Source organism: Leptodactylus fuscus, chromosome 5 (genome assembly GCF_031893055.1).
Source record: "Leptodactylus fuscus isolate aLepFus1 chromosome 5, aLepFus1.hap2, whole genome shotgun sequence".
NCBI lineage: Eukaryota > Metazoa > Chordata > Amphibia > Anura > Leptodactylidae > Leptodactylus > Leptodactylus fuscus.
In genome coordinates, this window is record NC_134269.1 from 7,325,536 (window position 1) to 7,387,405 (window position 61,870).

General features: G+C 45.6%; 3 protein-coding genes across 3 annotated transcripts; all 3 read right to left on the bottom strand.

Annotated features, from left to right (window-relative positions):
• Window positions 1-4,053: 4,053 nt before the first annotated feature.
• On the bottom strand, window positions 4,054-5,004 carry LOC142204350 (olfactory receptor 1f45-like). The gene has a single exon (XM_075275663.1). It carries the CDS (start codon window positions 5,002-5,004, stop codon window positions 4,054-4,056), a length of 951 nt encoding a protein of 316 aa, XP_075131764.1.
• Window positions 5,005-6,413: 1,409 nt separating this feature from the next.
• LOC142204351 (olfactory receptor 10A7-like) lies at window positions 6,414-13,427 on the bottom strand. The gene is made up of 3 exons (XM_075275664.1): window positions 12,512-13,427; window positions 8,187-8,309; window positions 6,414-6,481 (listed from the first exon to the last, which is right to left on the bottom strand). The coding sequence occupies exons 1-3, from the start codon at window positions 13,425-13,427 to the stop codon at window positions 6,414-6,416; spliced, it is 1,107 nt and encodes a 368-aa protein (XP_075131765.1).
• Window positions 13,428-48,347: 34,920 nt separating this feature from the next.
• On the bottom strand, window positions 48,348-60,342 carry LOC142204352 (olfactory receptor 10A7-like). The gene is made up of 2 exons (XM_075275665.1): window positions 59,933-60,342; window positions 48,348-48,888 (listed from the first exon to the last, which is right to left on the bottom strand). Exons 1-2 carry the CDS (start codon window positions 60,340-60,342, stop codon window positions 48,348-48,350), a joined length of 951 nt encoding a protein of 316 aa, XP_075131766.1.
• Window positions 60,343-61,870: the final 1,528 nt, after the last annotated feature.

Genomic DNA, 61,870 nt, shown 5'->3' on the forward strand with positions numbered 1-61,870 from the left:
CGATAGAACACTGTTCGCTCATCTCTACTTATGATATTGAATGTCTTTCTGGACCAGACATGGTCCATGGTGCATGGAAGCATGGAGTAGGAAAGATAGTGGTGCTGTACAGGTTCTCATCCCCAACACCCACAATGGTAAGCTGTTTTATGAGAGCCCGAGGGGACCCAACGACCTCTCCAAAACACTGTTATTATAGATAGAATATGACAAGTCATAATATTCTCCCTATTGAATATGTTTTTAAGAAAAAGAGTAGGGACTGATGGGATCTGCAGCAACCATTGGCCAGGGCTGAAGCTTTAAGCCCCAACTATGCTGCAGCATTTATAGTATTTGACTTCTATGTCTTATAGTAAAATGTTAGGCCCCTCCATAGCATCAGGACACAGATTCAATTGCATCTTACCCAAATCTCGCAGTTATGTCCATTAAAACATGAAGTGCTACAGCCTATAATAAAGTGGAAATACAAAATAATTGTTATGGATTATGGATTTTTATTTAAAATTCCCCCCCATATGAGATACATCATATGGAATAATGATATTGTGATAAACCCTAATGGAAGGTCCAGAGACTTCTTGCATTGTCATACACAGATATACTGTGTATAAGGAAAGGATTATGGAGTCAACAATCCTGGAAAGTTGGGCCAAGCTTCTGTTTCCATGTCTGTCCTGCAATGTTCCCTATCTGACTAGAAGAATATGAAAAACAAAAAAAACTTTGCAAGTCTTCAGTAGGTGATACCTTTTTTAATGGCTAACTCATAATGATGACAGAATATGACGTTTCGAAGCTTTCCTCTGAGCTTCTTCTTCAGATATAACTAAAAGACACTTTCTAGAGGCTGCATATTTATAACTGGACACAGGGCTAGAATTACAGGAGGGAGGGGGGGAAGAGGCTTATTACTATATACTTATAACAACAAACAATCAATTGCCAGATCCCTCAGTTCTTATCTTAATGGCTGTCTTAATGATGTGTATAAAAAGACATAAACCCACGTGAGATGTTCATCCCATTGTCCAACGTCTGGAATAGGGTCATGGCCTTGTACTCATAAATCAGTCGCTGTTTCCTTGATTTAAAGTTCCCTTTTAAGATCAAGATTTTCATGTCATTGGTGATATTATGATCTTCCTGGCAAAAATGACTTGGCACGGGAAGATCAGTTCTCTGTTGTTTGATTGTATGGCGATGTGAATTAATTCTCATTCGGAGTTTCTGACCGGTCTCTCCAACATACAGATTTTCAGTGGAACATTTGGTGCAAATGATCAAATACACCACATTAGGTGTGTTACAGGTGAACGTACCTGGGATTTTATATTCCCTGTTTGAGTTTGGTATCTCTATCCTGTCAGTGGTCAGTATGTGCGGGCAGGTTTTGCACCTCTTCTGTCCACATGGAAATGTTCCTGTGTTAGTTGGAGGTGACAGTGAGCTGCTAATAATCATATTCCTGAGGTTTGGTGGCTGTCTGTAGCATAGGAGAGGGGGGTCAGAAAATATGGATTTTAGACGATTGTCTTTTTGTAGTAGTGGATGTAATTTGCGTGTGATTCCTCTCAGCGTCTCCAGGTGGGGGTTGTATGTGACAACCAGGGGTACCCGAGTGTTCTCCTGTTTGGTATTGTATTTTAATAACTCTGATCTTGGTATCCTGGTGGCTCTGGTGATTTGGTTATCAACTGTTCTTGGATGGTAACCCTGCCTCAAGAATGTGTTTTTGAGGCCCCCAAGGTGTTCGTCCCTATCTGCAGGGTTTGAACATATGCGATGGTATCTGATGGCCTGGCTGTATACAATGGAGTTCTTTATGTGTTTAGGATGAAAACTATCCCATCTTAGGTAGGTAGGGCGGTCAATTGGTTTCCGATACAGTGATGTCTCAATTTTGTTGTCCTGTATCTTGATGACTGCATCCAGGAAGTTTATTTCGGAGAAGGAGTGATTGAGCGTCAGGTTGAAGAATATGGACATCAGACCTGTATTGAGTTTATTTAATAAACCGTATGAGATCATCTGGAATTGGGTCTCTTTTGTAGCTATAACAGTCTCTACTTTATAAGGCTTCATGCACATGATCATACATTTTGTCTATCATTGTGAATCTGTAAAATTAGGGACCCATCCAGTTCAATGGGCCAATAGACATAGCCATAGTTTTTGAAGCTTTGTGTCCAGGCCAAATTGAAAAACTTAAACATATGGATTAGGTCCTATAGCTGTCCGTACTTCCAACTCTGCCAATTCATTTTTAATGTATGGGGTCAGTGAAAACCACAGAGGATAAAAGGATAAGTTTAGAATAGGGTTGAGCCGATCTTTGAGATTTCAGGATCAATTTTAAAATCCGATTTCCGATCATTTTCCAGCCGATCCCGATCATGAAATTTGCTCGATCGCCGATTGGAATCCGATCTTTTCTGATCCCAATCGCTCAACCCTAGTCAATGCTTCTCTATGGGAAAAGTCACTTTTAGGGTTGAGACGATCTTGAGATTTCAAAACCTGATTTCTGATCATTTTCCAGCCGATCCTGTTCACGATCGTGAAATTTGCTCAATCGCCGATCAGAATCCGATCTTTTCCAATCCCGATCGCTCAACCCTAGCTTAGGTTGTTTACACCGTGTAGCCACTCAAATTCCTTCAAACTAAACTCATCGCCTCATCCCTTTATGGGACTTACTTTGGAAAGTCATAATGGAATAGGAAAGGAGCTTCAACTCCTTTTGATTTTGATACAATTATGATACAAAATTTTGAGGAACAATTTTCAATTTTTTTTTTCATATAGTGCATTACATTCACCTGGAAACTGTAGCCCTGACCTAAAAAACCAGAAATAAATGATTACCCCTACTAGGGTTGAGCCGATCTTGACTTTCCAGGATCGAATTTGAAATCTGATTTCCGATCATTTTTCATTCGAAAATCCCAATGCAAGTCAATGGGATTTTTTTACTAATCGGAGATCGGATTTTAAAAACAATCCTAGTCACTACACAATAAGAATCTAACAATTGAAAGCTTTAATTGTTAGAATCCATGCTGTGTAGTGATTAAAAAATCCCCTGGCTACCTAAGTCCCCCCTGTTGTCTACTTACCAGCTGCCACTACTGATCTGCAATGTTCACCCCCCCTTCTTCTCTCTACTGCGCATGTCTTCAGAGCATCGTATGTGCCCCCACCTCCCAGGCTAGTGTTACAGTACCCACCCACCATCTCCTAAGCCACAAGCCTTGCCTTCTTCCTAGGTCTGTAACAGTAACCTGAGAGCTAGGGGCGTGCACGGACCGAGAGGAGAACAGACGGGGAGTGGCAGCGGTAAGTGGACTTGTCTATCGACTCTTTATTGTATACTCAGTTCTGCTACATCTGAGATGTATAGGAATTTTATTGTTTTATTTATTATGCTTACATATATAGCGCCATCATATTCCTCAGTGCTTTACAGATATTGTTAGTCACTGTCCCATATAGGGCTCACAATCTACATTCCCTATCAGTATGTCTTTGGTGTGTGGGAGGAAACCGTAGTACCCGGAGGAAACCCACGCAAACACGTGGAGAACATATAAACTCCTTGCAGATGTTACCCTTGGCAGGATTTGAACCTAGGACTCCAGCGCTGCAAGGCTGCAGTGCTAACCACTGAGCCACCATGCTGTCCTTTCCGATCTTTTCCGATCTTTTCCGATCTTTTCCGATCCCGATCACTCAACCCTAATCCCTACCCAAAGTCATAGCTTAAAGCTCCGGGATCCCACTTCATTGTGCACTGCACACATCACCTTGGTACTTACTGGTATTATGATCTTCACGATTCCCCCATTGATGTTTAGTGTTATTTGTATCTTCATGGTTTTATGCTTGGATACTAATAAACTTGTTCAGTTTGATACTAGTAAAGTGTGGAAGTTTCTCTTTGTGACTATTGGTCTATGTTCCTCCATACTTGTAATGCATCATTGGCCCCTCATATATTATTCTTAATCCTTTGAAGTCTTATTGTATAATACCTTTGGTAGACAGATTTCATCTTTTCCATCCATTGTGATAGATCTGACTGACTATTTTCTGCATAGCTTTCTTCATCTCATTGTTCCTCAGGCTGTAGATAATGGGATTCATCAATGGTGTCCCGACTGTGTACAACAGGGATTTGTATTTGTTGGTACTGGATGTGTTCTCATCAGCCGGGATCATGTATACTGTGATTAGGGATCCATAATATACGCAGACAGTGATCAGGTGGGAGCTACAAGTGGAAAAGGCTTTTCTTCTACCATAAGCTGAAGAAATTTTAAGGATGGTGAAGAAAATACAACAGTAGGTCACAATGATAAAAACAAATGGTAAAAAAATAACGACAATGGCAGCAACATTGTCTTGCAATCTCAAACTCGTCGTATCTGAAGTGGCCAAATCCAATATGGGACCAAAGTCACAGAAGAAGTGGTCAATGGAATTCAGGCCACAGAAGTTAAACTGGATAAGAATAAAGATTTCACTAAAAGATGACACATTGACTAGAACCCACGACCCAATAACAAGCAGGAGACAAAGATCTGGACTCATCAGTGAAGAATAACGTAATGGATGGCAAATGGCCAAATATCGATCATAGGACATGACTGCAAGGAGGAAACATTGAACAATTCCAAATATACTAAAGAAATACAACTGCAATACACAGCCCCAAAAGGACAAGATGCCCTCCTCAACAAATATCATGTCCAACATCACGGGGACAATGGTGGTGGTGAGTAAGACATCAGCTGTGGATAAATGTTTCAGAAAGTAGAACATTGGGGTCTTCAGGTGGTCAATAGTGGTCACTAATAGGATGATCAGAAGGTTTCCGGCCAGTATAAATATGTAAGTCAAGAGGAACACGATGAATAGAAGAGGTTTGTATTTGTGTAGACCTCGGAATCCAAGAAGACGTATCTGAGTGACTTGTGTCTGGTTCTCCTCACACATCATTTATATTATGATAAAATTCCAATGAGTTGCAAATTTAGCTGGATATCTAAACAAAAAAAACTCTGGATTGTATCATATGAAAATACCACCATGTAGTAGAGGACAACTTACTAATAGTCCCCTTAGAGTAGTCACAAGAGTTCAGGGGTATTAATGGCCTTCTTCATGTGATATATACGTATTGCTGGGTCTTCGCGTGTAACTGCTGATACTTCTCAGATGTTGAGGTTTTTATAGTGTCTGTTGAACAAGGAAAATCCCCCCGGGATCCTGAAATAATGATCCTAATTATAAGTGGATGAAGCAAACAGATGAGACTGGAGGTTACAGTAATTGATAGTTTGTTTGTACTTTGGGAGATGCTTGTTATGGCCGAATATTCTCTATGTAATATCAGACTGAGCAATGAATAATACAGACGTGTCCTTCCTTACATTGACTTCTGATTAAACATATCCCAGGTTGACTGGCCTGAGATGACAAACTTCTTATGTCCCCCTAAGTTGGTCATTTTGTGCTACTGGTCTTAGGAAACCTAAAGAGGGAGGGGTAGACGTTGTTGGAGGTTCATTTATTTGTATATTTATTTAATAAAAGCTATGTTTTATATCTATGGTTTGTAATTGTGGGTACCCAGTTTGTCCATCATGTGCCTTATTACTTTTATTTTATTCTAATTTGGGGATTTTCAGTTGTTCAAGGTGGAACACAGCAAGCCTTTTACAGTACAGCAAAAAACTGTGAATTATCATCCACTAATACCTGCACTTATATGTTCTAACAACTTTTTCAAGGTGTTTATTATAAGGGGCTCATTCACTGTTCATTCAAAGCATAACATTACAGGCCATTTCAGTACTACCATGCCAAAGAATGGAGGATTATGTAGATAATCTCATTTCCCTTAGTTCAAACAACAGCACAACACATAGGGTATTCCTGCCCCCGTGTGCTGTCAGGACAGATTGAACTTTTTCAACTTTCCCCTTTAAGAGGTCAGGGAAACCTCCTTCTCCCTGTGTTAGTTATAAAGTAAAGTAAGACATTCCGAAAAAAATATTCAGAACATATAGAAATAGAGCTTTTCGGGAGGGTAGCTTGTGCTGCTGTTTGGACTAAGGGAAAACAGATTATCTACATAATCCTCCATTCCCCTTAGATGAGACTGGAGGTTACAGTAATTGATAGTTAATTTGCACATTGGGAGAAGCTTGTTATAGCCTAATATTCTCTATGTAATATCAGACTGAGCAATGAATAATACAGACGTGTCCTTCCTTACATTGACTTCTGATTAAACATATCCCAGGTTGAGTGGAGTGAGATAACATAAACTTTTTATTCCCCCCAAAGCTGGTCATTTTGTGTCACTAATCTTGAAATTTCTAGAGCCAAGAGAAATGGCATATTCACACATCTGAATAGAAGTTGGCAATAAGTTTGTGGTGCTCGTATTCCAGGCTGTTAGTGAGGTATACTGAACAGAGAAGGTTTTCACATTCATCAGGGACAAATCTGGACCTCCACATTGGAGCCATGGCTCTCCCAGACCACTTTATGGAGATGCTGCAGATATTGATGCAGTGTTATGGTTAGGGGATCCCTGACCACGGATTGGCCCCGGACTGATAACTTCTCAGTACGGTACAGGAAAAACATATATAAAAACCAACAATAATAAGTACGAGCAGTTTGGACTTCTAGTGTGGATCCTCCTACACCCTGCCTCGCACAACTAGAAGTAGCCGTGGGCCCGACTAACTTGCCTGAAGGGGCACGAGCACAGCCGGAGAAGTAGCTAACCTGCAAAGGGAAATAGAGCCCCTGTCTAGCTTCACGTTTACGAAGGAGAGGCAGATACAGAACAAGCCCCCCACGGATGTCCAGACTTGAACTAACGGTGAACGTGAGTACACAAAAGCATAGGAAGAGAATAAACGTGAAACACAGAATAACTGAACTAAGCAAGGGATAGGGAAAAACAGAACTTAGGATCACACACAAAAAACCCCTACCAAAATTCCAAACTTCCAAACAGAAAAATACCTAGGGCTCGCTGCGCCCGGAACACTATGTCTGGATACAAGCTCAATACTTAGCGAACCAGTCCTGTGTGAACAGGAGCAAGAAACTGAATGGGCCAGGATGCAGATGGAGCAGCTTTAGACAACAGACATTCACTAGGAACAGACGTTTAAGACCGGCATCAGGTAGCATGTGCAAGAACCTTATATAGTAAGAGAAGGCCTCGCCCATGGCCTGTAAAGTATTCAGCACTGCAGAGAACTTAACCCCTTCAGAGGCCAAGACACACCAGGCACTGATCCACCAGGCCACTCACCACGTGAACCACGCCCGAGTGCCAGAGCAGAAACTGCATGTCTGGTGTGAACATTCCCCTGCTGTGCATCAGGTGGTTCACGCACTGAATGCCGTCCGGACACTCTGCGCCTGAACCTAACAGGCCGAGACTGCTGAGACTGGGTCATAACATGCAGAGCAGTAGTGCCAACATTGGCATTCTGGCCACGCTTCACTATCTGCCCACAGATTTGATACATGGACATGGTCAATCCCTCTGGGCGCTTAACAAAAAACTTTCACACTGCGAGTAGGTGATTTTATCTTCAATATTCTGCACTGACTGACTGCTACCACCACTTCCTCCTTGAATTTCTGCACCACTGCTTTCTGGGCAGGTAGGGTCCTGCGAAGCGTGTGGTCTACCTCTGGGCACATATTGCTCTTTACCTCCCACTGCTACCACCCTGCTGACTCATGGTCACACTACCGATTTGCCTCTTCTGCTGCTGATGATGAAGTCACCCAGCTCCCAGTTGCGTTTGGCTACATCGTCATCGACTACTGACTTCAGGTCACTGATGTCCTCCTCAATGATCTCTTACACTCTATAAGATATGGAGTATTAATAGGTGGCTAGAGAAATAGCTCTAGGAACCAGAAAACCCCCTGGTGGTATAGTAAGGAATATAAATAGAGGAAGGGGAAAAAGGTGGCTGGTGCCATGTGAAGGCACTGACATCAATGGATAGGAGGAGTGAAAACGAGGGCGTCACTATGCTCTCCCCTACTCCCACCTTCCCGCTGTACTCAATGGATCTCAGGTATTGTGGGGGAAGGGGGTGGCGGACTTGGGGTAGTGGCAAAAGTAACTGACATACCTCGTAGGAGAGGAAGGAGGAGATTGCGATCCACCTCCTCCTGCTCCTTCTTGTTGTGCCGATCTTCCTTGTGCCACTCCACCGAGTCCGTCCCCTGCAATAGCTGAGATCCATTGAGTGCAGCTGAGAGATGGGAACGAGGGAGGGAGTAGTGATCCAGAGATTATCCATTGGTGTCAGATGTCAGCATTTTCACATGGTGCCATTGTCCTTTTCTCCTTCCTCTATTTATATCCCTTACTATATCACAAGGAGGTTTTCTGGAAGTGAGATTTAGGACCAGTGATGCATTAAGTGTCTATTGAAGGGTCCCAGGTTTTCATTAGAATAGCCTATAAGGTATAAAAGTATATAAAAAAATGCAAATATCCCCCTTTCCTTAGAACAAATAGTGGGGATAAAGGGGTTAAAATGTAATTGTTCTGACCCACAGAATATAGGTGGCCCCTCTGACAGTGCAGTGATAAATCTCTGCAGAAGGCTGTACGTGCTGCTGATTCTTGTATGTTATTGGTTATGATATATGTGATAAATAGGAGTTAATCCCAAGTGTCTTTTTTCAATATTTATTTATATTAGAAAAAAATATGTGGGGTTAGCCTATTGGCTAATATTACAGGGGGGTTTCCATCTCCCTCTCTCAGCAGTATTGCCTGCTGTCTCTTCTTCTCACTTCCTGTATTCTTCAGCAAGCTGGGGGAAGTTGGTGTGACTGCTTGATGGACACTATAAAGTAGCACCATATAAACTTCACCTTTGACATGAGTGATTATTTATCATGATTACTAGAAATCTATTATAAACACAGCTCAAATAATATGCACAGTAAATGTATTTTACAAAGAACGGACTCAGTGTTATCTTTGTGTTCACATAAGGAGATAACGAACACAAATCATGAAACCGTTACCAGCAAACTGATTGTCCTGACCACAAAGTTGTAAATAATAGTGATAGCACTTAGCCCCTCCCCCCTTCCCCCATCCCCCAAAGGAAAGTGTCTCAAATCATCCATATTCCTTATCAGATACAGGAAGGGCTCCAAAGAAACACTGTGTAAACAAGGTGAGGAATAGTATCACACTGCAGGCAAACAAAGCAGCATTGATAAAACAATGTATTTAGGAACACTCTTGAATTTACATAAGATAGCAGTATAGTAAGGATCTTTCAGATACCCCTTTAAACCCCACCTTAGTCATTTGTTCTGTCAATCAAACAACAGTCATTACTAAGGAGGTAATAAAGTGCTAAAAAGGGCAAATAAAACTTCCACAAACAACTCTCTTCTGGAAGTTCTTATGCACCAGAAAATGAAGCTAGTGCACGGACTCCTAAAGTTACATATTGACTTACTTTCATTGTGACCTGGGGTAAACCAATGACTCTGAATGTGTAGCATCAGTGGTGGAGGGGGCAGGAGGAGCTCAGCACTGCCCTGATATTCTAATGAATCAATTGATTCCTGCATTCACAGCTGGCACCACTTAACAATTCATTTGAATAGACAGGCAGTTATATTCTTTATTGAGTCATATTAAACACTTCTCCCACATGCCTTCTAGGTCTTAATGTTCAAGTATTTTCTCTTCCACCATCTCATTGCTAGAGCCATACCTTGGGCTTATTTTTGTCTGTTTCAAGAAAAAAAAAAAAAAAAAAAACAACTCATAACATCAATTTTTGGGGTTTATGTAATGAATTGTACAAATTTGAAAAAAAATAATGTTTAGATTGGTATGAAAAAATGTTATTATTTATTTTTCTTGATTAGATTGATTATGTCAGTGTTATGGCCATATAAGAATAATCCTTTGCATATATTTTTTTTCTGATGACAGGGCTCGGTTTTGCAGGCTGAGGATTGTTTTCATGGGTAGAATTATGGGATACATATGACGGATCAGTGATGTTTATTTTGGTTCTCTTTTTCCTATGGCCTCGGCATTTTTGCATAAATATTTTTGCATACACATGTTAGTTACATATTAGACTCATGTGAAATACATATTGTAGAGTCAATACCTAAAAATATGGAACTCTAGACAAAGACTCAGTAATAGCTGCAATAAAGAAAGGTACATCAAAGATCATTAAGGATTAAATTTACATTCTACCGGACTAGTTGGTGCTCGAAACATATACACTGTCACCCTACACTCACCGGCCACTTTATTAGGTACACCATGCTAGTAACGGGTTGGACCCCCTTTTGCCTTCAGAACTGCCTCAATTCTTCGTGGCATAGATTCAACAAGGTGCTGGAAGCATTCCTCAGAGATTTTGGTCCATATTGACATGATGGCATCACACAGTTGCAGTCGCAGATTTGTCGGCTGCACATCCATGATGCGAATCTCCCGTTCCACCACATCCCAAAGATGCTCCTCTATTGGATTGAGATCTGGTGACTGTGGAGGCCATTGGAGTACAGTGAACTCATTGTCATGTTCAAGAAACCAGTCTGAGATGATTCCAGCTTTATGACATGGCATTGCATTATCCTGCTGAAAGTAGCCATCAGATGTTGGGTACATTGTGGTCATAAAGGGATGGACATGGTCAGCAACAATACTCAGGTAGGCTTTGGCGTTGCAACGATGCTCAATTGGTACCAAGGGGCCCAAAGAGTGCCAAGAAAATATTCCCCACACCATGACACCACCACCACCAGCCTGAACCGTTGATACAAGGCAGGATGGATCCATGCTTTCATGTTGTTGATGCCAAATTCTGACCCTACCATCCGAATGTCGCAGCAGAAATCGAGACTCATCAGACCAGGCAACGTTTTTCCAATCTTCAATTGTCCAATTTCGATGAGCTTGTGCAAATTGTAGCCTCAGTTTCCTGTTCTTAGCTGAAAGGAGTGGCACCCGGTGTGGTCTTCTGCTGCTGTAGCCCATCTGTAGCCTCAAAGTTGGACGTACTGTGCGGCGTTCAGAGATGCTCTTCTGGCTACCTTGGTTGTAACGGGTGGCTATTTGAGTCACTGTTGCCTTTCTATCAGCTCGAACCAGTCTGGCCATTCTCCTCTGACCTCTGGCATCAACAACGCATTTCCGCCCACAGAACTGCCGCTCACTGGATGTTTTTTCTTTTTCGGACCATTCTCTGTAAACCCTAGAGATGGTTGTGCGTGAAAATCCCAGTAGATCAGCAGTTTCTGAAATACTCAGACCAGCCCTTCTGGCACCAACAACCATGCCACGTTCAAAGGCACTCAAATCACCTTTCTTCCCCATACTGATGCTCGGTTTGAACTGCAGGAGATTGTCTTGACCATGTCTACATGCCTAAATGCACTGAGTTGCCGCCATGTGATTGGCTGATTAGAAATTAAGTGTTAACGAGCAGTTGGACAGGTGTACCTAATAAAGTGGCCGGTGAGTGTAGGAAGCAATACTAGTCAATATTTCCATTCAGAAGATCAAGACCAAATATCACAGTATAAGAATTATTTTGTCCTATGACCCCATAGATGTAGCACTCAGTATTTCCTTAGTACAGGGCTGCTTTAACCATAGGACCAACAGTGCACTTACAGTCCTGCATTTAATAGTTCCGTCCTACTTTTCTGTGCCGTCCCTGTGGGGGGCCAACAATATCTTTGGAAATTATATATGATAAATTACATGAAGTGGGGTTTGAGATTACTTGTCCTTCCAGTCAGAGATAAGTAGTTTTGTCTCATAAAGGAATTGGTTAGACTAATTACATGGAAACGCTATGGGCTGTGTACTATTGAGACTTTAAGCAAAAGATCAAAGAAGAGAAACCCTTCTTTAGTTGTTGAGGAGATGGAATGTTAATGAATCCTTATCTAACTAATTGTCTTCAAGGAGGATGTAAACACAGGATTTCTATAGCCTATTGATTGTTAGCCCCAAGGCTAGAGTGGTCTGACCAACATGTGATCATAATCTCTCTTGCCATGATATATGCAGCTAGGCTTTGTTTCATGAGAAAGTCCATCCCAGTTTGGATAGTAATAATGAGATGGAGATTACAGTAGGCTTTAGGCAATGGTCAAGGCTAGGATTATGTTACCACTCCACATCCAATCATGTTATGCCAACTATGTTATGTTATAGTCCAACCTGCTCTTGTCTGCATTGTATTAAATACAATACACAACAGTTGTGTCTGTTCACCCCTGTCTATACAATAATTAGAAGATAGTCCACATACTTTTTGTCATTGTTTTATTATAGTCAGCTATGTGATACTCAGCAACAAATTGATTCATAATCCATTGAGGTCTTATTGTATCATACCTTCAGATGACAGGTTTTATCTTTTCCATCCATTTTGATAGATCTGACTGATCAGTTTCTGCATAGCTCTCTTGATCTCGTTGTTCCTCAGGCTGTAGATAATGGGATTCATCAATGGTGTCACTACAAGGTACAACAAAGAAATATACTTGTTGATATTGGATGAGCCCTCATCGGCTGGTACCATATATACTGTCATCAGGGATCCATAATATACACAGACAGTAGTCAGGTGGGAGCTACAAGTGGAAAAGGCTTTACTTTTACCATAAGCTGAAGACATTTTAAGGATGGTGAAGAAGATACAACAGTAGGTAACAATGATAAAAGCAAATGGGAGAAAAATAATGACAACTGAAGCAGCAGTATCTTCTAATCTCAAAATAGAAGTGTCTGAAGTGGTCAATTCCAATATCGGACCAAAGTCACAGAAGAAGTGGTCAATGGAATTCTGGCCACAGAAGTTATATTGTATAAGAACAAACACCTCATTTGATGTTGCAACATTGACAATAAACCATGACCCAACAACAAGCAGGAGACAAAGATCTGGTGTCATCAGTGAAGAGTAACGTAGTGGATGGCAAATGGCCAAATATCGATCATATGACATGACGGCTAGAAGGAAACATTGAACAAGTCCGAATATACTGAAGAGATACAACTGCATTATACAGCCCCAAAAGGACAAGATGCCCTCATCAAAAAATATCATGTCCAATATCACGGGGATAATGGTGGTGGTTATTAAGACATCGGCTGTGGATAAATGTTTCAGAAAGTAGAACATTGGGGTCTTCAGGTGGTCAATAGTGGTCACTAATAGGATGATGAAAAAATTTCCGACCAGTATAAATATGTAAGTCAAGAGGAACACAATGAATAGAAGAGTTTTATATTTGTTTAGACCTCGGAATCCAAGAAGACGTATCTGAGTGACTTGTGTCTGATTCTCCTCACACATATTTTATATCCAGATAAACTTTCAGGATTTTTTCCACAATAAATTGGAAATTTAAGCAGATATTTATCTAAACAAAAAAAAAAAATCTGGATTGTATCATATGAAAATACCACCATGTAGTAGAGAACAACTTACTACTAGTCCCCTTAGAGTAGAGTCACAAGAGCTCCGGGGTATTGTCAGCCTTGATGTGATATATACGTATTGCCGGGTCTTCGAATGTAACCGCTGATACTTCCCAGGTGTTGAGGTTTTTATAGTGTCTGTTAAACAAGAAAAATCCCCCCGGGATCCTGAAATAATGATCCTAATGATAAGTGGATGAAGCAAACAGATGAGACTGGAGGTTACAGTAATTTATATTTAATTTGCACTTTGGGAGAAGCTTGTTATGGCCGAATATTCTCTATGTAATATCAGACTGAGCAATGAATAATACAGACGTGTCCTTCCTTACATTGACTTCTGATTAAACATATCCCAGGTTGAGTGACCTGAGATTGCTTAAACTTCTTATGTCCTCCTAAGCTGGTCATCTTGTGCTACTGATCTTAGGAACTCTACAGGGGGGGGGGGGGGGGTAGACAATGTTAGGGGCTCTCTTATTTATTTATTTAAAAGCTATGCTTTATATCTATGGTTTGTAATTGTGGGTACCCAGTTTGTCCGTCATTTTCATTATTACTTTTATTTGATTCTAATTTTGGGATTTTTGGTTGGTCAAGGTGGAACACAACAAGCCTTTTACAGTACAGCAAAAAACTGTGAATTATAATCAACTAATACCTGCATTTACATGTTCTAATGGCTTTTTCAAGGTGTTTAATATAAGGTACTCATTCACTGTTCATTCAAAGCATAACATTACAGGCCATTTTTCAGATGTCGCTGGGTTCATCAGACACAACTCTTAGTTGTCTTGGCCCGGAAGCAGGCCCTGTGCCCTCAGGTGTCCTGAACCTGCCTCTGTCCTTTTCTTTTCCCTCAGATAGAGAAGTACTCTATGCTGAGGGCTCAGATCCACTATACTGTGAGGATGATCTACTACTGGAAAGTCATTAGCTAGTGCCCAGCCAAGATCTGAAGGAGACATCTGCCGCTTCCTCTATTAGGTGGAGAAGTAATGATGAGGAGAGTGGCATGGGAACTGTGTTGCAAAGGGTCAGGCTCCTGGTTTAGAGACCACTGAGGAGGATATCAATGACCTGCAGACATTAGTGGATGACGATGCAGACAATTGCAATTGGGATGACTGCTGGCACTCCACAATTTTAGACCCTCACTACTGGGGAAAAATTGGGGGCATTTTTTTACACCCACTGAGAGGGAGGACAAACTAAACTACTATAGAGACACGCTATTTACCAAGTTGGCCGCTGCCTATCTGCACCTTTGTCCATCCTCTCGCAGGTCCAACTGAGGGGGCTCTAAGCGCTCAACTTGTACTGCCATGGCAGCTATGGTAGGGGGTGGGAGTGGCAGGAGCAGTATCGGCTTCATAAGCAGCAGCCTGATCCTATAGTCGCTGATGAGCAGCTTTCTTCACCCGCATAGTGAAGAAGTTGCTCATCAGCAGTTAGACAAAGAGCAGAACATGTACCAGAAGGTTGTGGCATACTTAGACTGCATGCTGTCACATGTCATGGAAGATTCAATGGATTTATGGGCAGCCAAAGTGGATTTGTGGCCACAACTGGCCGAGTTTGTCCTGGAAACACTGCCCTGCCCAGCAAGTAGTGTGCATAAGAGTGGGTGTTTAGTGCAGCAGAAGCCATAGTTACCCCAAGGAGAACTCACCTGTCCACCAAAAATTTGGAGAGACTGACCTTTGAGAATATAAATTAGATATGGATCAACCAGTATTTCCATCCACCAATGCCTGATGCAGCAGATTAAATGATCCATGCTGCCTCACCACACTCTGTAACCAGGTAACTGTATTGCCTCCTAAGGCTGTTACTGCTTCCACATTATATCACCTTGCTACTCTGTAGCCTACTTATGCTGCTGCCACCACCACACACTGTCACTGAGTCACTTTATGGCCGTAAAAGGCTGCTGCAATCTCCACACTCCGCCACTGGGTCCAAAAAAGTTCAAGCTGCCCTGCAGTCCAAGGGTACAACAGTGTCACCCCGTACTATCCGTTGGCGTCTGAATGAGAAGGGACTGTATGGTAGGAGACCCAGGAAGACTCCACTTCTTACTCAGAGACAGAAAAAAGCCAGGCTGGAGTTTGCCAAAACTTACCTGAGAAAGCAAAAAACGTTTTGGAAGAATGTTCTCTGGTCAGATGAGACAAAAGTAGGAAAAGGCATCAACATAGAGTTTACAGGAAAAAAAAAAGAGGCCTTCAAAGAAAAGAACACAGTCCCTACAGTCAGACATGGCGGAGGGTCCCTGATGTTTTGAGGTTGCTTTGCTGCCTCTGGCACTGGACTGCTTGACCGTGTGCATGGCATTATGAAGTCTGAAGACGACCAACACATTGTGCAGCATCATGTAGGGCCCAGTGTGAGAAAGCTGGGTCTCCCTCAGAGGTCAGGGCTCTTCCAGCAGGACAATGACCCAAAACATACTTCAGGTCAGCACTAGAAAATGGTGGTGAGAGAAAGCCCTGGAGACTTGTAAAGTGGCAGCAATGAGTTCATCCCTGAATCCCATAGAACACCTGTGGAGGAGGAGGAGAGATCTCTTGGTGGCAGTTTGGAGAAGGCCCCCTTCACATCTCAGGGACCTGGAGCAGTTTGCCAAAGAAGAATGGTCTAAGATTCCAGCAGAGCCTTGTAAGAAACTCATTGCTGGTTAGCGGAAGCGGTTGTGCGCAGTTATTGTGTCTAAAGGTTGTGCTACCAAGTATTAGGCTGAGGAGGCCAATACTTTTGTCCGGACCATTTTTGGAGTTTTGTGTAAAATGATCAATGATTTGACTTTTTTTTTCATTCTCTTTTGTGTTTTTTCATTGCAAGCAAAATAAATGAAGATATTACCAAAGAGTTTGTGCTTGTAATCATTTTCTGGAAGACAGCGAGTATTATCTGACAGAATTGCAGGGGGGACAATAGTTTTGGCCAACACTGTATGTGATAAATATGAGTTAAGCCCAAGTGTCTTTTTTTTTTAAAGTTATTTATTTATTTTAGAAAAAATATGTGGGGTTAGCCTATTGGCTAATATTACAGGGGGGTTTCCATTTCCATCTCTCAGCAGTATTGCCTGCTGTCTCTTCTTCTCACTTCCTGTATTCTTCAGCAAGCTGGGAGAAGTTGGTGTGACTGCTTGATGGATACTATGAAGTAGCACAATATAAACTTCACCTTTGACATAAGAGATTGTTTATTATGATTACTAGAAAACTATTATAAACGCAGCACAAATAATGTGTTATCTTTGTGTTCACATACAGAGAAAATATGAAACAAATCCTGAAACCGTAATCAGTAATCCACAGTTAGCTAAACTGATTGTCCTGACCACAAAGTTTTGATAATAATGAGAGCACTTAGCCCCTCCTCCCTTCCCCCAAAGGAAAGTGTTTCAAATCATCCATATTGCTTATCAGATACAGGAACGACTCCAAAGAAACACTGTGTAAACAAGGTGAGGGAAAAATTTCACATAGCAGGCAAACAAAGCAGTATTGATAAAGCAAAGTGTTTAGGAAAACTCTTGAATACACATAAGATAGCAGTATAGTAAGGATCTTTCAGATATCCCTTTAAACCACACCTTAGTCATGTGTTCTATCAATCAACAACGGAGGTAATAAAGTGTTAAAAAAGGCAAATACAACTTTCATAAACAACTCTCTTTTGGAAGTTCTTGTGCACCAGAAAATGAAGCTAGTGCAGGGACTGCTAAAGTTACGTATTGACTTACTTTCATTGTGACCTGGAGTAACCCAATGACTCTGAATGTGTAGTATCAGTGGTGGAGGGGGCAGGAGGAGGTCAGCACTGCCCTGATATTCTAATGAATCAATTGGTTCCTGCATTCACAGCTGGCACCACTTAACAATTCATTTGAATAGACAGGCAGTTCCTACACTAAATATTGTCACTCAGGCAGTTATTAAAATAAAATTATATTCTTTATTGAGTCGTATTAAACACTTCTTCCTCATGCAGATCGAGTCCGAAAGTTCAAGTATTTTTTCTTATTTTTGTCTGTTTTAAGAAAAAAAAAAAATCATAACATCAATTTTTGGGGTATATGTAATGAGTTGTACAAATTTGTAAAAATAATGTTTAGATTGGTATGAAAAAAATTTATTATTTATTTTTCTTGATTAGATTGATTATGTCAGTGTTATGGCCATATAAGAATAATCCTTTGCATATTTTTTTTTTTTTTTTCTGATGACAGGGCTCGGTTTTGCAGGATGAGGATTGTTTTCATGGGTAGAATTATGGGATACATATGATGGATCACTGATGTTTATTTTGATTCTCTTTTTCCTATGGCCTTGTCATTTTTGCCTAACTATTTTTTCATACACATGTTAATTACATATTAGACTCATGTGAAATACATATTGTAGAGAAAATACCTAAAAATATGGAACTCTAGACAAAGACCCAGTAATAGCTGCAATAAAGAAAGGTACGCCAAAGATCATTAAGAATTAAATTTACATTCTACCGGACTAGTTGGTGCTCAAAACAGATACACTGTCACCCTAGGAAGCAACACTAGTAAATTATTATTATTATTATTATTATTATTATTATTATTATTATTATTATTATTATTTATTTATATAGCACCATTAATTCCATGGTGCTTTACATTTGGGGGCTACATACAATACACAGAATATACAGGTAGATATAATGCTAACAATGACCGACTGGCACAGTGGGGTAGAGGGCCCTGCCCGCGAGGGCTTACAATCTATGAGGGAAGGGGGGTAGAGACAGAAGGAGAGGGGGAGACTGTACATATGGGGGTGCGGTGATAGTGTTATTGGAGGTTGTAGGCCTTCCTGAATAGGTGAGTCTTCAGGGCCTTCTTGAAGCCTGTGATTGTGGGGGTCAGTCTTATGTGTCGTGGTAAGGAGTTCCAGAGTATGGGGGATGCACGGGAGAAGTCTTGGAGACGGTTGTGTGAGGAGCGGATGAGGGCAGAGCGGAGTAGGAGATCATTGGAGGATCTGAGGTTACGTGTGGGCAGGTAGCGGGAGATGAGGTCAGAGATATATGGAGGGGACAGGTTGTGGATGGCTTTGTATGTTAGCGTTAGTAGCTTGAACTCAATTCGCTGGGCTATAGGTAACCAGTGGAGGGACTGGCAGAGGGGAGCAGCCGATAAAGATCGGGGTGTGAGGTGGATTAAGCGAGCAGCGCAGTTTAAGGTGGACTGGAGGGGGGCGAGGGTGTTTGCTGGGAGTCCATGGAGAAGTCTAGGCGGGAGATTATGAGGGCCTGGACAAGCATCTTGGTAGTTTCCTGGGTGAGGAAGGGGCGAATTCGGTGGATGTTCTTGAGCTGGAGGCGGCAGGAGGTGTTGAGGGCTTGAATATGTGGCTTGAAGGATAGGTCAGAGTCCATTGTTACCCCAAGGCATCGGGCCTGTGGGACAGGGGTAATTGTGGTTCCATTAACTTTGATAGATGGGTTAGGTGGAGGGGCTATACAGGATGGGCTGAAGATGATAAACTCTGTTTTCTCCATGTTGAGTTTGAGAAAGCGGGAGGAGAGGAAGGAGGCTACGGCCGCTAAACAATCTGGAACTCTGGCCAGCAGGGAGGTAATGTCTGGTCCAGAGATGTAGATTTGGGTGTCATCGGCATAGCAGTGGTACTGAAAGCCATGAGATTCTATGAGTTGGCCCAGGCCAAGGGTGTAGATGGAGAACAGGAGGGGTCCTAGGACGGAGCCCTGGGGGACACCTACAGATAGAGGGCGTGGTGAGGAGGTGGTGTGCGAGTGGGAGACGCTGAATGTGTGGTCGGTGAGGTATGAGGAGATCCAGGAATGGGCCAGGTCTGAGATACCAAGGGATGAGAGAATTTCTAACAGGAGGGAGTGGTCGACTGTGTCAAAGGCAGAGGAGAGGTCGAGGAGGAGGAGGACAGAGTAGTGGCGCTTGGCTTTGGTGGTTAGCAGGTCATTGGTGACTTTTGTTAGGGCAGTTTCAGTGGAGTGCCGGGGTCTGAAGCCTGACTAAAGTCTGTCAAGTTGGACGAGAGATAGGAGGAGAGTTCTGAGTGGACATGCTGCTCAAGAAGTTTTGAGGCGTACGGGAGCAGTGAGATGGGACGATAGTTGGCAGGAGAGGACGGGTTGAGGGACGGTTTCTTAAGTATAGGAGTGACAGTGGCTTGCTTGAAGGCTGAGGGGAAGGATCCATTGGTTAGGGATAGATTGAAAAGATGGGTTAGGGCTGGAGTAATGACTTCAGCAAATATTTCCATTCAGAAGCTCAAGACCAAATATCACAGTATAAGAGTTATATTTTGTCCTATGACCCCATAGAGGTAGCATTCAGTATTTCCTTAGTACAGGGCAGCTTTAACCATAGGACAAACAGTGCACTTACAGGCCTGCATTTAAGAGTTCTGTCCTACTTTTCTGTGCCGTCCTGATATGTCACAGCTCCAACTCAACCGTCCTCCAGCCACAGGTGAATGGAGTACAATATCTACATTCCTGCATCAACATTCGGCCACTCCGCTGTCTCAGCTCCTGATGTCCTGCATGAGAGCAGTAGGCAGGGTGTAGTGATGTCACTTACATTCTACCTGTTTCTCCCTGAAGCTGCCGGCCGTAGCGACCAAAGACGAGGGGGGTGGGGAAAGGTGAGTATTAGGTGTTTTGCTTTTTAACTTGATTGATATTGGAGTAGGGACAACCTAGAGAAGGGATAATATAAAGTGGATTCCACCTGGAAAGGGTCGCAGCAAAGAATAGTATAGGAGGTGCTCACAGGTCAATGGAGACACATATAGGAAAACCGAAGTATAATGGAATGAACGCACTTTCCGATAAACTTTGGTTGTCCTATATGTGTCTCCATTGACCTGTGAGTGCCACCTCTATTCTTTGCTGCAACTGTTTGTTCCCAGTATCTTTGACAATCAGTGTCTGTGAGGTGTACTGCCCCCTCCACCCGATAACGAAACATCAAAGGTTTTCACAACCATCAGGGGTAAGAGGCCATCTGGTCTTTTGTTACCTATCTTTAGGCTTCCAATGTGATCCTGTAATCGCATTACACTATAAGGTTGCTCGGTGTCTATTCGGTTCTTTCGAGTTCCACCTGGAAAGGGGACATTGTCCTGTTAACGTCTGACACCTCTGCAAAGGCATTTGTTAGTGTGATGGACCACTGAGGGGCATTATATAGTATGGGACCATGAAGAAGGCATTATACTATATGAGGGTCACTAAAAGGCATTATACTATGTGAGAGCCACTGAGCATTATAATTTTGTGGGTAAGGTATTTATAAGGGTGACGATTGGGAGGCCATTTGTTGAACCTTTGCAATGGTCCCACCATTGAGTTAAAATGGCCCTGCCATAGTACTAGTCATTATTTCCACCAGAAATGCGGACACGATATAGTAATAGTAGGACCACTTACCCCTGATAAGTTAAAAAAATGGTTCCATGATAAATCACTTTGCGATACTACTAAAATCGGCAGGTGAAGTACCTGCATAGTCACTTGGGTTCCTTCATATTAAACTCATCATCTCATCACTTTATGGATCTTACTTTGTGACCAAGGGGCAGTGATAATAGAATAGGAAGAAACCTTCAAGAAGCTTTTATGTAAGGAGCAACCTGTAGGCCAAACCTTAAAAGGTAGCTCTAAACTTGTATCCCTTTATTAAGGTGTAGCCTAAAGCTCCTGGGCCTCAAAGCCACCAACTTTGTGCTATTTATAATACTTGGGCTTCTTATATTGTTGAGAGGACTTTGGGCCACCTGAGGTTCCAGGAATAGGTAGTGACTGATCCCTCTGTACCCTTTATAGGTTCACCCCTGTCTATACAATAATTAGAAGATAGTCCACATACTTTTTGTCATTGTTTTATTATAGTCAGCTATGTGATATTCAGAACCAAATTGATTCATAATCCATTGAAGTCTTATTGTATCATACCTTTAGATGACAGGTTTTATCTTTTCCATCCATTGTGATAGATGTGACTGACCATTTTCTGCATAGCTCTCTTGATCTCGTTGTTCCTCAGGCTGTAGATAATGGGATTCAACAATGGGGTCACTACAAGGTACAAGAGGGAAATATACTTGTTGATATTGGATGAGCCCTCATCAGCTGGGACCATATATACTGTCATCAGGGATCCATAATATACGCAGACTGTGGTCAGGTGGGAGCTACAAGTGGAAAAGGCTTTACTTTTACTATAAGCCGAAGACATTTTAAGGATGGTGAAGAAAATACAACAATAGGTAACAATGATAAAAGCAAATGGGGAAAAAATAATAACAATGGATGCAACAATATCTTGTAATCTCAAAATAGAAGTGTCTGAAGTGGTCAATTCCAAAATGGGACCAAAGTCACAGAAGAAGTGGTCAATGGAATTCTGGCCACAGTAGTTATATTGCATAAGAACAAAGACCTCACTTGATGTTGCAACATTGACAATAAACCATGACCCAACAACAAGCCGGAGACAAAGATCTGGCGCCATCAGCGAAGAGTAACGTAATGAATGGCAAATGGCCAAATATCGATCATAAGACATGATGGCAAGGAGGAAACATTGAACAGTTCCAGATATACTGAAGAAATACATCTGAATCATACAACCCCAAAAGGACAAGACGCCCTCATCAAAAAATATTATATCTAATATCACAGGAATAATGTTGGTGGTTATTAAGACTAGAGATGAGCGAACACTAAAATGTTCGAGGTTCGAAATTCGATTCGAACAGCCGCTCAATGTTCGTGTGTTCGAATGGGTTTCGAACCCCATTATAGTCTATGGGGAACATAAACTCGTTAAGGGGGAAACCCAAATCCGTGTCTGGAGGGTCACCAAGTCCACTATGACACCCCAGGAAATGATGCCAACACCTCTGGAATGACACTGGGACAGCAGGGGAAGCATGCCTGGGGGCATCTAACACACCAAAGATCCTCTATTACCCCAACATCACAGCCTAACAACTACACACTTTACACACTCAATACCACATCTCTGACAGTAGGAAAACACCTTGAAACATGTGTATTTGGCACTTGCAGTGAGGAGAGCTTGTCACCAGCAGTGAATTTGGCCCTTGTAGTAAGTTGAGGTTGGCACCAACATTTGTTTTGAAAATCAGGGTGGATTGAGCCTCTAACCAGCAGAGTTTGGGCAAATTCATGGTGGAGGGAGCCTCTAAACACCCCAGTTTGGGCAAATTCATGGTGGAGGGAGCCTCTAAAAACCCCAGTTTGGACCAATTCATGGTGGAGGGAGCCTCTAACCAGCCCAGTGTGGGCAAATTCATGGTGGAGGGAGCCTCTAAAAAACCCAGTTTGGACCAATTCATGGTGGAGGGAGCCTCTAACCAGCCCAGTTTGGGCAAATTCATGGTGGAGGGAGCCTCTAAAAAACCCAGTTTGGACCAATTCATGGTGGAGGGAGCCTCTAACCAGCCCAGTTTGGGCAAATTCATGGTGGAGGGAGCCTCTAAAAAACCCAGTTTGGACCAATTCATGGTGGAGGGAGCCTCTAACCAGCCCAGTTTGGGCAAATTCATGGTGGAGGGAGCCTCTAAAAAACCCAGTTTGGACCAATTCATGGTGGAGGGAGCCTCTAACCAGCCCAGTTTGGGCAAATTCATGGTGGAGGGAGCCTCTAAACAGCCCAGTTTGGGCAAATTCATGGTGGAGGGAGCCTCTAACCAGCCCAGTTTGGACCAATTAATGGTGGAGGGAGCCTCTAACCAGCCCAGTTTGGACCAATTAATGGTGGAGGGAGCCTCTAACCAGCCCAGTTTGGACCAATTAATGGTGGAGGGAGCCTCTAACCAGCCCAGTTTGGACCAATTAATGGTGGAGGGAGCCTCTAACCACCCCCGTTTGGACCAATTCATGGTGGAGGGAGCCTCTAAACAGCCAAGTTTGGACCAATTCATGGTGGAGGGAGCCTCTAAAAACCCCAGTTTGGACCAATTCATGGTGGAGGGAGCCTCTAACCAGCCCAGTTTGGGCAAATTCATGGTGGAGGGAGCCTCTAAACAGCCCAGTTTGGGCAAATTCATGGTGGAGGGAGCCTCTAACCAGCCCAGTTTGGACCAATTAATGGTGGAGGGAGCCGCTAAACAGCCCAGTTTGGACCAATTCATGGTGGAGGGAGCCTCTAAAAACCCCAGTTTGGACCAATTCATGGTGGAGGGAGCCTCTAAAAAACCCAGTTTGGACCAATTCATGGTGGAGGGAGCCTCTAACCAGCCCAGTTTGGACCAATTAATGGTGGAGGGAGCCTCTAAACAGCCAAGTTTGGACCAATTCATGGTGGAGGGAGCCTCTAAAAAACCCAGTTTGGACCAATTCATGGTGGAGGGAGCCTCTAACCAGCCCAGTTTGGGCAAATTCATGGTGGAGGGAGCCTCTAAAAAACCCAGTTTGGACCAATTCATGGTGGAGGGAGCCTCTAACCAGCCCAGTTTGGGCAAATTCATGGTGGAGGGAGCCTCTAAACAGCCCAGTTTGGGCAAATTCATGGTGGAGGGAGCCTCTAACCAGCCCAGTTTGGACCAATTAATGGTGGAGGGAGCCTCTAACCAGCCCAGTTTGGACCAATTAATGGTGGAGGGAGCCTCTAACCAGCCCAGTTTGGACCAATTAATGGTGGAGGGAGCCTCTAACCAGCCCAGTTTGGACCAATTAATGGTGGAGGGAGCCTCTAACCACCCCCGTTTGGACCAATTCATGGTGGAGGGAGCCTCTAAACAGCCAAGTTTGGACCAATTCATGGTGGAGGGAGCCTCTAAAAACCCCAGTTTGGACCAATTCATGGTGGAGGGAGCCTCTAACCAGCCCAGTTTGGGCAAATTCATGGTGGAGGGAGCCTCTAAACAGCCCAGTTTGGGCAAATTCATGGTGGAGGGAGCCTCTAACCAGCCCAGTTTGGACCAATTAATGGTGGAGGGAGCCGCTAAACAGCCCAGTTTGGACCAATTCATGGTGGAGGGAGCCTCTAAAAACCCCAGTTTGGACCAATTCATGGTGGAGGGAGCCTCTAAAAAACCCAGTTTGGACCAATTCATGGTGGAGGGAGCCTCTAACCAGCCCAGTTTGGACCAATTAATGGTGGAGGGAGCCTCTAAACAGCCAAGTTTGGACCAATTCATGGTGGAGGGAGCCTCTAAAAACCCCAGTTTGGACCAATTCATGGTGGAGGGAGCCTCTAACCAGCCCAGTTTGGGCAAATTCATGGTGGAGGGAGCCTCTAAACAGCCCAGTTTGGGCAAATTCATGGTGGAGGGAGCCTCTAAACAGCCCAGTTTGGGCAAATTCATGGTGGAGGGAGCCTCTAAAAACCCCAGTTTGGACCAATTCATGGTGGAGGGAGCCTCTAAAAACCCCAGTTTGGACCAATTCATGGTGGAGGGAGCCTCTAAAAAACCCAGTTTGGACCAATTCATGGTGGAGGGAGCCTCTAAACAGCCCAGTTTGGGCAAATTCATGGTGGAGGGAGCCTCTAAACAGCCCAGTTTGGGCAAATTCATGGTGGAGGGAGCCTCTAACCAGCCCAGTTTGGACCAATTAATGGTGGAGGGAGCCGCTAAACAGCCCAGTTTGGACCAATTCATGGTGGAGGGAGCCTCTAAAAACCCCAGTTTGGACCAATTCATGGTGGAGGGAGCCTCTAAAAAACCCAGTTTGGACCAATTCTTGGTGGAGGGAGCCTCTAACCAGCCCAGTTTGGACCAATTAATGGTGGAGGGAGCCTCTAAACAGCCAAGTTTGGACCAATTCATGGTGGAGGGAGCCTCTAAAAACCCCAGTTTGGACCAATTCATGGTGGAGGGAGCCTCTAACCAGCCCAGTTTGGGCAAATTCATGGTGGAGGGAGCCTCTAAACAGCCCAGTTTGGGCAAATTCATGGTGGAGGGAGCCTCTAAACAGCCGAGTTTGGGCAAATTCATGGTGGAGGGAGCCTCTAAAAACCCCAGTTTGGACCAATTCATGGTGGAGGGAGCCTCTAAAAACCCCAGTTTGGACCAATTCATGGTGGAGGGAGCCTCTAAAAACCCCAGTTTGGACCAATTCATGGTGGAGGGAGCCTCTAAACAGCCCAGTTTGGGCAAATTCATGGTGGAGGGAGCCTCTAAAAACCCCAGTTTGGACCAATTCATGGTGGAGGGAGCCTCTAAAAACCCCAGTTTGGACCAATTCATGGTGGAGGGAGCCTCTAACCAGCCCAGTTTGGGCAAATTCATGGTGGAGGGAGCCTCTAAACAGCCCAGTTTGGGCAAATTCATGGTGGAGGGAGCCTCTAACCAGCCCAGTTTGGACCAATTAATGGTGGAGGGAGCCGCTAAACAGCCCAGTTTGGACCAATTCATGGTGGAGGGAGCCTCTAAAAACCCCAGTTTGGACCAATTCATGGTGGAGGGAGCCTCTAAAAAACCCAGTTTGGACCAATTCTTGGTGGAGGGAGCCTCTAACCAGCCCAGTTTGGACCAATTCATGGTGGAGGGAGCCTCTAAACAGCCCAGTTTGGACCAATTCATGGTGGAGGGAGCCTCTAACCAGCCCAGTTTGGGCAAATTCATGGTGGAGGGAGCCTCTAAACAGCCCAGTTTGGGCAAATTCATGGTGGAGGGAGCCTCTAAACAGCCGAGTTTGGGCAAATTCATGGTGGAGGGAGCCTCTAAAAACCCCAGTTTGGGCCAATTCATGGTGGAGGGAGCCTCTAAAAACCCCAGTTTGGACCAATTCATGGTGGAGGGAGCCTCTAAAAACCCCAGTTTGGACCAATTCATGGTGGAGGGAGCCTCTAAACAGCCCAGTTTGGGCAAATTCATGGTGGAGGGAGCCTCTAAAAACCCCAGTTTGGACCAATTCATGGTGGAGGGAGCCTCTAAAAACCCCAGTTTGGACCAATTCATGGTGGAGGGAGCCTCTAAAAACCCCAGTTTGGACCAATTCATGGTGGAGGGAGCCTCTAAAAAACCCAGTTTGGACCAATTCATGGTGGAGGGAGCCTCTAACCAGCCCAGTTTGGACCAATTCATGGTGGAGGGAGCCTCTAAAAACCCCAGTTTGGACCAATTCATGGTGGAGGGAGCCTCTAAACAGCCCAGTTTGGACCAATTCATGGTGGAGGGAGCCTCTAAAAACCCCAATTTGGACCAATTTATGGTGGAGGGAGCCTCTAACCAGCCCAGTTTGGACCAATTCATGGTGGAGGGAGCCTCTAACCAGCCCAGTTTGGGCAAATTCATGGTGGAGGGAGCCTCTAAAAACCCCAATTTGGACCAATTCATGGTGGAGGGAGCCTCTAAACAGCCCAGTTTTGGCAAATTCATGGTGGAGGGAGCCTCTAAAAACCCCAGTTTGGACCAATTCATGGTGGAGGGAGCTTCTAACCAGCCCAGTTTGGGCAAATTCATGGTGGAGGGAGCCTCTAACCAGCAGAGTTGTGGGAAAGCAGGGTGGAGGGAGCCTCTAACCAGCAGAGTTGGGGGAAATCATGTTGGAGGGAGCCTAGTATTAGCAGAATTGTGCAACGCTTATGGTGGATGAGTATGAGGATGCGGAGGAATTGGAGAGGTTGAGTACAGACATGGAGTTTCATGTTGGGGTGCTTTACACAGGTGGGCACAAAAATGAAGGCTCTATCCAGTGGTGGTTCATTTTTATCAAAGTGAGCCGGTCGGCACTCTCAGCTGACAGACGGGTGCGCTTGTCAGTGATGATGCCACCGGCTGCACTGAACACCCTCTCAGATAGGACGCTGGCGGCAGGACAGGACAGCACCTCCAAGGCATATAGGGCAAGTTCAAGCCACAGGTCCAACTTCGACACCCAATACGTGTAGGGCGCAGAGGGGTCGGAGAGGACAGGGCTGTGGTCGGAAAGGTATTCCCGCAACATGCGCCTATACTTCTCACGCCTGGTGACACTAGGACCCTCCGTGGCGGCACTTTGGCGAGGGGGTGCCATCAAGGTGTCCCAGACCTTAGACAGTGTGCCCCTCGTTTGTGTGGACCGGTGAGAACTTGGTTGCCTACTGGAGGAACTGCCCTCCCTGCCGCCAACGTCACATGCTGGAAACATCTCCATCATATTCTGCACCAATTGCCTGTGGCAAGCATTGATGCGATTGGCCCTCCCCTCTACCGGAATAAAAGACGAGATGTTGTTTTTATACCGGGGGTCAAGGATAGCAAAGATCCAGTACTGGTTGTCCTCCATGATTTTGACAATACGCTTGTCGGTTGTAAAGCACCCCAACATGAACTCAGCCATGTCTGCCACAGTGTTAGTTGGCATGACTCCTCTGGCCCCACCGGAAAGTTCAATCTCCATTTCCTCCTCATCCTCCATGTCTACCCATCCGCGCTGCAACAATGGGACGATTCGAAGTTGCCCGGAAGCCTACTGTATCACCATCACATCATCGGACAACTCTTCTTCCTCCTCCTCCTCCTCCTCCTCCTCCTCCATTAAACGCAGTGAAGCGGACAGATGTGTGGACCTACTCTCCAGCTGTGACGGATCGGATGCTATCCCTAACTCCTCTGTGTGATCTGAGTTATCCCTGATGTCAATCAGGGATTCTCTCAGAACACACAAGAGCGGGATTGTAAGGCTCACCATCGCATCCTCAGAGCTCACCCTCCTTGTGGACTCCTCAAAGACCCGTAGGATGTCACAAAGGTCTCTCATCCATGGCCACTCATGGATGTGAAACTGAGGCAGCTGACTTTGTGGCACCCTAGGGTTTTGTAGCTGGTATTCCATCAAAGGTCTCTGCTGCTCAACCACTCTATTCAACATCTGAAACGTTGAGTTCCAGCGTGTGGGGACGTCGCACAAAAGCCGGTGTTGTGGCACATGCAGGCGTTGCTGGAGAGATTTTAAGCTAGCAGCGGCTACTGTCGACTTGCGAAAGTGGGCGCACATGCGCCGCACTTTCACCAGTAGCTCTGGAACATTGGGGTAGCTCTTTAGGAAACGTTGCACCACTAGGTTGAAGACGTGGGCCAGGCATGGAACATGTTGGAGTCCGGCAAGCTCCAGAGCTGCTACCAGGTTCCGGCCGTTATCACTAACGACCATGCCTGGGCCCAGGTGCAGCGGCTCAAACCATATTGCCGTCTCATCGAGGAGGGCATCCCTCACCTCGGAGGCAGTGTGCTGTCTGTCCCCCAAGCTGATCAGCTTCAGCACAGCCTGCTGACGTCTACCAACGCCAGTGCTGCAACGTTTCCAACTCGTAGCTGGGGTCAATCTAACAGCGGAGGAGGAGGCGGTGGCGGAGGAGGAGGCGGTGGCGGAGGAGGAGGCGGTAGAGGAGGAGGAGGAGGGGGGTGTTCTTCTCGTGTCCCTGCCAGGAATGTTAGGCGGGGAGACGAGGTACACCGGGCCAGTTTGGGAAGCAGTCCCAGCCTCAACTACATTCACCCAGTGTGCCGTCAGTGAAATGTAGCGTCCCTGTCCGCATGCACTTGTCCACGCGTCGGTGGTCAAGTGGACCTTTGTGCAAAGCGCGGAACTAAGGGCCTGCCTGATGTTGAGTGACACGTGCTGGTGCAAGGCGGGGACGGCACACCGGTAGAAGTAGTGACGGCTAGGGACGGCATAGCGAGGTGCCGCAGTTGCCATCAGGTCCAGGAAGGCGGGAGTTTCAACAAGCCGGAACGCCAACATCTCCTGGGCCAGCAGTTTAGCGATGTTGGCGTTCAAGGCTTGCGCGTGTGGGTGGTTAGCAGTGTATTTCTGCCGCCGCTCCAATGTCTGAGAGATGGTGGGTTGTTGTAAAGAAACGCCTGATGGTGCCTTTGATGGTGCAGGAGAAGGAGATAAGACAGGACCAGGGGAGGATGAGGTAGAAGTCAACAAAGTGGCGGAGGCAGATGAAGTGGTGTCCTGGCTCGTCCTCTGGAGTGCATCGCCAGCACAGTCAGCAGTGGCAGTGGCAGAGGCAGAGGCAGTGGCAGAGGCAGTGGCAGTGGCGTGAACGGCAGGCGGCCTTTGTCCTGCCGTTGCTGCCTGCCACTGATTCCAGTGCTTGGATTCCAAATGACGGCGCATTGAAGTGGTGGACAGGTTGCTCTTCTCAGAGCCCCTAATCAATTTCGAGAGGCAAATTGTGCAGACAACACTATATCTGTCCTCGGCGCATTCCTTGAAAAAACTCCACACCTTCGAGAAACGTGCCCTCGAGGTGGGAGTTTTTCGGGGCTGGGTACGAACTGGAACATCTTGGGAGATTCCGGGTGTGGCCTGGCTTCGCCTAAGCTGCTGACCTCTGCCTCTGCCTCTAGCTACCCTTTTTGGTGCTGCACCTGCCTCAACATCCACACTACTTTCCCCGCTTGACATCCCCCCTGTCCAGGTCGGGTCAGTGTCCTCATCATCCACCACTTCCTCTTCCAACTCCTGTCTCATCTCCTCCTCCCGCACAATGCGCCGGTCAACTGGATGCCCTGACGGCAACTGTGTCACATCATCGTCGATGAGGGTGGGTTGCTGGTCATCCACCACCAAATCGAACGGAGATGGAGGAGACTCTAGTGTTTGAGCATCTGGACACAGATGCTCCTCTGTTAGGTTCGTGGAATCGTGACGTGGAGAGGCAGGTTGAGGGACAATGAAAGGAGCGGAGAACAGCTCTGGGGAGCAGGGACAGTTTGGGTTATTGTTCTGTAAAGCTTCGGAATTTTGGGAGGAAGGAAGACAAGACTGTTGGGTAATAGGAGGAGAGGAGGCAGAGTCTGACTGGCTGCTGGACAATGTGCTGTAAGCGTTCTCTGACAGCCATTGCAAGACCTGTTCCTGGTTCTCGGGCCTACTAAGGTTTGTACCCTGCAGATTAGTTAATGTGGCAAGCAACCCTGGCACTGTGGAGTGGCGCAATGCTTGCTGCCCCACAGGAGTAGGCACGGGACGCCCTGTGGCTTCACTGCTACCTTGCTCCCCAGAACCATTCCCCCGACCTCGCCCATGGCCTCGTCCACGTCCCTTTCCGGGAGCCTTGCGCATTTTGAATTCCTAGTTAGAAATTGGCACTGTATACCAGTAGTAAAAATTGTGGGTGCACGTAACCCCAATATATTCTTTGAATTATCAGTCAGAAACTGGCACTATATGGCAGTAGCAAGAAATGAGGGTATTTGTATTCCCAATATATTCTTTGAATTCCCAGTCAGACAATGGCACTGTATACCAGTAGTAAAAATTGTGGGTGCACGTAACCACAATATATTCTTTGAATTACCAGTCAGAAACTGGCACTATATGGCAGTAGCAAGAAATGAGGGTATTTATAACCCCAATATATTCTTTGAATTCCCAGTCAGACAATGGCACTGTATACCAGTAGTAAAAATTGTGGGTGCACGTAACCCCAATATATTCTTTGAATTACCAGTCAGACACTGGCACTATATGGCAGTAGCAAGAAATGAGGGTATTTGTATTCCCAATATATTCTTTGAATTCCCAGTCAGACAATGGCACTGTATACCAGTAGTAAAAATTGTGGGTGCATGTAACCACAATATATTCTTTGAATTACCAGTCAGAAACTGGCACTATATGGCAGTAGCAAGAAATGAGGGTATTTGTATTCCCAATATATTCTTTGAATTCCCAGTCAGACAATGGCACTGTATACCAGTAGTAAAAATTGTGGGTGCACGTAACCCCAATATATTCTTTGAATTACCAGTCAGAAACTGGCACTATATGGCAGTAGCAAGAAATGAGGGTATTTATAACCCCAATATATTCTTTGAATTCCCAGTCAGACAATGGCACTGTATACCAGTAGTAAAAATTGTGGGTGCACGTAACCCCAATATATTCTTTGAATTACAAGTCAGAAACTGGCACTATATGGCAGTAGCAAGAAATGAGGGTATTTGTATTCCCAATATATTCTTTGAATTCCCAGTCAGACAATGGCACTGTATACCAGTAGTAAAAATTGTGGGTGCATGTAACCACAATATATTCTTTGAATTACCAGTCAGAAACTGGCACTATATGGTAGTAGCAAGAAATGAGGGTATTTGTATTCCCAATATATTCTTTGAATTCCCAGTCAGACAATGGCACTGTATACCAGTAGTAAAAATTGTGGGTGCACGTAACCCCAATATATTCTTTGAATTCCCAGTCAGACACTGGCACTATATGGCAGTAGCAAGAAATGAGGGTATTTATAACCCCAATATATTCTTTGAATTCCCAGTCAGACAATGGCACTGTATACCAGTAGTAAAAATTGTGGGTGCACGTAACCCCAATATATTCTTTGAATTCCCAGTCAGACACTGGCACTATATGGCAGTAGCAAGAAATGAGGGTATTTGTATTCCCAATATATTCTTTGAATTCCCAGTCAGACAATGGCACTGTATACCAGTAGTAAAAATTGTGGGTGCACGTAACCCCAATATATTCTTTGAATTCCCAGTCAGACACTGGCACTATATGGCAGTAGCAAGAAATGAGGGTATTTGTATTCCCAATATATTCTTTGAATTCCCAGTCAGACAATGGCACTGTATACCAGTAGTAAAAATTGTGGGTGCACGTAACCCCAATATATTCTTTGAATTCCCAGTCAGACACTGGCACTATATGGCAGTAGCAAGAAATGAGGGTATTTATAACCCCAATATATTCTTTGAATTCCCAGTCAGACAATGGCACTGTATACCAGTAGTAAAAATTGTGGGTGCACGTAACCCCAATATATTCTTTGAATTCCCAGTCAGACACTGGCACTATATGGCAGTAGCAAGAAATGAGGGTATTTGTATTCCCAATATATTCTTTGAATTCCCAGTCAGACAATGGCACTGTATACCAGTAGTAAAAATTGTGGGTGCACGTAACCCCAATATATTCTTTGAATTACCAGTCAGAAACTGGCACTATATGGCAGTAGCAAGAAATGAGGGTATTTGTATTCCCAATATATTCTTTGAATTCCCAGTCAGACAATGGCACTGTATACCAGTAGTAAAAATTGTGGGTGTATATAGCCCCAATTCTATTGCTAGGGGACTTGCAGGGTATTTCTGGGGTGAAGGTGGGGGGGCACACCGTTGGAACGGGTATCGGGGTATATATCGGGTATACGGGAATACACTGACAGTGTATTCCATTCAGGATCCTGGGAAAGCTGGGTTGCGGCGATTGAGCCCGTCAGTGCCACGTTACACTGACAAGCTTCTCCCTGGAATTTAGCTCTTACAAGAGCTGTTGTGGTTGTCTTCTCCTTCCTATCCTAGCCTATCCTAGCTAGCCCTAGCTAGCTGGACGGAAACCTCCGTCCTCGGTGAATTGCAAGCTCAGAATGACGCGAACCTGGGCGGCGCTGTTCTTTTAAATTAGAGGTCACATGTTTTCGGCAGCCAATGGGTTTTGCCTACTTTTCTCAACGTCACCGGTGTCGTAGTTCCTGTCCCACCTACCCTGCGCTGTTATTGGAGCAAAAAAGGCGCCAGGGAAGGTGGGAGGGGAATCGAGTAATGGCGCACTTTACCACGCGGTGTTCGATTCGATTCGAACATGCCGAACAGCCTAATATCCGATCGAACATGAGTTCGATAGAACACTGTTCGCTCATCTCTAATTAAGACATCAGCGGTGGATAAATGTTTCAGAAAGAAGAACATTGGGGTCTTCAGATGGTCAATAGTGGTCACTAATAGGATGATGAGAAGGTTTCCGGCCAGTATAAATATGTAAGTAAAGAGGAACACGATGAATAGAAGAGGTTTGTATTTGTGTAGACCTCGGAATCCAAGAAGACGTATCTGAGTGACTTGTGTCTGGTTCTCCTTGCACATATTTTATATACAGATAAACTTTCAGGATTTTTTCCCCAATAAATTGGAAATTTAAGCAGATATTTATCTAAACAAAAAAAATCTGGATTGTATCATATGAAAATACCACCATGTAGTAGAGGACAACTTACTAATAGTCCCCTTAGAGTAGAGTCACAAGAGCTCCGGGGTATTATCAGCCTTGATGTGATATATACGTATTGCTGGGTCTTCGCATGTAACCACTGATACTTCCCAGATGTTGAGGTTTTTATAGTGTCTGTTAAACAAGAAAAATCCCCCCGGGATCCTGAAATAATGATCCTAATGATAAGTGGATGAAGCAAACAGATGAGACTGGAGGTTACAGTAATTTATATTTAATTTGCACTTTGGGAGAAGCTTGTTATGGTCGAATATTCTCTATGTAATATCAGACTGAGCAATGAATAATACAGACGTGTCCTTCCTTACATTGACTTCTGATTAAACATATTTCAGATTGAGTACAGGAGATGACATAAACTTCTTATGTCCCCCTAAGCTCGTCATCTCATGCTACTGATCTTAGGAACTCTACAGAGAGGGGAGGTAGACAATGTTAGGGGTTCTTTTATTTATTTATTTATTTATTTAATAAAAACTATGTTTTATATCTATGTTTTGTAATTGTGGGTACCCAGTTTGTCCATCATGTTCATTATTACTTTTATTTGATTCTAATTTTGGGATTTTTGGTTGGTCAAGGTGAAACACAACAAGCCTTTTACAGTACAGCAAAAAACAGTGAAGTATCATCCACTAATACCTGCACTTATACAGTGTTGGCCAAAAGTATTGTCCCCCTGCAATTCTGTCAGATAATACCCATTTTCTTTAAGAAAATGATTGCAATCACAAATTCTTTGATATTATTATCTTCATTTAATTTGTCTTCAATGGAAAACCATAAAAAGAATTGTCAAAAAGCCAAATTGGATATAATTCAACACCAAACATAAAAAAGGGGGTGGACAAAAGTATTAGCACTGTTTGAAAAATCATGTGATACTTCTCTAATTTGTGTAATTAACAACATCTGTTAACTTACCTGAGGCACCTAACAGGTGGTGGCAATAACTAAATCACACTTGCAGCCAGTTGAAATGGATTAAAGTTGACTCCACCTCTGTCCTGTGTCCTTGTGTAACCACATTGAGCGTGGAGAAAAGAAAAAAGACCAAAGAACTTGTGAGGAAGCATGAGCAATCTCAAGGCTACAAGTCCATCTCCAAAGACCTGAATGTGCCTGTGTCTACCGTGCGCAGTGTCATCACGAAGTGTAAAGCCCATGGCACTGTGGCTAACCTCCCTAGATGTGGACGGAAAAGAAAAATTGACGAGACATTTCAACGCAAGATTGTGCGGATGGTGGATAAAGAAAAAAGCAAAAAAAGAGAATTTTTAGGTCTGGGGACAAAGATGGCCTGGGGGCGGTTCAGAAACAACTAAGACAATTGATCAGAGAAGGGAAAGCCAACTACAGGCGGAAGATGGAGCTACAGATGGGGGAGGGTAGAATCTCTGAGGTGTGGGACAGCCTTAAGGCAATTTCAGGACACAAGGAAAAGACAGGGCACCGAACAGTAGGGGACAGGAAGTGGCTTAACGAGCTTAATCTATTCTTCAATAGATTCGACTCCAAGCAAATGCTCCCTCCACCAGCATGTCAGCCAACCGCCCTCCCCTCACACACCAAGACCCAAGACCCAACCCCCACCGAACTGCGGTCAACTGCAATCTGACTATCTGATCCTGCAGGAGTCTCAGGTGTGTAAGGAAATGAAGAATATTAGAGCGAACAAAGCGGGGGGACCTGATGGTATAAGAGCAAGAGTTCTTAAAATGTGCAGTGACCAGCTGTGTGAAATTATTACGCACATGTACAATATGAGTCTAAAGCTGGGAGTGGTACCTCAACTGTGGAAAACATCTTGCATGGTACCAGTCCCAAAGAAACCCAACCCGATGGGCTACAATGACTACCGACCTGTAGCACTGACATCACACCTGATGAAGGTCCTAGAGAGACTGGTCCTGACACACCTACGCCCCCTAGTGAGCTCCGCTCTGGACCCCCTCCAGTTTGCCTACCGGCCAGGCATTGGGGTAGATGATGCCATCATCCACCTTCTTCATAGAGCTCTCTCTCACCTGGAGAAACCCGGGAACACTGTGAGAATAATGTTCTTTGATTTCTCCAGTGCGTTCAACACCATTCAGCCAGGGCTACTGAGGGAGAAGCTGAACCTTGGTGGTGTGGACCATCACCTGTCCAACTGGATCCTAGACTACCTGACAAACCGCCCTCAGTATGTGAGAGCCCGGGGCTGTATGTCCGACACTGTGATCTGTAGTACGGGGGCACCACAAGGTACAGTTCTTGCCCCATTCCTCTTCACACTGTACACTGCTGACTTCAGGCACAACTCCTCCAGCTGTTACTTACAGAAATACTCTGATGACTCTGCTATAGTCGGCCTTATCACTGATGGCGACGATAGGGAATACAGAGACTTAAACCGGGATTTTGTTGAATGGTGCCAGCAGAACCAGCTCAGGATTAATGCTGGGAAGACCAAGGAGATGGTGATGGACTTTAGTAAACGGAGAGGTGCTCCGACCCCGGTGGAGATCCAAGGAACATGTATTGAGATAGTCAGGACCTATAAGTACCTGGGCGTGCTCCTCAATAATAAACTAGACTGGGCTGATCACCTGGAGACGCTGCACAGAAAGGGCCACAGCAGACTCTACCTGCTCAGGAGGCTGAGGGCCTTCGGAGTCCGGGGGACACTTCTTAGGGCCTTCTTCAACTCTGTGGTTGCCTCAGCCATCTTTTTCGGTGTGGCCTGCTGGGGAAGCAGTATATTAACCAGGGACAGAAATAGACTTGACAGGCTGATCAGGAGGGCCAGCTCTGTCCTGGGGAGCCCCTTGGACCCAGTACAGGTGGTGGGTGACAGAAGGATACTGTCTGTGGTGACCTCCATGCGGGAGAACAAATCCCACCCCATGTATGGGACCCGAATGGGACTTGGCAGCACTGTAAGCAACCGTCTGCTTCACCCCTAGTGTGAGAAGGAGCGCTATCGCAGGTCCTTCCTTCCAACCGCGACCAGGCTGTATAATTTACATCAGACCAAACGAAGAGCACTCCGCACAGAGAACTAATGATTATGAGGATGACCATGAGGTCTTCCTCTTTCTCTTCTGTTTTTCCTTAGCTGCCATGGACTCCTAGTATATCTTCTCTTCTCAGCTTATCTGTGTCTACGTCTGTAATATATTACTCTGTATTATCCTGTATCTGTATTACTATGCTGCTGTAACACGCTGAAATTTCCCCAATGTGGGACTATTAAAGGATTATCTTATCTTATCTTATCTTAAAGAACCTCGACTAACATCCAAACAAGTTCAAGCTGCCCTGCAGTCCGAGGGTACAACAGTGTCACCCCGTACTATCCAGTGTCAGCGTCTGAATGAGAAGGGACTGTATGGTAGGAGACCCCGGAAGACCCCACTTCTTACCCAGAGACATAAGCCAGGCTGGAGTTTGCCAAAACTTACCTGAGAAAGCCAAAACCGTTCTGGAAGAATGTTCTCTGGTCAGATGAGACAAAAGTAGGAAAAGGCCTCAACATAGAGTTTACAGGGAAAAAGAGGCCTTCAAAGAAAAGAAGACGCCCCCTACAGTCAGACATGGTGGAGGTTCCCTGATGTTTTGGGGTTGCTTTGCTGTCTCTGGCACTGGACTGCTTGACCGTGTGCATGGCATTATGAAGTCTGAAGACGACCAACACATTGTGCAGCATAATGTAGGGCCCAGTGTGAGAAAGCTGGGTCTCCCTCAGAGGTCAGGGCTCTTCCAGCAGGACAATGACCCAAAACACACTTCAGGTCAGCACTAGAAAATGGTGGTGAGAGAAAGCCCTGGAGACTTGTAAAGTGGCCAGCAATGAGTCCAGCCCTGAATCCCATAGCACACCTGTGGGGGAGGGGGAGAGATCTCTTGATGGCAGTTTGGAGAAGGCCCCCTTCACATCTCAGGGGGGACCTGGAGCAGTTTGCCAAAGAAGAATGGTCTAAGATTCCAGCAGAGCCTTGTAAGAAACTCATTGCTGGTTAGCGGAAGCGGTTGTGCGCAGTTATTGTGTCTAAAGGTTGTGCTACCAAGTATTAGGCTGAGGGGGCCAATACTTTTGTCCGGACCATTTTTGGAGTTTTGTGTAAAATGATTAATGATGTGACTTTTTTTTTCATTCTCTTTTGTGTTTTTTTCATTGCAAGCAAAATAACTGAAGATATTACCAAAGAGTTTGTGCTTGTGATCATTATCTGGGGGACATCGAGGATTATCTGACAGAATTGCAGGGGGGACAATACTTTTGGCCAACACTGTAAAACCGTTGTTCGCATTTAGCAGGTATCTGTATACCATAATAGCGGATAGCAAGTTAGCAGAACTCTGCAATGAATATGTGAAGAGCTAATAAAAAATAGGTTTTACTCCTCAGAACAATCCCCTTGTCAAAGTAGGGATTCATTTCCAGTATAGTTTGTTATGTAATAGTGGAAATATTAACTAGGAGGTTTCAGGTTCTGCTGGGTCTATCAGTTGGTGACTAGTTTCTTCACTAGGCTGCTGCTGATGGAGCTGATACTGCTCTTGACTCTCCCCCCACAGCTGCCATGGCAGTGCAAGGGTAGCACCCAGGGCCCTAGTCAGACCTGAGCGAGGATGCAAGATGGAGCAGATAGACAGTGGGGCCAACTTACTACAGAGAATGTCTCTATAGTAGTTCAATTTGTCCTTCCTCAAAGCAGTTGTAAAAAGTCCCCCATTTTTGATCTGTAGGCAGGTGTCATCCCTCTGCAGAATGGTGTCAATTCAGCAAGCAAGTGAGTATGAATCAGGCCATTTAAGAATATGACTCAGAGGGACTCCCTGCATCCATCTCCACTGCATACTGCCACAGTGAGTCTGGGTCACCTGCCTCTCCTTCCTCATCTCCCTCTTGCTATTACAGATGCTACAGATGTAGAAACCCCAACCATTTCACTAAATATTGCTTGTTTTCCAATGTCCTCTTCCTTCTCCTCCTCCAGTTCAGCCCCCACAGGGTTCATGTGGCCGTGTGATGTAGGCCCCAAAGCTCTTGTCCCCTGACCAGCCAGATTTTTTTAGCATCTTTACCAGGATATGAATCAATGGAATGACATTGTTCATCGCATAGTCATGGCAACTGACAAATAAAGTGGCCTCCTCAAAGGCCACGAGCAAACTTCATGTGTCATGCATGAGCTATCACAGGCTATCATTGAAGTTACATAAGGGAGTACCTCTGTCCGCTTTGATCATCAAGAAATCGTTTATGGTCTTTCTATGTTTATACAGTCACTCCAAGATATGGAGGGCAGAATTCAAAGGGGTGGAAACATTGCATATCAGCCTATGTTGTGGGAGGCCATTCTGCCGCTGCAGCTCAAGGAGGGGGTGCTTGGCGGTGTATGAGTGGCTGAAGTACATGCAAAGTTTCATGGCCATTTTTAGGATTCTTGCAGATGGGTGGAGGACTTAAGGAAACGCTTGACAATGAGATTGGACATATGCACAATGCACTGTGCATGGCCTTGCCCTCCTTGATACAGCATTGTTATGGTTTTAAGTTGTCACGGAGAAAGCCAAGATTTGATTTTTTGATGCTGGACATGGAGCAGTTCCTCCCTTTGTGACTCCGTTGGCCCAGGCAAATGAGTTGTAGAGCAGCGTGACACCGCTGTGCCCTGCACATGTGCTATTCTAGAGGGGCACTGTGAATTGTCCCTGCAGTGGAGCGAGAGGACATAGTGGAGGATGACGCGGACATTGCAGGACCAACGGCATGGGAATATGGAGGCGGAAGTGGCGTTAACTTACAAAGTTGCTGTTGTGTCTGAGCAGGAACCACATTCACCCAATGGGCCGTAAAAGCCAAATATTGTCCTTGACCATAGTTACAGCTCCACAGTTCTCCCAGGACACTTTATGGTGACCCTTCATATGTTGATGCAGGTCTATAGGGCCAATATTGGCACTCCGGAGATGCTTCACCATCTACCCACAGATTTGACATATGGTCATGTTCAATCTCCCCGATGGCTTAACAAAAAACTTCCACACCGCTGAGTAGGTGATTTTACCTCCAACACTCTGCACTGACTGACTGCTACTGCCACCACCTCCATGAACTCCTGCACCACTGCTTTACGAGCAGGTAGGGTTCTGTGAAGCGGGTGCTCTACTCCGGGCAAGTTTGCACCCCGGCCTCCTACTGCTACCACCCTGCTGACTCCTGGCCACCCTACCAACTTGTTGGCTCTGCTGCTGCCTCTTGCACAATCTGCCACCCTCTTCTCCCAATGATGATGAAGCCCCTTTGTCACCGTGCTACCAATTGTGATCGGCTACATCGTCATCCACTACTTTCTGCAAGTCACTGATGTCCTCCTCAACGGTCTCTGAGCCAGGAGCTTGACCATTTGTAACACCAGCTCCCACACCACTCTCCTCATCATTACTTGCATGCCTACCTGAGGAAGTGGCGGATGTCTACTACAGATCTTGGGTGGCAGTAGCTGCTGACTTTCCACTAGTAGCTCATCCTCGCTGTATAGTGGATCTGTGCCCATAGCATGGAGTACTTTTATGGCCGAGGGAACAGTCAAGGACAATGGCACGTTGAGGACAGGCAAGGGCACAGAGCCTGTTGCCGGTCCATGCCAACCAGGGGTGAACCTGGGCTTTCTGCCGCCCAAAGCGTACGTCAGAAAGCCGCCCCCTCCCCCGGAGGAGGGGGTGGGGTCACAAGAAAGGGGGCGGGGCTGATCGGATAGGGGACGGGGACGGGCGGAAAGGGGGCGGGGCCGAGTGGAGCAAGCGGCGTTCGCAGGCAGGCAGAGGACCTGCTCTCGTGATTTGGCCTGAAGACACTCCCTCCTCCAAACTAGGCCCATTCATTGGGCCTAATCCAGAGCAGAGTGTGCGGCTGCATGCTGGTGCAGTGCACCGGTTTTCAGTCGTGGCTACCCAGTTTTTGGACCGGAACCTGAGGCAGCCTCCGCCTCAGGTTCCAGTCCAAGAAACCCCCTCTAAACTTACCCTTAGTCCCGCACTTCAGTGGGTCTTGACATAATTCAAAATCAGGTAGTACTATGTGGCAGAACATCCTGATGCTGACTCTATAAGGACTCCATGATCAGCAGCACCTAGACATGAAGAGGCATCTGGGAGTGAGGGCAAATATATCAGTGGGTGCAAATATTTGTTTTATGGACTTGTGTTGGATGATTGTTTTGGGGTCTGTTGATGATAAGTGGGTCTCACCTGGGGACTATAATAGGGGTTTGTATTTTTTTTTAGTTTAGGACTAAATAGGGTGGATTGCTGGTTCTGGGAGTGAGATTTAGAATCAGTGATCTATTAAGTATCTATTGAAGGCTTCCAGGCTTTTCATTAGAATAATCTAGGAAGTATAAAGCCGGGTTCCCAGGGGGGGGGGGGGGGGGGGGGTTGGAGCGGATTTTCATGTACAAAATCTGCTTCAAAAAACCTCTCCCGTGGCTCGCCGCAACTTCATGCTGGTGAAGTGTACACAGAGTTTTCCAGTATCCAGTCACGGCATACCGCTCCGGAGTAGATCCAAATGAATAAGCCTAGTTGGGAGGGAGAGTCACATCACGGAACCCATGCCAAGAAAGGGCAGGTCGCTTCAATTTTGAAGTCAATGGGAGGTGGTTTTTTTGAGCCTGATTTTGAAGCAGATTCCATGTCAAAATCCAGTCTAAAAAACGCTGTGTGAACCCGGCTGAAAAGTATAAAATAGTAAAAAAAAAATTAAGAACTAAAAATACAAATTGCCTTTAAATGCCACCTTAGTAAATGATCCTGTCAATCAAACAACAGCCACTGCTAAGATTGTAATAAAGTGTTGGAAAAGCAAATAAAACTCGCACATGCAACTCTCTTTGACCATTTTATTTTTTTTAATGATCATTTATGAAGTCCAAGGAATGCTGTGTAGTCCAAATGATCCCACAGAACCTGAAAGACAAATATATAAGCAACTAGAGATTAGCCGCACTTAAAGAGGGTGAGGAGGAGGTCAGCGCTGCCCAGATATTCTAATGAATTGTGATGAGTCCTGCATTCTCAGCTGGCGCCTGGCATCACTCAACATTTCATATGAATAGACAGGCAGCTCCTGCACTAAAACTTTTCACTCAGGTGGGTATTTCTGTAAAAAAAAAAAAAAAGTCTATCCTTTCTTGATTCACATTGAACACTCCCCCCATATGCATTTTATAATCATCTTATTTCCCTATTAGTAAATACAGAAAAGCATAGAACTATAGAAAAAGACCCTGCAATAGCTGCAATAAGAAACAGTACATGGAATATCACTAAGGATTACATTAACATTCTAGTGGACGAGTTGGTGGTCGAAAGAGATACAAACTATGAAACAATATTAGTAAATATTTCTATATGGAAAGAATATGCAAATCTGACTTCCATGATGTAATGAGGAAGTCAGTGCCTCAGGCATGCACACCAATAGAGGGCGCTCACTGAGAATGTGCAAGTCTATCTTCCATGATGTAATTGGGAAGACAGAGCCTCAGTCAAGTAAACCTGATGAGCTTGCTAATGCTAATGTTTCTTTTGCTTTAAATTTGTGTTTCTGTCCATACTAATGTTGAGGAAACAAGGTTTAAAAATATTTAGACTTTCATAGAGGTTCTATTGAGTTTGGAAAGTGTCCAGTGGAAAGGATGGGATAGGATTTCACATAAGTCTGCCACCCATGGAAACTCATGGTGCAGAAACCGAGGGAGCTGACTTTTATGAACCCTTGGGTTTTGGAGATGTAACTCCATCAAAGGTCTCTGCAGCTAACACATCCTGCTCAACATATGGTATCTAGGGTTTCAGTGTGTGGTGACCTTGCACAACAGCCGGTGCTTCAGGCAGATGTAGGCATAGCTGGAGGGTTTTCTGGCTAGCAGCGGCTACTGTAGACTTACGGAAGTGGACGCTCTTTCATCAGTAGCTCGTGAACATTGGTGTAAGTTTTTAAAAACGTTGGCACCACCAAGTTGTTAGGTCCTATATACTGTATGAAAGTATACATGAATGAGTGACTGTCCTCTGGACATGCCTCTGCCTCTAGCCACCTTTTTTGCTGCTGCGATTGCCTCCACATCTACACTGCTTTCCCCACTAGACATCACCCTGTCCATGCCTCTGCCTCTAGCCACCATTTTCGGTGCTGCACTTGCCTCCACATCTACACTGCTTTCCCCGCTACACATCACCCCTGTCCATGTCGGGTCGGTGGCCTCGTCGTCCACCAACTCCTCTTTCAATTGCTCACTCTCCTCTTACTGCAAACCGCACATAACCATAGCTTGCCCTGATGGCAACTGTGTCTCGTCATTATCACTGAGGCCGAGAAATGCCAGTTGCGAGTCCACAACCACAAAATTGGCAGGAAATGGCGGATGCTCCAGTATTTGGGCATCAGGACACACAAAGTCATCTGCTAGCTCCTGGGATTCAAGAAGTGGTTCAGCAGAGGGAGAGACAGTAAAAGGATCCTGGATAGGGGGCAAGGGTAGGATGACTCTGCTGGGAAGATTGGGCATGTTTGGAGGAAGGAAGGGCAGGCTCTTGGGTATGAACATGACTGGAGGTAGTGGCTGACCGGCTTCTGGAAAAGCAGCTGGAAGCATTATCCACTAGCCACTGCAACACCTGTTCCTGGTGCTCAGGCCTGGTCAAACTTGTACCCTGCTTAATGTAGCCATCAAGCCAGGGATTGTGGAGAAGCGCAATACTGGCTGCCCCTCACCAGTAGCCATTGGATGCACTGTAGCTTGACCGCAACTTTGCTTCCCAGCAGCATTTCCACGCCCCCAGCCTTGTCCCCGTCCACATCCCTTTGCAGTAGCTTGCGCATTTTGAGATGTATACAAATGTAAATTTTTTCTTGCGTGTGTGAGTTGACAAACTGATGTATTGTATACACAGAGGGTAGATATATTGGGCCTATATACTGCCGTATATACTAGTATGACAGTATAAAGGAATGAGTGAGTGAGTGAGTGAGTGAGTGAGTTGACAAACTGATGGACTGTATACAAATGTATGTTTTTTTCTATACAGAGGGTAGATATATTGGGTCTATATACTGCCGTGTATACCGGATAACAGTATACAGCTTTCTAATTAGCCCTATGGGATAGGTATACAGAGTTTACCACTGGTGGAGAAGTTGAGCCCTAAAAAGGGCTTTTGTGAAATTTTCTGAGCTAAGTGTATATACTGGTGGTGTATATACACTGGTGAAGTAGTTTAGCTCTTTAAAGAGCTGTTAGTTTTAATTTTTCCTGCCCATCCAAACCTAAATCCTCTCTCGCCTTCAGCACAACATCTCTCCCTAACTAACTCCAAACCGCAAATGACAGAAATATGGATTGTGGATGGGTTGGATGACTCTGCTGGGAAAATTGGGCATATTGGGAGGAAGGAGGGGCAGACTCTTGGGTATGAACATGACTGGAGGTAGTGGCTGAATGGCAGATGGAAGCATTAGCCATTGTAAAACCTGTTCCTGGTGCTCAGGCCTGGTTAGTGTTGTACCCTGCACCTTACTTAATGCAGCTATTAAGTCAGGAATTGTGATGAGCACATGCTAATGTTTCTTTAGGTTTAAATTTGTCTTTCTGTCCATATTAATGTAGAGGATAGAAGTTTTCCAGGTATTTTCCCACTTTGATAGAGGTTTTTTTGAGTGTGTATAGTGTGTAGTTGTTAGGCTGTGATGTTGGGGTAATAGAGGGTCTTTGGTGTGTTAGTTGCCCCCAGACATGCTTCCCCTGCTGTCCCAGTTACATTCCAAAGGTGTTGGCATCATTTCCTGTGGTGTCATAGTGGACTTGGTGACCCTCCTGAGTCGTATAGTGGTTTCCCCTGAAAGGAGCATTTTTTCCCCATAGACTATAATGAGATTTGATATTCGGCAGAATAGTAGAATATTGAGGGGCTACTCAAAACAAATATCGCTCATATCTAATGATGACCTCATAGATGTAGCATTCAGTATTTTTTTAGTATAGGGAAGCTTTAACCATAGGGAAAATGATGGACTTCACTGGACCCAAAAGTAGTAAGTGGGGTTTCAGCCGATCTTGAGATTTAAGGATCAATTTCAAAATCCATTTTCCAATCATTTTCCAGCCTATCCCAGTCACGATCGTGAAATTTGCTCAATCGACGATCGGGATCCGATCGTTCCCGATCCCGATCGCTCAACTCTAGTAGCGAGGGCCCCTTTCGACCAGGGGGATGGTCCTGTATTTAGGAGTTCTGTCCTGCTTTTCTGGGCCTTTCCGATATTGTTCAGCTCCAGTTCATCTGTATAACGACAATGTCCTCTCCCTGTCTCAGCTCCTAAAAGCAGTAGGCATGATGTAGTAATGTCACTTATATTGGACCTGTTGCTCCGGAAAGCTGCCGGTAGTATAGACCAAAGAGAACAGGGGAATGAGTTTTGGTACTTTTCCGTTATCGAGCCAGCACCGCAGTTCAGCACCAGCATTGGGACAGCAGTCAGCAGTTCAGCATCGGGAATTGCATCCGAGGACTGACTGCTGGCCCGATGCTTGTGCCCTGTCTCTAGTACATGCCCCCATCCATCTTCCCAGTGCTGCCCCCCCCAGCTCTCCTTACATCTGCCCCATACCCTCTCCCCGCCACACGACTAGGCTTCACCTCGGCGCTCTCAATCTGTCCATTCACGCACTGGAAACCATGGCCAGTACTGAGACCGGAAGGAAACACATCGGGGCTCAATACAGTTCCTGAAAGTGGTGGCAGAGATTGGAAAGGGATGTGCCGACCATAGTAATGGTGGGGAGTTACAGCGAACCGGAGGGACAAACTTCCTGCCGCGTCTGGCGACTAGTATTGTCGGTCAGGCCTAGTCGTGTGGCGGAGAGGGTACGAGGCAGATGTAAGGAGAGCTGGTGGGCAGCACTGGGAGGATGATGGGGGCATTGATGTACTGGCTACTAGAGACAGGGCACAAGCATCGGGCCAGCAGTCAGTCCTCGGATGTAATTCCCGATGCTGAACTGCTGACTGCTGTCCCGATGCTGGTGCAGAACTGCAGTGCTGGACTGACAACAGAAAAGTAGCGGGTTTTTTTAAATTATTTTTTTCTTTAATAGATTGATATTGGAGTGGGGTCAACCGGGAACATATATGATAATGAAGGGGGGGGGGGGGGGTTTAAAGCCAACCTGAAATGGGGACAATATAAAGTGACGCCAACCTAGAAAGGGGATATTATCCTTTTAATGTCTGATGCCTCTGAAGGGGCATTTTTTAGCACTATGGGGGATTATATAGTATGGGACCGCTAAGGAGGCATTATATTGTATGGGGGCCACTAGGAGGCATTATACCAGAAAAGTAGATATTCTGATAATAGAACAAAAACATCTTCGCTTTGCTAAATGAATCTTTGCTTAAAATAATTTAAAAATAGAATAAGATGAATATTTTGTGTTCCTCTGACACATTTATGTCTACAGATGAAAGCCTACCCGGCACAGAATCTCCATTTACTGTAGAATTTACATTCTCCCATATCAGTTGCGGGGACTGAGGGATTACATTTGTACTATTAATAGGTTAATACATTTTTCAAGAATAAAAATTTCGATATTGTATGTGATTTTGATGATCGAGTAGGGACTTATATTAGTATCGACATTCTGTGTCACCGAAGCCATGGAGCTTTGGAGGAAATGATCTTGGTAATTAGGGGAAAGCTACAAGGTCACACCCGTATGGAGTTTATGGAACATCCCAATGTAAAGCCCCATGTGATCACGTGGAATTGGGACTTTTTGGGGGGCTTTAACAGTCTCTAATCCCTAGATTTTTGGAGTGTCTGCCATACTTGTGAATAGAGATGAGCGAACAGTAAAACGTTCGAGATTCGATATTAGTTTTGAATAGCCGCTTAATATTCAACTATTCGATCGAATATCGAACCCCATTATAGTCTATGGGAGAAAATGCTTCGCTACAGGGGATCCCACCATTTGACTCAGGAGGGTCACCAAGTCCACTAAGACACCCCAGGAAATGATGCCAATACCCTGGAATGCAACTGGGACAGCAGGGGGCGCATGTCTGGGGGCATCAAGTACCTTTATTATGTCGGGATCCCCTGTCAGCTTGCGATATGCCGGAGCTGACTTTTTCGCATAGGAATGCATTGATCAGCGTTGATTGGACAGTCTACGGGATTCGGTGAATCAACGCTGGTTGTGCCTGAGGAGGCGGAATCTAAAATCGGTCCACAGCAGTTTCCATTCTGGTCCGATTTTAGACTCCGCCTCCTCAGGCAGAACTAGCATTGATTGGCCGAATCCCGTAGACTGGCCAATCAACGCTGGTCAATGCATTTCTATAGTGAGATATAGCAGAGCCCGTGCGGTTAACCCGGCTACTCCAGACACCGGAGGTGAAAGAGCTCTGCACTACACCCAACCATCCCTCCAGCTACTCCTCCTGTACTAACATGACTAGCTCAGCTTGGTTATTCCTTAGTACTACTAACACGCTCAGCTGGGCTATTACACTAAGGAATAGCAGAGCTTAGCATGTTAGTAGTACTAAGGAATAGCCAAGCTGAGCTAGTCGTGTTAGTACAGGAGGAGTAGCTGGAGGGATGGTTGGGTGTAGTGCAGAGCTCTTTCACCTCCGGTGTCTGGAGTAGACGGGTTAACCGCACGGGCTCTGCTATATCTCACTATAGAAATGCTTTGACCAGCGTTGATTGGCTAGTGTATGGGCAGTCGGCCAATCAACGCTGGCCAATGCATTCCTATGGTAAAGAGTCAGCTCGCGCATATCGCAAGGTGACAGGGATCCTGACCAGATAGAGCCCCAAAGAGCTGGGTGAGTGACATTCCCCCCTAAATAAAGGTAATCCCTAGCTAACCCTGCCTGTACATCTGTCCCTGTCTCACATTCATATAGTTCACAGTCCCAAATTAGTCGAATGGTAAATCCACCATTCGTCTAAATTGGAGGTTATCTGTTTCTGGCAGCCAATTCCTTTTTCCGATTTTTTTTTTCACTGCCTACGTTGTAGTTCCTGTTCCACCTCCCCTGCGCAGTTATTGGTGCAAAAAATGCACCAGGAAAGGTGGGAGGGGAATCAAATTTTTAGTGAGTTTGCCACCTGGTGTTCGATTGGAATCGAACACCTCGAACGGCCTGATATTCAATCGAATATCAATTTGATCGAACGGTGTTCGCTCATCTCTACTTGTGAAGTCAAAATCTGATGTTAGACTAAAAGCTTTGACTTGCATTTTGCAATCTGGTTAAGATGTTTATTGGGGGTAAATTCAGGAGTCTCTGCCTCTGCGTAGTCACTCAGGTTCCTTTATATTAAACTCATCATCTCATCACTTTATGGATCTTATTTTGTGACCAAGGGGCAGTGATAATGGAATAGCAAAGAACCTTCTAGAAGCTTTTATGTAAGAAGCAACCTGTAGGCCAAACCTTAAAAAGTAGCTCTAAACTAGTATCCCTTTATTAAGGTGTAGCCTAAAGCTCCTGGGCCTCAAAGTCACCAACCTTGTACTGAGTATTGATAATACTTGGCTTATATTGTCGAGAGAACTTTGGGCCACCTGAGGTTCCAGGAATAGGTAGTGACTGATCCCTCTGTATCCTTTATATCTACACCTCTGTTAATACTTTAATTAGAAGATAGCCCACATAATTTTTGTATCATACCTTTGGATGACAGGTTTTATCTTTTCCATCCATTGTGATAGATCTGACTGATCAGTTTCTGCATGGCTCTCTTGATCTCGTTGTTCCTCAGACTGTAGATAATGGGATTCAACAATGGGGTCATTACTGTGTACAACAAGGAAATATACTTGTTGATATTGGATGAGCCCTCATCAGCTGGGACCATATATACTGTCATCAGGGATCCATAATATAGGAAGACAGTGGTCAGGTGGGAGCTACAAGTGGAGAAGGCTTTTCTTTTACCATAAGCTGAAGACATTTTAATGATGGTGAAAAAGATACAACAGTAGGTCACAATGATAAAAGCAAATGGGGAAAAAATAATGACAGCTGTAGCAACGATATCTTGTAATATCAAAATAGAAGTGTCTGAAGTGGTCAAATCCAATATGGGACCAAAGTCACAGAAGAAGTGGTCAATGGAATTTAGGCCACAGTAGTTATATTGTATAAGAACAAAGACCTCACTTGATGTTGCAACATTGACAATAAGCCATGAGACAACAACAAGCCGGAGACAAAGATCTGGACTAGAGATGAGCGAACAGTGTTCTATCGAACTCATGTTCGATCGGATATTAGGCTGTTCGGCATGTTCGAATCGAATCGAACACCGCGTGGTAAAGTGCGCCATTACTCGATTCCCCTCCCACCTTCCCTGGCGCCTTTTTTGCTCCAATAACAGCGCAGGGTAGGTGGGACAGGAACTACGACACCGGTGACGTTGAAAAAAGTAGGCAAAACCCATTGGCTGCCGAAAACATGTGACCTCTAATTTAAAAGAACAGCGACGCCCAGCTTCGCGTCATTCTGAGCTTGCAATTCACCGGGGACGGAGGTTTCCGTCCATTTATCTAGGGCTTAGATTCTGGGTAGGCAGGGACAGGCTAGGATAGGAAGGAGAAGACAACCAACAGCTCTTGTAAGAGCTAAATTCCAGGGAGAAGCTTGTCAGTGTAACGTGGCACTGACGGGCTCAATCGCCGCAACCCAGCTTTCCCAGGATCCTGAATGGAATACACTGTCAGTGTATTCCCGTATACCCGATATATACCCCCGATACCCGTTCCAACGGTGTGCCCCCCCACCTTCACCCCAGAAATACCCTGCAAGTCCCCTAGCAATAGAATTGGGGCTATATACACCCACTATTTTTGCTACTGCCATATAGTGCCATTGTCTGACTGGGAATTCAAAGAATATATTGGGCTTACATATAACTTCAATTCCAGGGAGAAGCTTGTCAGTGTAACGTGGCACTGACGGGCTCAATCGCCGCAACCCAGCTTTCCCAGGATCCTGAATGGAACACACTGACAGTGTATTCCCGTATACCCCATATATACACCCCAAATCCCCGTTCCAACGGTGTGCCCCCCCACCTTCACCTCAGAAATACCCTGCAAGTCCCCTAGCAATAGAATTGGGGCTATATACACCCACTATTTTTGCTACTGGTATATAGTGCCAGTTTCTGACTGGTAATTCAAAGAATATATTGGGGTTACGTGCACCCACTATTTTTGCTACTGGTATATAGTGCCATTGTCTGACTGGGAATTCAAAGAATATATTGGGAATACAAATACCCTCATTTCTTGCTACTGCCATATAGTGCCATTGTCTGACTGGGAATTCAAAGAATATATTGGGGTTACGTGCACCCACAATTTTTGCTACTATTATATAGTGCCATTGTCTGACTGGGAATTCAAAGAATATATTGGGGTTATAAATACCCTCATTTCTTGCTACTGGTATATAGTGCCATTGTCTGACTGGGAATTCAAAGAATATATTGGGGTTACGTGCACCCACAATTTTTGCTACTGGTATATAGTGCCATTGTCTGACTGGGAATTCAAAGAATATATGGGGGTTACAAATACCCTCATTTCTTGCTACTGGTATATAGTGCCATTGTCTGACTGGTAATTCAAAGAATATATTGGGTTTACGTGCACCCACAATTTTTGCTACTGGTATATAGTGCCAATTTCTAACTGGGAATTCAAAATGCGCAAGGCTCCCGGAAAGGGACGTGGACGAGGCCGTGGGCGAGGTCGGGGGAATGGTTCTGGGGAGCAAGGTAGCAGTGAAGCCACAGGGCGTCCCGTGCTTACTCCTGTGGGGCAGCAAGCATTGCGCCACTCCACAGTGCCAGGGTTGCTTGCCACATTAAATAAGCTGCAGGGTACAAACCTTAGTAGGCCCGAGAACCAGGAACAGGTCTTGCAATGGCTGTCAGAGAACGCTTACAGCACATTGTCCAGCAGCCAGTCAGACTCTGCCTCCTCTCCTCCTATTACCCAACAGTCTTGTCCTCCTTCCTCCCAAAATTCCCAAGCTTCACAGAACAATAACCCCAACTGTCCCTGCTCCCCAGAGCTGTTCTCCGCTCCTTTCATTGTCCCTCAACCTGCCTCTCCACGTCACGATTCCACGAACCTAACAGAGGAGCATCTGTGTCCAGATGCTCAAACACTAGAGTCTCCTCCATCTCCGTTCGATTTGGTGGTGGATGACCAGCAACCCACCCTCATCGACGATGATGTGACGCAGTTGCCGTCAGGGCATCCAGTTGACCGGCGCATTGTGCGGGAGGAGGAGATGAGACAGGAGTTGGAAGAGGAAGTGGTGGATGATGAGGACACTGACCCAACCTGGACAGGGGGGATGTCAAGCGGGGAAAGTAGTGTGGATGTTGAGGCAGGTGCAGCACCAAAAAGGGTAACTAGAGGCAGAGGCAGAGGTCAGCAGCTTAGGCGAAGCCAGGCCACACCCGGAATCTCCCAAGATGTTCAAGTTCGTACCCAGCACCGAAAAACTCCCACCTCGAGGGCACGTTTCTCGAAGGTGTGGAGTTTTTTCAAGGAATGCGCTGAGGACAGATATAGTGTTGTCTGCACAATTTGCCTCTCGAAATTGATTAGGGGCTCTGAGAAGAGCAACCTGTCCACCACTTCAATGCGCCGTCATTTGGAATCCAAGCACTGGAATCAGTGGCAGGCAGCAACGGCAGGACAAAGGCCACCTGCCGTTCACGCCACTGCCACTGCCTCTGCCACTGCCTCTGCCTCTGCCACTGCCACTGCTGACTGTGCTGGCGATGCACTCCAGAGGACGAGCCAGGACACCACTTCATCTGCCACTTTGTTGACTTCTCCCTCATCCTCCCCTGTTCCTGTCTTATCTCCTTCTCCTGCACCATCAAAGGCACCATCAGGCGCTTCTTTACAACAACCCACCATCTCTCAGACATTGGAGCGGCGGCAGAAATACACTGCTAACCACCCACACGCGCAAGCCTTGAACGCCAACATCGCTAAACTGCTGGCCCAGGAGATGTTGGCGTTCCGGCTTGTTGAAACTCCCGCCTTCCTGGACCTGATGGCAACTGCGGCACCTCGCTATGCCGTCCCTAGCCGTCACTACTTCTCCCGGTGTGCCGTCCCCGCCTTGCACCAGCACGTGTCACTCAACATCAGGCGGGCCCTTAGTTCCGCGCTTTGCACAAAGGTCCACTTGACCACCGACGCGTGGACAAGTGCATGCGGACAGGGACGCTACATTTCACTGACGGCACACTGGGTGAATGTAGTTGAGGCTGGGACTGCTTCCCAAACTGGCCCGGTGTACCTCGTCTCCCTGCCTAACATTCCTGGCAGGGACACGAGAAGAACACCCCCTTCCTCCTCCTCCTCTACCGCCTCCTCCTCCGCCACCGCCTCCTCCTCCGCTGTTAGATTGACCCCAGCTACGAGTTGGAAACGTTGCAGCACTGGCGTGGGTAGACGTCAGCAGGCTGTGCTGAAGCTGATCAGCTTGGGGGACAGACAGCACACTGCCTCCGAGGTGAGGGATGCCCTCCTCGATGAGACGGCAATATGGTTTGAGCCGCTGCACCTGGGCCCAGGCATGGTCGTTTGTGATAACGGCCGGAACCTGGTAGCAGCTCTGGAGCTTGCCGGACTCCAACATGTTCCATGCCTGGCCCACGTCTTCAACCTAGTGGTGCAACGTTTCCTAAAGAGCTACCCCAATGTTCCAGAGCTACTGGTGAAAGTGCGGCGCATGTGCGCCCACTTTCGCAAGTCGACAGTAGCCGCTGCTAGCTTAAAATCTCTCCAGCAACGCCTGCATGTGCCACAACACCGGCTTTTGTGCGACGTCCCCACACGCTGGAACTCAACGTTTCAGATGTTGAATAGAGTGGTTGAGCAGCAGAGACCTTTGATGGAATACCAGCTACAAAACCCTAGGGTGCCACAAAGTCAGCTGCCTCAGTTTCACATCCATGAGTGGCCATGGATGAGAGACCTTTGTGACATCCTACGGGTCTTTGAGGAGTCCACAAGGAGGGTGAGCTCTGAGGATGCGATGGTGAGCCTTACAATCCCGCTCTTGTGTGTTCTGAGAGAATCCCTGATTGACATCAGGGATAACTCAGATCACACAGAGGAGTTAGGGATAGCATCCGATCCGTCACAGCTGGAGAGTAGGTCCACACATCTGTCCGCTTCACTGTGTTTAATGGAGGAGGAGGAGGAGGAGGAGGAAGAAGAGTTGTCCGATGATGTGATGGTGATACAGGAGGCTTCCGGGCAACTTCGAATCGTCCCATTGTTGCAGCGCGGATGGGTAGACATGGAGGATGAGGAGGAAATGGAGATTGAACTTTCCGGTGGGGCCAGAGGAGTCATGCCAACTAACACTGTGGCAGACATGGCTGAGTTCATGTTGGGGTGCTTTACAACCGACAAGCGTATTGTCAAAATCATGGAGGACAACCAGTACTGGATCTTTGCTATCCTTGACCCCCGGTATAAAAACAACATCTCGTCTTTTATTCCGGTAGAGGGGAGGGCCAATCGCATCAATGCTTGCCACAGGCAATTGGTGCAGAATATGATAATAATAATAATAATAATACATTTTATTTATATAGCGCCAACATATTCCGCAGCGCTGTACAATTTATAGGGTTCAGATACAGACATACATAACAAAGAACGTCATTTCACACAATGGGACTGAGGGCCCTGCTCAAAAGAGCTTACAATCTATGAGGTAGAGGGGGTGACACAAGAGGTAGCAGGGGCGGCATTGCTTATACAGTGTTCAGACAATTTTGTGCATTAGGAATTGTGATAGGCCTGTCTGAAAAGATGCGTCTTTAGTTTGCGTTTGAAACTGTAGAAGTTGGGAGTTAATCTGATTGTCCGGGGTAGAGCATTCCAGAGAAGTGGTGCAGCTCGGGAGAAGTCTTGTATACGAGCATGGGAGGTTCTGATAATAGAGGATGTAAGTGTTAGGTCATTGAGTGAGCGGAGAGCACGGGTTGGGCGGTAGACAGAGATGAGGGAAGAAATGTAGGGAGGTGCGGCATTATGGAGAGCCTTGTGGATGAGAGTAATAACTTTATATTTTATTCTATAATGAATAGGCAGCCAATGTAGCGACTGGCACAGACCGGAGGCATCGCTGTAGCGTCTAGCCTGATAGATGAGCCTGGCCGCTGCATTCAGAATAGATTGTAGAGGAGAGAGTTTAGTGAGGGGAAGACCGATTAGTAAGGAATTACAGTAGTCAAGGCGAGAATGAATCAGAGAGACAATAAGTGTCTTTAGTGTATCTCTGGTAAGGAAAGGGCGTATTCTGGAGATGTTTTTGAGGTGGAGGTGACATGAACGTGCGAGTGATTCAATATGAGGGGTGAAGGAAAGGTCTGCGTCAAATATGACCCCAAGGCAGCGGGCATGCTGCCTAGGAGTTATAGTAAGGCCTGAGACTGCAATGGATATATCAGGGACAGATCTGTTAGATGGTGGAAACAGTAGTAGTTCAGTCTTAGAGAGATTTAGTTTCAGATAGAGCGAGGACATGATATTAGAGACAGCAGAGAGACAGTCACTGGTGTTCTGAATGAGTGCAGGGGTGATGTCACGGGAAGATGTGTATAATTGGGTGTCATCAGCATAAAGATGGTACCTGAAGCCAAATCTGGCGATGGTTTGTCCAATGGGGGCTGTGTAGAGAGAAAAGAGCAGGGGGCCGAGGACCGAGCCCTGAGGAACCCCAACAGCAAGGGAAAGAGGGGAGGAAACAGAGCCCGCAAATGATACACTGAAAGTGCGGCCTGAGAGATAAGAGGAGAACCAGGAGAGCGCAGTGTCATTGAGGCCAACTGAGCGGAGCATAGTGAGGAGAAGTTGATGGTCAACAGTGTCAAAAGCTGCAGAGAGGTCCAGAAGAATAAGAAGAGAGAAGTCACCATTGGATTTAGCCTTTAGTAGATCATTAGAGACTTTTGTGAGAGCTGTTTCAGTAGAGTGCAGAGCGCGGAAACCAGATTGTAAGGGGTCAAGCAGAGAGTTAGCAGAGAGATAACGGATTAACCGAGAATAAACCAGGCGTTCCAAAAGTTTAGAGATGAAGGGGAGGTTAGAGACGGGTCGATAGTTAGCAGCACAGGATGGGTCCAGGGAGGGTTTTTTCAGTAGCGGGATTATAACAGCATGCTTGAAGGAGGATGGGAAGATTCCAGAAGAGAGAGAGAGGTTAAATATTTTAGTAAGGTAAGTAGTGACAGCAGGGGACAGAGATTGGAGAAGGTGTGAGGGGAAGGGGTCACTACTGCAGGTTGTGGGGCGAGATGAAGAAAGTAGCTGGGAAACTTCCTCTTCTGTGACAGGTTCAAAAGATGAGAATGGACAGTCATAAGTGCGGCTGGTGAGGGGATCAGTACTATCGTAGGTGTGGGAGTCAATGCCACCTGGGGCTTGGGCAGTAATTTCCTGATGGATCTTATCAATTTTATCATGGAAATACATGGCCAGGTCATCAGCACTAAGGTCTGTGAATGGCGTCTGCACCTTGGGTGTGAGTAAGGAGTGAAAGGTTTCAAAAAGCCTTTTAGGGTTGCTTGAGAGAGAAGAGATGAGGGCGGTGAAATAGTCTTGTTTGGCAAGGTAAAGGGCAGAGCTATATGTTTTAAGCATAAACTTGAAGTGGAGGAAATCTGCAGGTGAGCGTGATTTTCTCCATAGACGTTCGGCACACCTAGAGCAGCGCTGAAGAAATCGTGTCTGTGGCGTGTGCCAGGGCTGATGCCTCCTATGTGGGACTTTACGAGTGGAGGGGGGAGCAACCTCATCCAATGCATTTTTGAGGGTATCATTATAGTGACTGGTGGCCAGATTGGGACAGGAGATTGAAGAGATGGGGGACAGGGAGGACTGTAGAGTATCTGAGAGGTGCTGGGTGTCAATAGCACGCAAGTTCCTATATGTGTGATGGATAGGGGCGTCTTGTGAAGGGGAGAGAGCACTGATGGTGAGAGATAGAAGATTGTGGTCAGAAAGCGGCAGAGAAGAGTTAGAAAATTTAGAGACTGTGAGGAGTCGATGGAAGACTAGATCAATCGTGTTACCGTCTATATGTGTGGCGGAAGAAGAACATTGTGAGAGACCAAGAGAAGTGGTTAATGAGAGAAACTGTGAGGCAGCCGGGGAGTGAGGGGGGGGCAATAGGGATGTTAAAGTCACCCATGATGAGGGTAGGAATGTCACTGGATAAAAAGTGGGGAAGCCAAGAAGCAAAGTGGTCCAAAAATTGGTAGGGTGAGCCAGGTGGGCGGTAGATCACAGCTACACGTAAGGAGAGTGGCCGGAAAAGTCTGATAGCATGGACTTCAAATGAGGAGAATGTGAGTGAGGGGACCGGGGGAATGGACTGAAAAATGCACTGTGGGGACAGGAGTAAGCCTACCCCACCACCCTGCCTGTTGTCAGGCCTAGAGGTATGTGAGAATTGTAGGCCACCATGACACAGAGCAGCAGGGGAGGCAGTGTCTGCCTGCTGGATCCAAGTTTCAGTAAAGGCGAGCAGGCCGAGGGATTTACTAAGGAATAAGTCATTAATATATTCTAGTTTGTTACACACTGAGCGGGCGTTCCAGAGAGAGCAGTTAAAGGAGACAGGGGAGAGATGAGGGGAAGGAACACGGTAAATATTGATGAGGTTTGTAGGCCTTCTATGTGTGCAGGGAGAAGAGTTAGTGAAGGAAGGAGGGCCGGGGTTAGGAGAGATGTCCCCAGCAGCGAGGAGGAGTAACATGGACAGAGACAGAAGGTGGTTCAGTGATTTATGTGGGCGCTTCTGTTTGGTGTCACTGCTAAAAGAAATAAAGGGATGATTAAAGAGTGTGAAAAGTGTGTGAGAGCTGTACATGGGAGAAGGAAGAAAAGAGGGACTGATATGGATGGTGTGTACTGGTGGTAGAGGTGGAGGAGAGGTCTGCAGGAAGACAATGGCTAAGATAGTAAGAGACAGTGCAGCTACAGGATACCATGAGGTAAAACTTGTTGTTTTAGGTTGAAATTTACCTGGTGTTCTGCCATGGTTAGCCTGTTTCGTGCCCTGTTTAAGTGCCATGTATAAGTGCACTTTGGTTAATCTGCACTTCGGTTAAGATGCAATTTGGTTAAGATGCATGCTGCAGATGAGATGCCCCCGCATATGAGATGCACCCCATAAGCTATATCTACTTATATAGGAAAGCACAGCTTCAGACTAGCACTAATTTAAGTCGTTAACTAATTAATCTACAAACTGTGACACATGAGGAGACTGGCAGTGTGGATCCAAGTAAACACTTGGCCAGAAACACCAATAAAATCAGTGAAGATCAAAAGACTGACACTAGTGCAGATAAGAAGACATGGAAGTGCAAAAAATATACAGCCTGGATGAAATGCTAGGATATAGTTCAGTAATCAGGCAGAGGTGAAATACAGGATTATATACCATTGAATATTACAGCAGATGATCGAAGGGAGAATTCAGACAGCAAGCAGAGGTGGGTTCAATAGCAGATTATATACCATTGAATATTACAGCAGATGATCGAAGGGAGAATTCAGACAGCAAGCAGAGGTGGGTTCAATAGCAGATTATATACCATTGAATATTACAGCAGATGATCGAAGGGAGAATTCAGACAGCAAGCAGAGGTGGGTTCAATAGCAGATTATATACCATTGAATATTACAGCAGATGATCGAAGGGAGAATTCAGACAGCAAGCAGAGGTGGGTTCAATAGCAGATTATATACCATTGAATATTACAGCAGATGATCGAAGGGAGAATTCAGACAGCAAGCAGAGGTGGGTTCAATAGCAGATTATATACCATTGAATATTACAGCAGATGATCGAAGGGAGAATTCAGACAGCAAGCAGAGGTGGGTTCAATAGCAGATTATATACCATTGAATATTACAGCAGATGATCGAAGGGAGAATTCAGACAGCAAGCAGAGGTGGGTTCAATAGCAGATTATATACCTGTATGAAGAGAGGAAGAATGAAGGTCATAGTCATGCCATGTATAAGTGCACTTTGGTTAATCTGCACTTCGGTTAAGATGCAATTTGGTTAAGATGCATGCTGCAGATGAGATGCCCCCGCATATGAGATGGATATGATGGAGATGTTTCCAGCATGTGACGTTGGCGGCAGGGAGGGCAGTTCCTCCAGTAGGCAACCAAGTTCTCACCGGTCCACACAAACGAGGGGCACACTGTCTAAGGTCTGGGACACCTTGATGGCACCCCCTCGCCAAAGTGCCGCCACGGAGGGTCCTAGTGTCACCAGGCGTGAGAAGTATAGGCGCATGTTGTGGGAATACCTTTCCGACCACAGCCCTGTCCTCTCCGACCCCTCTGCGCCCTACACGTATTGGGTGTCAAAGTTGGACCTGTGGCTTGAACTTGCCCTATATGCCTTGGAGGTGCTGTCCTGTCCTGCCGCCAGCGTCCTATCTGAGAGGGTGTTCAGTGCAGCCGGTGGCATCATCACTGACAAGCGCACCCGTCTGTCAGCTGAGAGTGCCGACCGGCTCACTTTGATAAAAATGAACCACCACTGGATAGAGCCTTCATTTTTGTGCCCACCTGTGTAAAGCACCCCAACATGAAACTCCATGTCTGTACTCAACCTCTCCAATTCCTCCGCATCCTCATACTCATCCACCATAAGCGTTGCACAATTCTGCTAATACTAGGCTCCCTCCACCCTGATTTCCCCCAACTCTGCTGGTTAGAGGCTCCCTCCACCCTGATTTCCACCAACTCTGCTGGTTAGAGGCTCCCTCCACCCTGCTTTCCCACAACTCTGCTGGTTAGAGGCTCCCTCCACCCTGATTTCCACCAACTCTGCTGGTTAGAGGCTCCCTCCACCATGAATTGGTCCAAACTGGGCTGTTTAGAGGCTCCCTCCACCATGAATTGGTCCAAACTGGGGTTTTTAGAGGCTCCCTCCACCATGAATTGGTCCAAACTGGGCTGTTTAGAGGCTCCCTCCACCATGAATTGGTCCAAACTGGGGTTTTTAGAGGCTCCCTCCACCATGAATTGGTCCAAACTGGGCTGGTTAGAGGCTCCCTCCACCATGAATTGGTCCAAACTGGGGTTTTTAGAGGCTCCCTCCACCATGAATTTGCCCAAACTGGGCTGGTTAGAGGCTCCCTCCACCATGAATTTGCCCAAACTGGGCTGTTTAGAGGCTCCCTCCATCATGAATTGGTCCAAACTGGGGTTTTAGAGGCTCCCTCCACCATGAATTGGTCCAAAATGGGTTTTTTAGAGACTCCCTCCACCATGAATTTGCCCAAACTGGGCTGGTTAGAGGCTCCCTCCACCATTAATTGGTCCAAACTGGGCTGGTTAGAGGCTCCCTCCACCATGAATTTGCCCAAACTGGGCTGTTTAGAGGCTCCCTCCATCATGAATTGGTCCAAACTGGGCTGATTAGAGGCTCCCTCCACCATGAATTGGTCCAAACTGGGTTTTTTAGAGGCTCCCTCCACCATGAATTGGTCCAAACTGGGGTTTTTAGAGGCTCCCTCCACCATGAATTGGTCCAAACTGGGCTGGTTAGAGGCTCCCTCCACCATGAATTGGTCCAAACTGGGCTGGTTAGAGGCTCCCTCCACCATGAATTGGTCCAAACTGGGGTTTTTAGAGGCTCCCTCCACCATGAATTGGTCCAAACTGGGGTTTTTAGAGGCTCCCTCCACCATGAATTTGCCCAAACTCTGCTGGTTATAGGTTCAATCCACCCTGATTTTCAAAACAAATGTTGGTGCCAACCTCAACTTACTACAAGGGCCAAATTCACTGCTGGTGACAAGCTCTCCTCACTGCAAGTGCCAAATACACATGTTTCAAGGTGTTTTCCTACTGTCAGAGAGGTGGTATTGAGTGTGTAAAGTGTGTAGTTGTTAGGCTGTGATGTTGGGGTAATAGAGGGTCTTTGGTGTGTTAGATGCCCCCAGACATGCTTCCCCTGCTGTCCCAGTGTCATTCCAGAGGTGTTGGCATCATTTCCTGGGGTGTCATAGTGGACTTGGTGACCCTCCAGACACGGATTTGGGTTTCCCCCTTAACGAGTATCTGTTCCCCATAGACTATAATGGGGTTCGAAACCCGTTCGAACACACGAACATTGAGCGGCTGTTCGAATCAAATTTCGAACCTCGAACATTTTAGTGTTCGCTCATCTCTAATCTGGACCCATCAGTGAAGAATAACGTAATGGATGGCAAATAGCCAAATATCGATCATAAGACATGATGGCAATGATGAGACATTGAACAAGTCCAAATATACTGAAGAAATACAACTGTATCATACAGCCCCAAATTGACAAGATGCCCTGATCCGAAAAGATCATGTCCAACATCACGGGGACAATGGTGGTGGTTATTAAGATATCGGCTGTGGATAAATGTTTCAGAAAGTAGAACATCGGGGTCTTCAGGTGGTCAATAGTGGTCACTAATAGGATGATGAGAAGGTTTCCGACCAGTATAAATATGTAAGTCAAGAGGAACACAATGAATAGAAGAGGTTTGTATTTGTGTAGATCTCGGAATCCAAGAAGACGTATCTGAGTGACTTGTGTCTGGTTCTCCTCACACATCATTTATATTATGATAAAGTTCCAATGAGTTGGAAATTTAGGCGGATATCTAAACATAAATATCTATATTGTATCATATGAAAATACCACCATGTAGTAGAGGACAACTTACTAATAGTCCCCTTAGAGTAGAGTCACAAGAGTTCCGGGGTATTATCGGCCTTGATGTGATATATACGTATTGCTGGGTCTTCGCATGTAACCACTGATACTTCTCAGATGTTGAGGTTTTTATAGTGTCTGTTAAACAAGAAAAATCCTCCCAGGATCCTGAAATAATGATCCTAATGATAAGTGGATGAAGCAAACAGATGAGACTGGAGGTTACAGTAATTGATAGTTAATTTGCACATTGGGAGAAGCTTGTTATGGGCGAATATTCTCTATGTAATATCAGACTGAGCAATGAATAATACAGACGTGTCCTTCCTTACATTGACTTCTGATTAAAAATATCCCAGGTTGAGTACAGGAGATGACCCAAACTTCTCATGTCCCCTTAAGCTGGTCATTTTGTGATACAGGTCTTAGGAACTCTACAGAGAAGGGGGGGGGGATAGATGTTTTAAGGGGTTCTTTTATTTATTTAATAAAAGCTATGTTTTATATCTATGGATTGTAATTGTGGGTACCCAGTTTGTCCATCATATGCATTGTTACTTTTATTTGATTCTAATTTGGGGATATTTGGTTGGTCGAGGTGGAACACAGCAAGCCTTTTACAGTACAGCAAAAAACTGTGAATTACCATTCACTAATACCTGCACTTATATGTTTTAACTAGAGATGAGTGAACACTAAAATGTCTGAGGTTCGAAATCCGATTCAAACAGCCGCACACTGTTCGGTTGTTCAAACGGATTTCGAACCCCATTATAGTGTATGAGGGGAAATGCTTGTTTCAGGGGTAGGCAAAATTCGACACAATTATACTTACCAAGTCCACGAGTGATGGTCAAGCTGCATTCCCCTTGAAGTCTTCTTCCGGCGCAGCGCCCCCGCGGCGTCTTCCGGCTGGAATTCACTCTGCCTAGGCATCGGGGCCTAGGCAGAGCCAACTGCGCATGTGCGGTCGGCTCTGCCTAGCCCGACGCCTGAGCAGAGCCGACTGCGCATGCGAGGGCATGCCCACGCATGTGCAGTCGGCTCTGCCTAGGCCGGGTGCCTAGGCAGAGTGAATTCCACCCGGAAGAAGACGCGGGGATGCAGCGCTGAGAAGACTTCGGAAAGGTAAGAGAAGAACCAGCGTTGATTGGCAATGTATAGCATTCTGCCAATCAACGCTGGTTCTGCATCAAACCTTAAACTTCGAACAGCTAGTAGTGTTCAATCGAGTACGAGTATCTCGAATACGGTAGTATTCGATCGAACAACTACTCGATCGAACACTACTCGCTCATCTCTAGTTCTAACGCAAAACATTACAGGCCATTTTTCAGTAATATCATGCCAAAGAACACAGAATTCTTATCCAGTTATCGCTGCAGTCATCTGTTATAACACCTTTTTCAAAGCATTTCTTAGTGGGGAA

Bases quoted from the DNA above. Each gene is read 5' to 3' on its own strand.
- LOC142204350 (XM_075275663.1), bottom strand. From the start codon at position 5,004: ATGATGTGTGAGGAGAACCAGACACAAGTCACTCAGATACGTCTTCTT.
- LOC142204351 (XM_075275664.1), bottom strand. From the start codon at position 13,427: ATGTGTGAGGAGAATCAGACACAAGTCACTCAGATACGTCTTCTTGGA. The intron at 8,310-12,511 runs GTCAGATCTATC...CCCATCTCTCAG, and splicing joins AGCTATGCAGAAACTGATCA to CTGCACTCAATGGATCTCAG. The intron at 6,482-8,186 runs GTATGTCAGTTA...TTCTCTGTTCAG, and splicing joins CCTCCTTCCTCTCCTACGAG to TATACCTCACTAACAGCCTG.
- LOC142204352 (XM_075275665.1), bottom strand. From the start codon at position 60,342: ATGATGTGTGAGGAGAACCAGACACAAGTCACTCAGATACGTCTTCTT. The intron at 48,889-59,932 runs GGGTCCAGATTA...TTCGCTCATCTC, and splicing joins TTACGTTATTCTTCACTGAT to TAGTCCAGATCTTTGTCTCC.